Raw genomic sequence first — 72,089 nt, 5'->3', positions numbered from 1 at the left:
AAAGCATGAGTCCTAAAACACACATTTTACCCTATGGCTGCTTATTATATTGATTTATACTTAACCACTTCATACAAATGAAGATCGCCACCCACTACCATTCTGCAGACAGCTTATCTTAGCATTCAGAGGCTTAAATTGGTTTTTGCTGCACAAGTTAAGGTGAACCCATGCTTGGTTTAACACAGCAGTCAGGTCTTGTTTAACCTGGAAGAGTCCTTTACATTTCTTCAACATGGAAGAAGAAGTTCTAAAACAGGCCAGTTTGGTTTACTTGAGACGATTAAATTGAGTTAAGAATGTATGCCTCATTATTAACATTGACTGCCAGCTCCTGGATCAGCACCTTGGACAGAGGCAGTGACTTACAGTTCAAGATGCTTTAATAATTCGTCAGTCTTCTAAAGTATGGCAGGAGGTTGCATGATGATCTACCTACAGTTAAAATGTGTTATGCTAGCTGAAAATATATACATTTAGAATCAGAAAAGTAATCAAAATTACAAAAATGTTGTTCCTGACTTTAATGCGGTCAAGAAACATGCAACATGTAGTGCTAAGTTGGCATTTCAAGCTTTAATTTAATTGGCAGTCATTGATAAAGAACCGTGTGTGTGTGTGTGTGTGTGTGTGTGTGTGTGTGTGTGTGTGTGTGTGTGTGTGTAACTGCAACAAATTTATTACAAATTTGGTGTCAGAATTTCCTTTTCAAGAAGACTTGCCGGTGTTCAAAACAAAAAAGTGTGCACAATTCAGACTGTCTCAATTGCTTCCATCTCTTCATGTGGCAGTAATGTTTGAAGTATGGTACTGCATCCAAGGCTCAAATTGGTCTGTCACTGGGATCATCTAACAAGATGACATGAATCAATTGAGCATGTTGAGCACACAAACCACTGATGCGACCTTTGTGTTTGTTTCTCTGTCAGACACCTGCAAACAGCAGCGGTGCAATCATGGGCCATTCATGAGGGAACTGAGGCTATACAAGACTAGCTCATTTTAAAGTATTAAGCTGCCAAGCTGGTGTTTGAGTGAAATTGTTGGAGGAAACAAAAGGACCTAAAGAAAAATGCTCTTAGGAACTGGCTGAAAAAGAAAACTTCTTTTTGCGGGATTTAACGATTTCTGTAATCATAGAGGCAGTTTGAAATAATTCGTGCTACAAAGCTGGAATGTTATTAATTGGAATTTTTTTTTTTGTTTTGTTTAAAGCTGCAAAATCAGCCACAGACCAGAGATCCTAGTTAGTATGAATTTATTCCCAGTTTTCCTGTCTTAGATTTCTGAATTCTTGCTATGGACTGTAGCCATTCTGAACAATCAGTGATAAACATCTATCAGGTCAGAGTCAGTGATACACATGCACAAAAACCAAACAACAAAGAAGAAAGAATGACATACTTTTTTAACCTTATATGGTCCACTTTGAGCTCTAAGGGCACATTGCGAGCTAACTTCAAGGCCACAGATGTGTGAACCTTTGATATATCCTCCCATAGGTTGTCAAAGTCATTAATCTTTAAAGGAATCCCATTTAAAGCCACAGTTTCCTACAGCTGGAAACCAGAGAGCCCTGCTTCAGGATAGCATAGTTAATTTGTTTTATCAAAATATGTGATGATGACACTACTTCATGTGAAAGGGTTAGGGTACCCCAAAGATAAACATATCAATGTAAGCCTCATAGGTTCTGATCGTTAATAGTTGTACATTAGAATTCCTAAAGGACAAATAATTATTGAATAAAACTCCATCATAACTAAAAAACCTTTTACTCGTGATACATTTTTTCCTTGAAAGGCTTTTAAAAGAGCGCCGTGCTGTATGAATTAAACCACTAAGTGATCTTATTAAAACAAATCATTAAACAAAAATTACTTCCTAAAAAATTCTAATTAATGTACAGTGGAAACTATTTTGGAATAAGTAATTTCCAAACTCCCCATGCACAATATGTAAAGGTCACGCTCAAGGCAAGGAATTTTGTTTTATTTTTTTTGGTTTTATTTTTACACATGCAATTTCTCTATGTCATTTGCTCCCTAAGACTTCTGAGACTCGCAGCTTTGAGGCTCCTACATGTTGCAAATGCTCATTTTCAAAGAGATTACAACACATATCTGTCGGAAGCAGAATTGCATGGATATTATGCATGGGGGACGACTCAGAAGTCTGCCAGTGGGGAACACATTGGAGTGTGCCTGAACCATCACCAGAAATTAGGGGTAACTTCTTAAAATGGGACAAGACCAGGCTTGCGGGTTTGACCAGGTTGAAACCAGCTGCAGACATGCTTTAGCTGCACAATTTCACTTTAGCGGCAGAGCACACAGATACAGGGAAAATAAAACATTGATGTCAGTTACCAGTTTTTCCTGGGGCAACTGACCCCACATGACTCAATGGAAAGAGAGACACCCTGTAGTGGCTTGTGACTAGAAATGTAGTAATGCTACACACCACATACAAAGCATCCAGCAAGCAGAACTGAGTCAATGGTGGGGGGAGGGTGGGTCGAAGTGAAAGAATGGAGCAAACAGACTTAATGGCATCCATCAGCTGTTTTTCCTTTTTTTGGCTTGAGTATAAAATTCATAACAACGAGCTCCCAGCATTCTGCATTGTAGGTGGCCTCAATAATTGTGAGTGTAAGCAGTAATACTTATGCAAAGAGGTTCAAATGAAGAAGACAACTGAACGTTTTTGGTTCCCTGACTTCATTAAACCCTATGTATGTAGTTTCTGCACTTTAAGCAACAACAGACAGCTAGTTTATTAGCTTGACCCTCCCTTATTCCAGTCAGAATGGACAAAGCTCCTCAGAAGAGAAGTCAAACGCCTTTATTCAGATCTTTTGGATTATCATGGCCTGGATGACTGAGAACCTTAACCAGTACTATTTATAAATCCGTTGCCGAAATAGTTTTTTTCTGTAGCTTAAGCATTTCAGGTGTACAGTTAAGGTCTTGAGACCGATCTAGTCATTTGTATAGTGGGCTGTTCATCAGTGTCAGTTATTTTGGTGATGATGAAACAATGGAAACAAGCTTTTTTCTCTCCTCTCTTCTCACCTTTTTTGACTGTTGTTTAGAAGTTTTGCATTTGACCACAAAGTGATACCTGGACCCTAATGTGTAATGTTGATCAGGACGTTGAACAAGGTGTCCAAATATATGCAATTTTCCAGAAGGTTTGCTGTGTCTTCCTGCACAGTCTCGTGTTCATGGAGAAGACTCTAGGAGACAGACAGTTATGTGGACAGAGGTATCAAATGTCCTTAACCCATCTACAGGAGCAGATTCTGCTTCTACGGTCATCTAGGAACAGGATGACTACTGCCAGAGCCCTCAAAAGTGACCTTCAGTGGGCCTCTAGCATTAATGTATCTGACCAAACCACTAGATACAGACTTGATGAGTTAGGCTAGTGCTCACTGCCTCACTCCAAGGACCACTGCTGGTATTTGCCAGAGAATGCTAGAATTGGCAGGCCCAATACTTTGCTTTTCCCAGATGAGAGCAGGTTCACTTTGAGCCTATGTGACCAACATGAAAGGTTCTGGAGAAGCTGAATCGAACATTATGCCTGCAACATTGTTCAGCATGATGGGTTTGTTGGTAGGGCAGTGGAATGGGTTCATGGAGAGACGCAAAGACCTGTCAAGGATAAATGATGGCAGCCTGACTGCCTTTAAGTATTAGGATGAAATCCTCAGACCGATTGATACTTTTTGCTCAGAAAATGGGCTCCTGGTTCATCCTGGTGCAGGATATGTCTGGTATCATGTGTTGGAAGTATACAGGAAATGCCTGCAGGATGAAAGAATCTATGCTTGGCTAAAATAAATCCAAGAGAACATATGTGGAACATCATGTTTTTTGGGGGGGGGGGGGGGGGGGGGGGGGGGCTCTGAGTAGACCCGCTGCAATTCCACATCAAAAAAGAGCCAGTTGAGGTGGCTTGAGCACCTAGTGCAACTTTGAATATAGAGATTCAGATTCCAAATCCTGATTCTTTGATCTATCTTTTATACATTTTGCTTTCTTGATACATCCAAACATGTCCTTGAACATGTTTGTGTAAAGCTGTCTTAGAGCTTGTGAATATCGCAGCATTATAACATCTCATACGTTTTTTAAAAAAGTCTGATTCAAAATTATATTTTTCACTTAAATTCATTTTTGTTTTCATGATTCTACACTTGTAATGTCACCGTTTTTAAATATACATATTCTTAAAAAGCACAAATATTTGAAAATAAGCTTCCTTTCAGAACAAACATGATTATTTTATGCAAGTATCATGAGCCCCTTGAGTCAAATGTTGCCCAATGACAGGTGAAAACACCATAAGGCCAAAGTCTAAAAAATAATAAGTGTCCATTGGCAGTCGTCCCAGACATCACCAAAATCTGATCAACAGAGCCTTGGGCCCACCGCCATCTGTCACTAAATTTCATCCAAATCTGCTGATTAACTTTTGGAACCAAACAGATGAGAAAAATTTAACTGAATATGTTGTTGGGGGGTAAATGTCTCCATCAATAAAATTTAGACTGGTGAAAATTCAAAGCACCTCTTCATTCCTATTTAGCACTATTAGATTTTGACCACCACAATATTTCCAATTAAACGCTGATGCTGCCGAGACCACAAAACGAGTTAAAAACCTGTGCTCAGTTTTATACTTATTCCCCCTGGACCAATTTACTCCCAAGTTATAATTATAAAAGGTCTATAATTACATCTGGAATCATTTTAGGCCAAATCATTTCAATATTTAGGCTTCCCTTCTCTTAAAGGGATAGATTTGAAAATGATGTTCTTTTAAAAGCTTATAAAAAAACTATCAACCAAAAAACCAGTCAATTTAAGGTCTATTAATTATTTGCATCAGTTTAGACATTTTGATGAACAAACCTACTTGTAACGGTTTCTGATTTTTAGATGTATCATTAAGGATTGTCTATGTTACGGCCGCCGCCGTTTTGGAGCCCAGTGGTGTGCTGCGCGCCGTTCCCTGTGCAGCAGCGCAGCACCACGGACAGCTACTCCTTGGGATGCTGTCCTTATTCAGGACCATGGACAGCACCGGAGCGGCAGTCACGGCCAGCTGGGACTTTTCATCTCATCAGCTGGCTCTTTAAAAGCGGCCAGCTGGAGCTCATCAGGGGAGAGAAATGTTTGTGGTTGCAGAGGCAACGTGTGTTCTCTCCCCGTTGGTGGTTACCAGAGATTTTGTGGTTAATACCAGGTTGTGGTTGGCTTCTTGTGAAGAAGTAACTTTAGAACCTTTTGTGTTTGGGATATTCTCAGTTAAGCGGTAGTTTTTGGTTTTGGTGTGTCTGCTAGACCACCTTGTGGATAAATTACCAGGTGGGGTTTTTCCCCTTTTTGTAGTCTCACTTTCCTGAGCTATATTTTGTGTTGTGGCAACTATGACCCACATATGTCTACATATGACACACAGACTCATTAAGTATTAATGTGTTTAGATTAACAAGTTGCTTCTATTCAAATTACTTTATTACAGAACCCTTTTGTTTCGCTGTATATTCAAGAACTACTGTGTGCTTTCAGACTCTTTTTTCATTATAAATGTATAGAAGCAACAAAAGGATCTAAGAGCCTGAATTTCTGAGATGTGTCGATGTCTGAGGATGGATAGATGGCAAACAGAGTTTTGTAAGTGTTTTAGAAAAACAGAAAGAAAATCACAAGAAATGAGATGTTTTCTGACTTAGAAAAAAGATTCAACCATACATAATATGCATGAAGCCTGTTTCTGTTCCTTGATGTGAATCTTATTTTGATCAAAGCACATTAATTCAGTCATACGTTTGCTATACCAATGTTTTACTGTGAATAGTATTAGAATTATCAAATGGCGCGATACAATAATTAAAAAAAGGGCTGATATACTGTCATGTTCTTCAAGATAAGGAGAGAAAAAGGGAAAAGGTTCTTTTATTTCACTTAATGGTCACGTGGACTTAGTTTTTGATATTAATTGAGATTTATTGACACTTATTTTTGACAGTTAGATAAAAAATGCAAAACTACCTTTTACACACCATGCTTTTCACTTTCAGGGGTTGCAACATCTGTCTCTATTTAGTCCTAAACTACAAAAATGACAATATTTTTTTAAATAAAAACGAAACAAAAACAGGATAATTATACAAAAGTAGAGGCAATAGTTTCAGGGTCAATATTATTCATTAAGAAATAAATAAAGTATCTGCTTAGTTAGATTTTAAAAGAGAAGTTAAAAAATATAAACAAAGAATGTAGAAACTTATCTTGGCTTATAAAGTTGGTGTTACGGCTAACAGTTGAAATGGTTCATGACATGACTTCATCCTGCAAAGCTGATCTGGGCTTACAAGCAGTGAGGACCGTAGGGTGCAATGTGGGGATTTTGTGGGGCAGAGGAGTTAAGCGCCTGCCCTGTAACTGTAGGGTTGCAGGTTCACATCCCGTCTGTCACAGTCATTGTGTCCTTGGGCGACATACTTCACCCACTTTGCCTGCTGGTGGTGGTCTTCAAAACTGGTGGTGCCATACGGCAGCTTAGTTTCTGTCAGTACGCCCCATGTGTGTGTGTGTGTGTGTGTGTGTGTGTTCAGTTAGTTGTAGAGAGCCTGGGGGGGTTAAAGCCCTAGAGGATGCTATATAAATACTGGCCATTTATTGGAACTGAGCCAAGGTCAGCCTCCCTACTTAGTTGAAAACTGATGATATCCTGTTGTCTAGCGCTGGCTTGCTGTATTTTAAGGTAATTTTGGTCGCTAGAGTCCTGCCTAATCACCTTCAACACAATAGGTGTTATTTATTTTTTTATAAGTAAAATGTCCATTTCATTTCCACACATGGAGCAGGATATCAAACTTATTATGGGGTTCATTTCTGGAGCTTGTTAGATACATGCGTATCGTATGCATATAGGAATATAAATTCATCAAGGTGTCCTGTCTATCAGCTCTATAATCAGTTGTAAGCAAATACTTTGAATTTTTTTTATGTGTATTCATTGGAAAATTTTTTAGAAATTGAAGTTTTAAACATATTAACCAAATTGTAGACACATGGCACAATTTGAATTTAGATGTTTAACAATGAATTAAGTACCATCTCAAGTCTTATCCAAGGATCAGATAATCATTTCCTAAGTGTGCGGTACAGGGCAAGCCTCATTTCCCAAGAGGTCCCCAAAATGTCCATTTTCTGCAGCATGAAAACATGTCTGCCAGTGATTTTTATCAATTTGTGCATGCAGCTTAGTTCCACATGCACATTAAGGTCAACAAATGCTTATATTTAAATATTTTAAATCTGCTTGGACCTTGATCATTGCTGCTTGTGGCTATATGTCTTCTGTATTTTGTCATTTGACTTTGAGACATTTTAATCTAAAGAGCACTGACCACAGCTGCAGGAGAGGACACATCACTTCCCAGGGAAGATGGATTGCTTCCTTCTTGGGAACTAATTAGTCAGTGTCTTCTATGGCCTATGTTCAAATGCCAAGCCCTGCAGCTTCATGTCTGAAGGGTAGATGGCCAAAGAATGATTCTGGGGAACATGCAGAAAAATTAGATGATGCTAATAGTCTATTAGAAGCGCTCTTTGCAGACATTCTGAGTGATCTGTTTGATGTTACATGTGAAAATATTGTTGTTCTTTTTTACTATTAGGCTTGAATGTTGGAGAGCAGTGCTGTTAAGTACTGGTCCAATTTTGTCCTGCAAACAGACCTTTTGATATAATGGAACCAAATTGTTTCATGCTTATTGCTTTTAAGAAACTGTATGATGTAATGTCTTGAAATGGTCAATAACCAAATGCAGGCCTTGGCCAAGACTTGGGTTGGGAGTAAATATGAGAGAAATAGATTACCCTGGAAAGTAGTAAGTAGGAAGCAGATATTTAAGCTATTAGTGACCATGTTTTACAACCAAATACAAAATCTTTGTTGCCATCGTTCATCAGTCGAAGAGACGACGCATGCAAGTGAATTTACAACTTTGTGAGGTGGGCTCCGGCACTAAATGATGGTGTTTGTCTGATATACTCCAATTTGATTTCACTCTAGTGAGTTTGAATGGCTTACTGTGAGATACAATGGCTAATTGGCTGATCCAGCTTGACATTAAAAGGCATTTTATTGCACAGCTAGTGCCTTTTCAATGACATTCAATGTGCCATTGCATGAATTCAGTTGATGGTAGAAAAAAACAGTAATGGAATTGCAGAGGAATGAATAGTCATCAAGTTTGCAGAATCATTCATCTGCTCTCTTTGAAAACTGTCAGACTGACAATAAGCATAATTTGTATGTAGATTATCTACCTCCTATTGTAGGAGGCATGTAATAAAGCCATCTTTTTTGTGCAACATACATATTTTTCCTTCTATTTATTACACAGATATTTCGATGCATATGTAGCCTTATTTAATGCTGATGTAACAGTCTCATGAGTGGTCAGATTAAAGCTTTCATCAGCCCTGGCTCCACATTTAAATGATGTGTGTTTAAGGAGTGAGATGAAAACTAACCTTGAGTGTTTACTCAGTGCCTGTTAGCTTCCTTTGCACCCCTTCATCCTGCAGCTCTCTTCTTTTTTGCCCCGAGGCCACGCCAATGCTGAAGGTGGGGGTATGGTGCTCCACAGACACTCTTACTTTTTAGTTCATGTGTGTTTCGTGAACAGATTGTTATCAACCAGTGTTCACACTCTGAGCACACATTTAGCATTCGTCTGCTGAAACTTCAACAAAGCAAAATAAAAAGGGTGGTTGAACATAAAAAACACGATGAGAACCAGGTATTTTTTTATAGGTAATACATGTTTTTAGAAGATTTACAGGGATTCCCTCGTTTCATGCCTAGATACTGTGTAGCGTTAAGGAATGGCTACATAAATAACAAATGATCAATAAGATGTGATAATTCCACATTGGATTGATAAATAATTACCAACCACATATGACATATCAATCTGATTGATCTTTGAATGTTTAATCAGAAGATTAAAGTTTCTTTTACGCATTCAGGGAACATGTACACTCTTCTTATTAATACTGACAGAATCAAGTATATAGTTTATAAACATGGATTTATTTCTATTCCCCTAAACTAATGATTATTTAAGACAAGAGGCTCCAGTCCAGCCTGTTCCCGAGTCAGAGGTTCCTGTTCCCGAGTCGACGTCCCCGTCTCAAGTCTCGAAGTCGACGTCCCCGTCTCAAGTCTCGAAGTCCCCGTCTCACAAGTCTCCAGTGTCCCCACAAGAGTCTCCACAAGTGTCTACGTCCCCAGTGTTCCAGTCTCAAGTGTTCCAGTCTCAGGTGTCCCAGTCTCCAGAGCCCCGTGTATCCTTTCCTCGTCCTCTTCCTCTGGCATTCCCTAGCCCTAGATCTCCCTGTTCCCACCTCCTGGTTCCTCATCGCCGGCACCCAAGACTTCCCTGGTCCCGCCTCCTGGTTCCCCGTCGCCGGCCCCCAAGACTTCCCTGGTCCCGCCTCCTGGTTCCCCGTCGCCGGCCCCCAAGACTTCCCTGGTCCCGCCTCCTGGTTCCCCGTCGCCGGCCCCCAAGACTTCCCTGGTCCCGCCTCCTGAGAGAGAATTATAAGACACCTTTCGTCAAACTTTTTGACAGGTCTATTGTTCTTTGACCTTTTTGACCTTTCAGTCCTATTGTTCATTTGACCCTTGACCTTGCCCCCCTTTCCTATCATTAATCAAATGGACAGGTGTATTGTTCAATCTTTGCCCCCCCTTCCGTATCATTAATCAAATGGACATGTGTATTGTTGATCGTCCAGATGGCCTAGACCCCCCACGCCGCATCATCAATGGCGTATTGTTGAACGTGTCCAGATGTCCATGATCCCCACGTCATAGGCTAATGTGTGTAATGGCGTGTGAAGTTTCTTTTTGTGATAGCCCATCGGTTCCCACAGCCCCCTCCCTTCTGAGTGTAATCCTATTGTGTATAACTCTTTAAAAGCTCAGATCTGTCCGAATGGTGAAAAGCCGAGCTCTAAGAAAAAAATGGCTCACTGACAGTGGATGAGTGCGGCCTAACTGCTGTGAATGACAGCCCCACACGCTGGTCAAGTACTTATGAAATGGTTGTACGTCTCCTCAAAGTTAAAGAATCTGTTTGTGAAGTAGCAAACAAGATGGGATGGTCTGCTTGCTCTCGAGTGGGTGGCATAAGCTGAAGTCAATGCAAGAACTTTTGCAGCCTTTTGCTGAACACACACAAACTCTTCAGAGTGACACATTGTCTATGTCATTAATAATCTCTTTGATTTACTCAGCCATCTGGCATATGTTCACGTTGGATTTCGTATGTTCAGTCTTAAACTTTGTGTTTAAATGTGTTATTTACATGCAGCTCTCAGACACTTTTTGACCAGAACTAAAACTATTGTGTAAAACTTTCTGTCTAGCAGCACCTCAAATAATGGATGAATCATCAGAGGCTGTAAGCACACACACACACACACACACACACACACACACACACACACACACACACACACACACACACACACACACACACACACACACACACACATTTAAAGCACTTTCCCCTTTCAGAAAATGTCTGACTCTCTCTGTTACCAACTCTAAACACCATTCATACATTTCTCTCACTTCAGAAAAGCAATGGTTTGCCATCCTAAACCATTTATGGTTCTGTTGTAAACCACCCTGCATACTCAAGCCTATAAGAATAAAAGTTGATCCTTACCTCAGTGTGACGCTTTTAGTCGACAACTCACAAAGCAAATGGGATGGTCTGCTTGCTCTCGAGTGGGTGGCATAAGCTGAAGTCAATGCAAGAACTTTTGCAGCCTTTTGCTGAACACACACAAACTCTTCAGAGTGACACATTGTCTATGTCATTAATAATCTCTTTGATTTACTCAGCCATCTGGCATATGTTCACGTTGGATTTCGTATGTTCAGTCTTAAACTTTGTGTTTAAATGTGTTATTTACATGCAGCTCTCAGACACTTTTTGACCAGAACTAAAACTATTGTGTAAAACTCTCTGTCCAGCAGCACCTCAAATAATGGATGAATCATCAGAGGCTGTAAGCACACACACACACACACACACACACACACACACACACACACACACACACACACACACACACACACACACACACACACACACACACACACACACACACACACACACACACACACACACACACACACACACACACACACACACACTTCTCTAAGAAGTAAAAGGATTACATTCAAACATTTGTCTTTGACTAAACCATTCAAACATTTCTCTCACTTCACAAAAGCAATGGTTTACCATCCTAAACCATTTATGGTCCTGTTGTAAACCACCCTGCATACTCAAGCCTATAAGAACAAAAGTTGATCCTTACCTCAGCGTGATGCTTTTAAGATCTGTTGAGCTTTTTTAAAGTTCATTCTAAACAATTTTGCACGGCCAGCGACTTCTGACAAAGCAAATGACTTCTTTTTTTTTTTGCAGGTGGCGGGAAAGTTTTAAAAACAAAGAACTGGTTGAACCAAATCGTCACAGAAACAACACACAAAAAGCAAATTACTTACTTTTTTTGCAGGTGGGCTGTATTGAAAGAGTGGCGGGAAAGTTTTAAAACAAAGTTCTGGTTCATTCTAACCAAGTCGGCATGGTAACAATTCACAAAAGCAAATGACTTGCTATTGTTTCAAAGAGCTATTTAGGTGAACAGCATCTTTGGTTCGTCATCATCATCAGTGAAAGCTTAACTATCGCCTCCTGCCTTTAGTGTCACATTTTGTTTTCACTGTCACACACACACACACACACACACACACACACACACACACACACACACACACACACACACACACACACACACACACACACACACACACACACACACATTTAAAGCACTTTCCCCTTTCAGAAAATGTCTGACTCTCTCTGTTACCAACTCTAAACACCATTCATACATTTCTCTCACTTCAGAAAAGCAATGGTTTGCCATCCTAAACCATTTATGGTTCTGTTGTAAACCACCCTGCATACTCAAGCCTATAAGAATAAAAGTTGATCCTTACCTCAGTGTGACGCTTTTAGTCGACAACTCACAAAGCAAATGGGATGGTCTGCTTGCTCTCGAGTGGGTGGCATAAGCTGAAGTCAATGCAAGAACTTTTGCAGCCTTTTGCTGAACACACACAAACTCTTCAGAGTGACACATTGTCTATGTCATTAATAATCTCTTTGATTTACTCAGCCATCTGGCATATGTTCACGTTGGATTTCGTATGTTCAGTCTTAAACTTTGTGTTTAAATGTGTTATTTACATGCAGCTCTCAGACACTTTTTGACCAGAACTAAAACTATTGTGTAAAACTCTCTGTCCAGCAGCACCTCAAATAATGGATGAATCATCAGAGGCTGTAAGCACACACACACACACACACACACACACACACACACACACACACACACACACACACACACACACACACACACACACACACACACACTTCTCTAAGAAGTAAAAGGATTACATTCAAACATTTGTCTTTGACTAAACCATTCAAACATTTCTCTCACTTCACAAAAGCAATGGTTTACCATCCTAAACCATTTATGGTCCTGTTGTAAACCACCCTGCATACTCAAGCCTATAAGAACAAAAGTTGATCCTTACCTCAGCGTGATGCTTTTAAGATCTGTTGAGCTTTTTTAAAGTTCATTCTAAACAATTTTGCACGGCCAGCGACTTCTGACAAAGCAAATGACTTCTTTTTTTTTTTGCAGGTGGCGGGAAAGTTTTAAAAACAAAGAACTGGTTGAACCAAATCGTCACAGAAACAACACACAAAAAGCAAATTACTTACTTTTTTTGCAGGTGGGCTGTATTGAAAGAGTGGCGGGAAAGTTTTAAAACAAAGTTCTGGTTCATTCTAACCAAGTCGGCATGGTAACAATTCACAAAAGCAAATGACTTGCTATTGTTTCAAAGAGCTATTTAGGTGAACAGCATCTTTGGTTCGTCATCATCATCAGTGAAAGCTTAACTATCGCCTCCTGCCTTTAGTGTCACATTTTGTTTTCACTGTCACACACACACACACACACACACACACACACACACACACACACACACACACACACACACACACACACACACACACACACACACACACATTTAAAGCACTTTCCCCTTTCAGAAAATGTCTGACTCTCTCTGTTACCAACTCTAAACACCATTCATACATTTCTCTCACTTCAGAAAAGCAATGGTTTGCCATCCTAAACCATTTATGGTTCTGTTGTAAACCACCCTGCATACTCAAGCCTATAAGAATAAAAGTTGATCCTTACCTCAGTGTGACGCTTTTAGTCGACAACTCACAAAGCAAATGGGATGGTCTGCTTGCTCTCGAGTGGGTGGCATAAGCTGAAGTCAATGCAAGAACTTTTGCAGCCTTTTGCTGAACACACACAAACTCTTCAGAGTGACACATTGTCTATGTCATTAATAATCTCTTTGATTTACTCAGCCATCTGGCATATGTTCACGTTGGATTTCGTATGTTCAGTCTTAAACTTTGTGTTTAAATGTGTTATTTACATGCAGCTCTCAGACACTTTTTGACCAGAACTAAAACTATTGTGTAAAACTCTCTGTCCAGCAGCACCTCAAATAATGGATGAATCATCAGAGGCTGTAAGCACACACACACACACACACACACGCACACACACGCACACACACACACACACACACACACACTTCTCTAAGAAGTAAAAGGATTACATTCAAACATTTGTCTTTGACTAAACCATTCAAACATTTCTCTCACTTCACAAAAGCAATGGTTTACCATCCTAAACCATTTATGGTCCTGTTGTAAACCACCCTGCATACTCAAGCCTATAAGAACAAAAGTTGATCCTTACCTCAGCGTGATGCTTTTAAGATCTGTTGAGCTTTTTTAAAGTTCATTCTAAACAATTTTGCACGGCCAGCGACTTCTGACAAAGCAAATGACTTCTTTTTTTTTTTTGCAGGTGGCGGGAAAGTTTTAAAAACAAAGAACTGGTTGAACCAAATCGTCACAGAAACAACACACAAAAAGCAAATTACTTACTTTTTTTGCAGGTGGGCTGTATTGAAAGAGTGGCGGGAAAGTTTTAAAACAAAGTTCTGGTTCATTCTAACCAAGTCGGCATGGTAACAATTCACAAAAGCAAATGACTTGCTATTGTTTCAAAGAGCTATTTAGGTGAACAGCATCTTTGGTTCGTCATCATCATCAGTGAAAGCTTAACTATCGCCTCCTGCCTTTAGTGTCACATTTTGTTTTCACTGTCACACACACACACACACACACACACACACACACACACACACACACACACACACACACACACACACACACACATTGCTTCCTGCCTCAGAGAAAAGATTTGATCCATTTTGTAGGACCTATAACAGCTGAAATAAATAAAAAGCTGTTTATGAGGTTTGTTTTTTGGGAGGGGTGGATTAGTAAAGTCTCAGAGCAGACGTACCTCTGGTCAAACCTTTAATGTCATACCTCTCAGAATAGTTAAACTAAGGCACATGCATGTCGTAAACGGATTTACACACGAGTGAAAGAGCTGCTACATTTTAACCAAAACATGAGCGAAGAAGAAGAATAAGAAGAACCGATGGATACGTGTTTTGAATATAGCCTTCCTCTGCTAAAAACAACGTTCGAATTGAGACATGATGAGATTTCAGGAAGAAATGTCCGGTACAAAAACGGTACGGTATTATTTTTTGGATCGTAAAGGTTTTTTTATTTCTGCTCCGGGGAGTTTTGATGAAGCAATGGATACGAGCACACACACACACACACACACACACACACACACACACACACACACACACACACACACACACACACACACACACACACACACACAACTCTAAACACCCATTCATACATTTGTCTACCTATACAACAAAGCAAATGACTATGTATTGTTTATAAACATTTTTTTTCGACCAATCGCAACCGTTTTCTATTCAAGATTTTTTTTAAACAGCTGTATAAAATGTAAACCCGCATTTTCGGAGTCGTGATTTGAGGTGTAACAAGCTAAGATGACGGGTAAGTTTTTAACTCAAGACGCAAATCTTTTTTTTCTCTTTCTGGTTTAACATCTTTATTTTCAGACGCTATTGTCATATCGGACGGCGAGTGGGAAGAAATTCCTATTGAGGAATTAACTTGTAAAACTCCGGTACCTTCCCCCCTGGATGATTTGTCTAAAATTAATCGCGCGGTCGAGAATCTGAGTGAGTGGATTTTATAAATATATACGTAACGTTCTTTTCTTCAGCTGAGAAATATCTCATTTTACAGAAAAGGAGGGGGTTCAACCTTACCCCGGAAGTGATAACTTTTACCCAACCACGCCTCCATCCACCAGCCGAACCGTCTTACATCCGTATCAGCCCAGCCATACCGTCAGATCACACGCGAATGCGAACGTGAAAGCTGTTCGTTACAGGATCATCACGCCACAGACGATCCTCGAAGCTGGTAAGTGATTACAAAATAGCGATTAATAAGTCAGAGGTGTGTCGTTCATATTTATCGTTTTTATTCTCCAGAGCAACGGCCGACGGCCTACGCACCCCCAATATCTCAGCCCCCACCACCACCTCCAACCCCTTCTCATGCACAGACGGATGGTAACGATAAAAAAACAACTGATTAATAAGTCAAAGATGACTCGTTCACATTTACCGTTGTTTTTTATACTTTCAGAACAACATCCGACAGCCGCTTCAATATCTCCGCCCACACCTCCTCCTCCTCCTCCCCCTTCTCCAGCACAGGGTAAGAGATTTATAAAAAGGTGGTTATTTACTTCAAAGATGATTCGTTCATATTTTTCCTTGTTTTTATTCTTTCAGAACAATCCGACAGCGACTCTGAAACCGCTGAACGTGGTCCTGAGCAGCCAGCCGGTAAGCTGTTTCACAAAACCGCTCTGCAGAGTATATTTAATTTTTGAAGTAAAAAAGATGATGTTTTTTATCCTTTCAGAACAACCCACGACCGACGAAGAGAACGCCCCACCTCCTGCACCTGTACAGAGTAAGTTAAATTTATATATATAATTTATTAAAAGCTCGTTCATTTTATTTATTTTTATTTATTTTTTCATCAGAAAAACGGCTGAAGAAGAAGAAGCGGGGCAGATTTACGCCATTGCAGAGATTAAACAGGATGAAGCTTGGGTATTTGCTCCTGCAAGTCAATTCCGGCCTGGTCGATGTGATGCAACAAGTTCTGGCTCTGTAAAAGGACGACGCAGATTTTTTTCTTCATTTTTAGTAGGTTTTTAATGTCTTTTGTATCATGAGTGAAAATTGGTTTGATGACCTTTCAGATTTGTTTGAAGTAGATGATGAATTAAACGTAGATTTGTTAGATAGAATTTTAGCCAGCCAAAATCCCTCAGTGGAGGTGACCGATAATTTGGTGTTAACTGACTGGTTTGATTTAAGCGGACTGAGTGAAGTAGATGAATTAGCTTCAGATAGTGAGATCTTAGACGATATTTTAGCATCCCAAGCCGTTTCAAACGAGGTCGATCAAATACTAGCAAATTCAGATGAGCCTTCATCAGAAGCAATAAACGAAATTTTGAGACAAATAGAACACCAGCAGCGCGTAAACGAGATCGATCAAATACTAGCAAATTCAGATGACCCATCTCCACAAGCTGTAGATGAAATATTGAGACAAATAGAACACCGGCAGATCGGAGGGAGCGTAAACGCAGCTTTTAACCAGCGTGAAATTAGAGAGAGAGTGTCTTTTCAAGCAATCAACGACCCAGCCGAGTTTTATATTAATCTGATGGAAATATTAAACAGGTTTGCTGAAAGAGGAAGCCAGATCGCGCGTCCCAACGATAGAGTCCAGTTTGAAATTAATACTTTGCACACGACGCACCACGTTAATTTTAATTATGACGGATCAAATATGTTAAATCAGCTTCAGTATTTACTGGATCTGTTAGTCCAATCAAATGAAGCATTAGAGGCCGACAACGAATTTAATTTCAGACTGCAAGTGATAAATAATCCGTCCGGCGGCGGAAAACGAAAAATCGAATCCATTCTGGATCACGAATTAGTCAATAAAAAACGAAACCATCTCATTTGTCCTCCAGAGGCCAATCAGCCGTTGTGTTTTGCGCTAAGCATAGCCGGACTGTTAAATCCCTCAGCGAGAGATACAGAATTATTGAATGTGGCTAAAAATATTAATCAACAGGCAGGGCTTCAGGAGCAATCAACCGTTTCATTTAGCGACGTGATTCAATTTGAAAATATTGTTCAAAGAAAAATAATCATTTTTTACAGATCCGACAGAATCATTTCTAAATTTGAAACAGATTTTAGCGATCGAACAAATCCGTTGTTCATTTTGCTACTGAATCAACATTATTACGGCATAAAAAATATTAAAGGTTTCTTAGGAGCCAAATATTTTTGTTCATGGTGCTTTTCCGCTTATAATAACATAAACGGACATCACTGTAAATGGTTCTGTCGCGTGTGTAATACCGATTTATGCAAACGGACAGAAACGTCTCTCATCACATGTTCTGATTGTAATCGAATATGCCAAAATGTAATATGTTTTCAAACTCACAAAACACCTGTTTTAAGGCCTCAAGCAAACAGGTTAGTTTCTCCTTGCGAAATGTTTAAAAAATGCACCATTTGTAAACAAACTTATTACATCGCCATGGGTGTAAATGGTTCACAGCACGTTTGCTCAGCGACCAAATGCATCGTTTGCAAACAGTCGGTGGTCACGGACGATCATCGCTGTTTTATTCAGCTTGAAAAAAAAGATGACGGTTTAACGGAAAAGGTTATTTATTACGACACTGAAACGTTTACGGATCAGAACGGTGTGCATACACCTTTTTTAATCTGTGCAAAATCCGATTCAGGCGACGTTTGGGAGAAATTTGGTTTAGATTGCATTAAAGATTTTATTATGCAGATGCGTCGTCCTAAATTCAGCAATTATACATTTGTTGCACACAATGCGCGTGGATTTGATGCTTATATAATTTTGAGCGCTATGTGTCAATTAAAAATTGTTCCCAAAAATATACTCATGCAAGGCTGTAAAATACTGAGTTTTCACGATCCAGACTTTGGGCTGAGATTCATTGATTCCTTAAGTTTCCTCATGATGAAATTAGCCAACCTTCCAGCTGCTTTGGGCTTTACAGATAAAACTAAAGGTTATTTTCCTCACAGATTTTCATCGCTTGAACATCTGAATTATAAAGGACCTTACCCAGATGTCAGCCATTATGGGTTTGAACAAATGTCTCCAGAGCATAAAAAAATATTTTTAGAATGGTACACCGATGTGTCTAAACAGCAGCTGTTTGATTTCAGAAAGGAGGCCGTGTTTTATTGTAGAAACGATGTGGAAATTCTGCGTAAAGCATGCGGTATTTTCAGAGAGGAGTTTTTTAATGAAACAGGTATCGACCCGCTGAAATCTGTCACGATCGCTTCAGCTTGCATGCGTGTGTTTAGATCAAAATTCCTAAAACCAGACACATTGGCCATTCCTTGTCCGCTCGGCTATCGACCGCAACAAAAACCATTTTCAAGTTCAAGCATCGTGTGGTTGGAATGGGTTTCACGCAGTCAAAATGTAGACATTCAACACGCTTTAACGCCTTTGGGGGAGTATAAAGTGGGAGATTTTTATCTCGACGGATATGCTGTGATTTCAGGCGTCGAGCAAGGGTTTGAGTATATGGGTTGTTTTTTCCACGGCTGTCCAAAATGTTTCTTACAGTCATCCATATGTCCTCTGAGAAAAATCACTTTTGGTGAAATTTATGACAAAACCGTCGAAAAGCTTCAGTCGTTGGAAACTGTGCATCGATTAAAAATGAATGTCATTTGGGAACATGATTGGCAGGAGATGGTAAAAACTGATCCGGACGTGAAACAGTTTGTCTCAAGATTTGATCCACCGCCGGCTCCTCTTTTACCTCGTGAAGCCCTGTATGGAGGCAGAACTTGTCCGGTTCGGCTGAGGCATTCTGCTCAGAGCGGTGAAAAAATCCACTATGTGGATTTTACGAGCCTGTACCCTTATGTAAACGCCACACAGACTTACCCCATAGGCCATCCCAAAATTCATGTTAAAAATTTCAGAGATCCGAGTCACTATTTTGGTTTGATTAAAGCTGTCGTTTTGCCACCCAGAAAACTGTTTTTCCCTGTTCTGCCTTTTAAAACATCCAAAGGTAAACTCGTTTTTACACTGTGTCGCACATGCGCTGAAATGAATAATCAATCTGATTCTTGTTCACACAGCGCGTCTCAACGTGCTTTGACGGGCGTTTGGGTGAGTGTAGAGTTCAATTACGCTTTGGATTCAGGTTACAGTCTGGTGAAAATGATTGAAGTCTGGGATTTTGAGAAAAGCAGTAAAGATGTGTTCGCAGGTTACATTAACACGTTTTTGAAGCAGAAACAACAAGCGTCTGGTTTTCCTGAAGGATTGATTGACGATGAGTCGAAAAGAAAATACATTCAGGACTACCAACTTCGTCAGGGAATACTATTAGATGCGTCTAAGATTCAGCACAATCCTGCTAAGCGTGCCATTTCAAAATTATGTCTCAATTCACTCTGGGGAAAGTTTGGTCAAAGAGATGATCTTGTACAAACCACATTTGTTCAAAAACCTGATGAATTTTTTGACATTCTGTTTTCAGGGAGATACAATGTTAAATTCTTCAGTTTTCTCACTTCAGGAGCCGTTCTGGTGCAACACAGTTTGGCTGAAAAATGCCTAACGACTCCTGGCAGAAGCAACAACATTTTTATCGCCGCTTTCACCACAACTTATGCCAGATTGAAATTATTAAATGCGTTGAACAAACTGGGAAATCGCGTCATTTATTACGATACAGATTCTATAATTTATTCTGTCAAAGAGAACGAGTGTGTTTTACCAACAGGACCGCTGCTGGGGGATTTAACCGATGAACTTGGAGGTGATTCCATCACGGAATTTGCATCAGCCGGTCCAAAAACGTATGCTTACAAAACCCGGGACCGCCAGCAGGTGGTGCTAAAGGCTAAGGGTATCACACAGTCATTCATTTCATCTGATCACATCAATTTTGACAGCTTAGCGCTGCTGGTTGAGGGGTATGTGGCTGGAGAAAGGGGAAGATTTTTGCAAACTCGGCAGGAGATCGTCAAGAGAGATAAAAAAGGTCTCACTCTCGCGAATGTTTCATTTGTGAAAAGGTTTCGTGTGATTTTTGATAAAAGGAGGTTGTTTGCTGACGGCAGTACAGAACCATTCGGGAATTAAAAATGGAAACTGATTTTGACGCTAGACTAAAGTCTCCATTCAGTGCACAAATTGCTGGTCCGTCAGGCTGTGGAAAAACCTTTTTTGTAAAAAGTATTTTGGAAAATTGTATGCAATGTTTAACTGAAATGCCAAAAAACATCGTGTGGTTTTTTACATCTTATCAACCTATGTATGATGATCTTTGTAATAAAAGTATTCGATTCATTCAAGGTCTCCCGCTTTCATTCGAGGATGATGATTTATTTCCATCGGGTCAAAACCACTTGGTGATCTTGGATGACATGATGTCTCAAACCTCCAGCCATCCTGGAGTGCTAAAATTATTTACGCAGCTGAGACATCACAGAAATATGAGCGTCATTTTAATCACTCAAAATGTTTTTCATCAAGGAAAACATAGTCGTTCCATCAGCTTAAACACCAATTATTTGATTTTGTTTAAAAACCCTCGAGATAAATTGCAAATCAATGTTTTAGCAAATCAAATATATCCTACCCAAAAAAGATATTTCATGGAGAGTTTTCAAGACGCTACGTCAGAACCGTACGGTTATTTAATTGTGGATTTAAAAGCGAAAACGCCAGAATCTTTCCGTCTCCGTACGGGTTTACTTCCGGATCAGCTCACCGCGGTGTATTTGCCTAAAACAGAGCCATGTCAGCCCGGATAAAACGCAACGCCAAGATTCTACGTGCTTTGTCACGTATGAAGCATCGCCAACGTCAGGAGTTTTTAAAAGGGTGCTCCGAGGACGTTCTCAAGGCTTTGTGTGAGATAGCTTTAAACGTGATCAAAGGAAATATACGTCTGTCGCCGCGTCAATTTCGAAAGTTGTCTAAAAGCAAAACGGTGCTCAGACAGTTGACTCATAACAAAACTAGCCTTTTTAAAAAAAAGAAGCTTTTAGTCGGCCAGAAAGGCGGATTTCTACCCATACTACTAGCAGCCGCTGCGCCTCTGATCGGCGAACTGATAGGTGGCTTAATAAGGAAATAAACGATGGCTTCTCAAAAAATGTTTATGGTGACCCCCCAACAATTACGTCAGCTTGTTAAACCTACGATACGGGACGTGGCTGAAGAGAATCTTGACTCTGAAATGAAATTAATTATGCAGGAGACGGGATTAACGCCGTATGAGAAAATTAAAAAATACAATGCGCTGCTACAGCGTTATCTGAAGTTGATGAAAAGCGGACTACACGAAAGTGCAACTCCCACTGAACCGCCCACTGTGACGGCTGAGCCTACGTCAGCTGTAGAAACAGCGGCTGACACGCTCATTAATGAAACGCTACAGAATCTTCCTGTGCGCGGAAGAAAAAACGCCGAGTACCTGCTGAAAATGACACGATTAAACTGGACTCCGACGGGGGAATTTAAATATAAAGGCGATGTGCAGAAAGGATCGCACATCCTTGACTTGATTAAAAGCATCAGCAACCCGTTAAAAAAACATCCACAATCAGAACCGACGGGTTGGACTCCTTTCCTAAAAACTCTAGTAGAAAAAAATGTACCCTTATCTATCGTGTCCAATCCGCTAGCGAAACGTCAGATTACGCAACTCAGGAACGGAGGGGCTGTACTTCCGGATTCTGAAGACGTTTTGAAGAAAAAAAAGAAAAAACCGAGGAGAAATATCATTTTATCACCAAGCTGGAGCGATGTCCCCACTTTGAAGAAATGGATCAGCTTTACACCTTAACTCTCTTGTTTGTTCAATAAAACTTTATTCAAAACAAATTTCACAGTTCGTGACATTCTTTAAACATTTCAAGAGTACAATTCACCTGTGTGAAGTATACATCATGACGTTTGATGCAATTTGAAAATTTTTTAACAAAATGATAAACCATAGCATCATTTTTATCTACATTTTTATGATATTTAGACAGAATTTGTTTCAGAGAAAGTCCACAAGCCTTATGACACAGGAAAAAAACACAATGCTGGCCACAACGGTCGGATGCAAAACTCTGTAGCTGACGATCCTGATATTGTATTCGTGAACAACGTTCTGTTAGAAAATTCAGGATGTTTTCAGGGTAATATTTAAATTCAGGCGATAGACCGTAAGAGTCAAAAAATGTCCCGAGGCCATTTTGTTCCACAGCTAGCGCCAACCAGTGTTCACCGGGTAAATGGACAGGATGAGTGTTTACCACAAAGTAGGCCGGTAGTCGAATGTTTTTTGGGACGGTAGACAGCTGATCAGACGCGTACACGCCACCAAAATAATCTCCCAGCAGGTTCGATAATATGCCGTCCAATTCGTGATTATCCATTAATAATAATCCACCAATACCTCTCTCTTTGAGTTTATCTCCAGAATGGAGTCGTAACACGCATACACAATGAGTGTAGCCGTGGCTCTCAGAGGTTCTCCAAAGCGCATCTCCATCCTCAGGTTGCCGGTGGAAACGGTTGAAAGCGCCTCCGAGTCATCCGCTGTGTTCAGATTAAAGGCAAAGAGTGTATACCCCTGTTGATATTCCAACCTATTAATCGATAGAGGTAAATCTTTCAATTGTCTTGAAGTGGCTGTAAACAGATTATAAAATTCTCTGACCGATGTTCCCTGGTAAAAAGTAGGTTGGAAGGCTTTCGATGGAATCTGTTTTCCGTCTCTGGACAACGCCAGATATTCCACATTCATGTGGCGAAAATTAAAAGGCGAAAGATCTCGACGTCCTGTGTAAGCTTCGTGATCCACTAATCCTAAGACGATATATTTAGGAATGGCGCCGAGAAAGAGGTTCTCCAGATTACATATCCTCGAATTTTGTGGAATGGAATAAGTTTTGACGGTCACGCGTGAGAGCGGGTACATGGCGTTTGCTTTTAGTAAAGCAGACTCGTGACCCAAACGTACGGCGGGTGAAATATTAACTTTCTTCACAAAAAGCGATGCACCCAGCAGTTTCAGCTTGTAGGTGGAATCACGCGCCCCCATCAGGCAAAAAGCATCACACGCGCGTGTCAGTTTAATTCTGAGATCGACGGAATTTAAAAGAAGTCTTTCACAGAAAAATATATCAGAATGCAGGGGTCCTATCAGATCCACTTCTCTGGAGTTTTCTGTAAAAGTCGCTCGTTGATTAAGGCCTAAATTGCGTCCGTTAATTACAACGGTGGAATCGTGCGCGCCTGCGGTGTCTTTGAAGAACAATCCCGCGCTGAATTGGGAATTCAAACTCGCTTCAGAAAAGTTCAGCAGGGTTTCGATGATCGCTCTGTAGGGGTGCGTGGCGCTGGACTGTGAAATCAGACGATCGCCGAGAACCACGTCACATTGTGAGAAAATCGTGTTTAACGGGTAATTAATCAGACCGGTGGCAGCACCATCATCTAGCGGGCTGCCGTCATCGTTTGTAATTTTCACCCGCAAAAATAGAAGAGTGTCGTTTAAATCCAAATATTTTTCTCCATCTCCGGGGACAAAAAATTCTACAGGCCCGCCGTCCGTCAGGGCCGCTATGGGTAAAATTTCGCTGTAGATCTTATCTTCGATAGACAACTGCGTCATGGGTACGGTGAAGAGATCCAGTTCACTCAGCGTACATTCTGACGATTTGCTGTGGAGCAGTGACATGATTAAAAAATATCAGAGCCTGTCTGACGAGACTTCTTCCTCTTTTGCTTGCGTTTTGTAACTGGAGCTTTGATGCGTCGGTCGCTTCGTGATGTAGATGTCTTTAAACGCCTGCCGGGGGGTCTTTTGCGAACACGCCTCGACAGAACCATGAGGCCTGACCCCTCTTGGGCATTAGGGTCATTGATTTTACCGACGGCTCTCGTCAACACATCTGACACGATTCCTGTAGCGGCCTTTTTGAGATGCGGTTTAGCCAGAGCAAATCCTTTTTTAACAAAAGGTGATATGAATCGAAACAGTCTTGAAAATATCGATCCAAAGCCACGTCCGTACATATAAGGAACACCGCTAAAACCTGGTAAACCATGACCGGCCTGAGTGACGTAATAATTGATAAAACGGTTGGGATCGTTTCTCTGCAGGTGATAAATCATGTCTGCAAGACGTACGAGCGTAACTGACTCTCTCACCCTGTTTCACGAGCGTTATATTATTGTATTTCTCTGATGTGCGGGCCTGAAATGAAGCCTCACCGTTGTTTTTCCGTATAAGAAGTGAATCGGCTCATTCTGATCAGATTTTATTTCGATATGAATGCTTTCTATATGATTCGTAGAAACGCTGATGTAATCCACAGGATTAAACACATGAGTGACCGTGTGACCGAAGGTCCCTTCAACTTTCACCGTACGTAATAAAGGCGCAAAGACGTCCCCGACCAACTGCTCGGTCACGACATCCGTGTAGCAGTAAAATTGATATAGACCGCCTGTTAAATCGGGTGGGTGAGGCGCCGATTTGATAGGTTCATCGATGCCTGAAGTACCTTCAGGCGTCAACCACTCACCCGCGTTGAAACCTAACAGATAGGCCAGAGGCGCTAAAAATCTAAATTCTATTTCATCACCGATCTGATATTTGAGAATGGGGTCGGGGAATCTGTGAATGAGATAGAAATCAGGATCAATCTTTCTCATAGCAGTCTCACATTCCATTCTAAGTGTTTGGATAGCTTTATAATATCCGGGAGTAATCGGAGCTCTGTTGATTTTCTTAGGTTCTTTCACTCGTCGCCATTCAACAAACGCACGATCGTTCGGTAAATTAAACCACGAGTGTACGTAATTGATTTCAGACAGTCCCACTTGCCACCTGCCATTGAGATTGATGTGACGGGCTAGATCGGTTCTGTAACTGGCAATCGTGTTATTTTTAAACACCTCGTTACTGGCGTTAGAGGGCAATGTGATATAAAAACCCTCCTCTTGTCTCAGATCCATTTTTTTATTGTATCTGTTTTTTAAACGTCGTGCAGGTCTGAGGCTTTAATCCAACTGGAAAATTTTTGAGGCCATCCAAGCCATTTAACAAACACTTGCTTCTGGCCTCTGTAAGTTCTGCGCTTTAAAATTTTTTCAACGTGGAAGGATCGTTCGGTCGATAAGTTTACTTTCTGCAATTCGGGTTCATAAAATGACCCTTCAATTTTTTCCCCATCAAAATCTTTGAGTTTATAAACCGGCGGTGCTCGATGAAGACACTGGTCTACTGTGAACAGCTCGTGCGTGAAACTCTGCTCATATTTTTTATCAAAAACACCTCTGAGTTTGGAAATTCTCACAACGTCACCCCTGTTGAACTTCATTTTCTTTCCAGGCTTCGGTGCGGTGGTCCCGTAAAGGTTGCGAAACACTTGCCATTGATTTTCCGTGTTAACTTCAAAGGGGGCCATTTTGATAGAAGTGTGGTAGCTATGATTATAACCTTTCACCAAATCTTGAATTACATCTATGTAGCGATGGGTGTTTTTGGCTGTGAAATATCTCCACATTCTACCTTTTAGAGTCCTGTTAAATCTCTCCACAACGCTGGCCTTTACGCTGCTGGCTGTGGCAAAATGCACAATTTCATGTTTCTTCATGAGGCCTTCAAATTTCTTATTAAAAAATTCTTTACCGGAATCCGTTTGCAATTTTTTAGGGACACCGCTGTCTTTCAAAACTGAAGCAAAAGCTTCTGTAACATCTTTCCCCGATTTGTTTTTCAGGGCTCGTACATAGGCTTTCTTTGAAAATACATCTATGACGGTTAATAGGGAATTAAAGCCGTCGTTTGATTTTGACAAGGCCTGCATGTCGCATAAGTCAGCTTGAAACTGTTTTAGCGGCCCTGAGACAAAAACCTTATTTCTCGGAAAATGAACTCTTGCAGGTTTGTGAAGTGTATAGGCGTCTTGTTCTGAGAGAAAATCGCGAGCCTTATCCGATGAAACTTTCTCCCCAATATCTTGTTGTAAACCGGTTCTAAACCTTTCCACACCACCGTAACTACCCTGATGTTCTGGTGTAAAATAAACCTTTTTCATTACCTCCTCCATCTCTGATGAATGGTTGGCAAAAATGATGCACATTTGTTTTCATTAGTTCTTTTTATTTCATAAATTGTACACACAATCTAATCATACTGTAAAAAACAGCAGTCATCAAATATAATCACACAGTCTAATCATACTGTAAAAAACAGCCGTCAAATATAATGAATAAAATCACACAGTCTACAAATATAATCTAAACACTAGTCAGAACTAAAATCTAATCATACTGTCGTCAAATATAATAATAAAGTTGTAGAAGAGACCCTCCGCAGCTCGCTCACTCCATCACCACCCCGGACAGCGCGTCCAGGTCAGCTTTGGACAGGCGATCGTACACCGGAAAAATGTCTTTGTGAATGGGCATCACAGCCCTGAATCCGTGCAGCTGCGTCACAGCCATGGTGAACAGAATCTCAGTGTCCAGAGGCTGGAAGCCGTGCAGACTGAGAAAACTTTGAAGAGCCGGAATCAGTTTAGGTGTTAAAACCCTGCGAATAATGTCCGTAAAGTGAAAATCGTAAAATAATTCATTTTCAGCTACGTAAAGACATTCGTGTTGCCGTTGACTGGGGTGATCGATCTTGCATCCGTGGCAGATGGTTGGTAAGTGAGCTTTGATCGCCATGTTGACCAAGTGAAGAAGACCCATTTTCACACGGTCTACTTTGTCTTCTGAAAACACCCAGTCAGGCAGACGGTGAGGCTCCTCATCGGTGCTCTGGATGTCGAGGGGTTGCACATCCTCCTCCTCCTCATGACCTGGCGGCGGCTCAGGGTTTGATGTCACCAAAGGTGGATCAGCCCCATCGACCCAGGGCCTGAATGGTACGTTCTCCGGAACCTCCATGATGGTGGGGAGTCGTGGTAGGTTATCCTCTGGAAAACACGATGGTGCCGATGCGGGCCTCGGACTGCCGTTGTATCTCGGCGGTGGTGGTGATGGTAGCGATCTGGACCTCGGACTGGTGTTGTATCTCGGTGGTGATGAATCCGTTAGTACCCAGCTCGGTGGTGGGCTCCAAAGGTCTTTAAGGGTCGTCTGATTGTAGAACCCCGTCATGCTGATGCCTAGATCGTCTGGATGAAATGGTTTCTAACTGTAAGCTCTTTATAACTAGTGCTGGGTGGGGGGCGTGGTATGATGATGCAACCTCCTCCTCCTCCTCCTCCTCCTAAGGCAGGTCTTAGAACTCCAGCTTTTTTCGCACTGTCAGAATGTCGTTCCAACAGCGGCTGGTACGAAAAAATGAAGTAATACGATCCTCCACTTCATTTATTTTTTCACACCAGGCTTCGAAAGGTACAACCTGTAGAAGGCGGTAAATTCCGCATACAGAATGCACATTCTCCAGCACAAAAAAGAGCTCAAATCCTCTCACACGGACCGAGGCCTTGAACATCCACTCTCCATCAGCATCCTCTTCCCCCTCCCATGAAGCGCTGAATGCTGTCACAGCGTTCTGGATTTCATCCAACGTTGGAAGAGCTTGCGGCCCACTGCGATTGACAGGCGGACGAGGTCTCTCAGGATCATCTCTGTGCACCTTGCGTGGAACAGCCAGCCTGAGCACAGCCCAATCGTTGTAGGAGAGAACCGCTGGTGAGTTTGATAAATAGGATTTAAGAGGTTCGCCCTCAGCCACATCTTGGATTAAACACAGTTCCTTAGTGTCGTAGCTGAACCGGTACCCAAAACTACCGGTATAGCCGTAAGGTTCCAACTGCCATATTTGCTCCAAGATCTCTTTACCGCCGAAAGGAGGAACCTGCACTCTGCATATGTAAAATGTAGATTTGCGGGGGGCACCAATTCCAGCCGGCATCTGATGTATAGCGATGGATTTTTCACAAAGCATGGTTTTTGACAGCGGCGTATCCACGCTCTCTTCTTTCACTTTTTGAGTTGAAGTTGAAGCGTCGGATGTAGTAGACACTTCTTCAGCGCGGCTTGGTGCTTCATTCAGCTCCTCGTGGTTCATCATTTTTTCTTAGAGCTCGGCTTTTCACCATTCGGACAGATCTGAGCTTTTAAAGAGTTATACACAATAGGATTACACTCAGAAGGGAGGGGGGCTGTGGGAACCGATGGGCTATCACAAAAAGAAACTTCACACGCCATTACACACATTAGCCTATGACGTGGGGATCATGGACATCTGGACACGTTCAACAATACGCCATTGATGATGCGGCGTGGGGGGTCTAGGCCATCTGGACGATCAACAATACACATGTCCATTTGATTAATGATACGGAAGGGGGGGCAAAGATTGAACAATACACCTGTCCATTTGATTAATGATAGGAAAGGGGGGCAAGGTCAAGGGTCAAATGAACAATAGGACTGAAAGGTCAAAAAGGTCAAAGAACAATAGACCTGTCAAAAAGTTTGACGAAAGGTGTCTTATAATTCTCTCTCTCCTGGTTCCCCGTCGCCGGCCCCCAAGACTTCCCTGGTCCCGCCTCCTGGTTCCCCGTCGCCGGCCCCCAAGACTTCCCTGGTCCCGCCTCCTGGTTCCCCGTCGCCAGCCCCCAAGACTTCCGTGGTCCCGCCTTCTGGTTCCCCGTCGCCGGCCCCCCAAGACTTCCCTGGTCCCGCCTCCTGGTTCCCCGTCGCCGGCCTCCCAGGGTCTCCTGTTCCCTCCTCGCCCGCCCTTTTTAGGTTGTGTTTTGTTGGTTCCCTCCTCTCCCTCCCTCTGGTTTTCTCGTGTCCTGTGTTGTCTTGTGCTTGTTGTTGTTTGTTCATGTTGGGGCGTCTGGTATGGTATCCGCCCCTTGTGGGGGTGGGGATGGGGGGTACTGTCATGGTCTGCATCTGCATCTTTCCTCATGTGTCTCCTGATGTTTCTCCATCCCTCTCTAGATTCCCTTTTGTGTCTCATAGCGCACTCATGTGCCCTTTGTCTGCATCTCAGTTATGTGTCTTATGTTGTAGCCCTTTAAAATCATTCCTCCCAGGTCCTGTGTCATTCACTCCCCTGCTCTAGAGAGTGTGTGTGTGTGTGTGTGTGTGTGTGTGTGTGTGTGTGTGTGTGTGTGTGTGTGTGAGAGAGAGAGAGAGTCCTTCCCGCAGTTTTTTAGTTTGGTTTTGTGTTTGTAGTTTTAGGTTTATCTGTCCTCCTTTGGTTCAGTCGCCCCATTTAGATAATTATTGTCACCTGCCTTCCCTCCAGCCCTCACTCCACACACCTGCTTCCTGTTTTCTTAATTGTTCTCCCTGTGTATTTAAGCCCAGTCTTGTCTCTGGTGTAGGTCCATTATTGAAATTCTGTCAAGTCTTCTCGTGCCGCTTGTTTTTGGATCTCCAGATCTCATCTGGATTTTTGGACTTTTGGCTTCCAGCCTTTGGGATTTATTTTTGTTGGTTGAGTCATCCTAAAATAAAATATTTTTTTAATATATATATTCAACTCCTGCCTCGTGTCATCCTGGGTTACTGCATTTTGGGTCCCACCAACCTCGTATCATGACATGGGGTATCCCACAGAACAGATGGGTAGAATCTGACATGATTTGGTTTCTACACACACTGTAACTTCTGTTAGAAAGTTATGATCTACCAGTCTAGAACAGTTCCAGAGATCCCCACCAAGTCACAAAGTCCGTTGATTAAGGTGCTGTGATCAACAGTGTCAAAAGCTACCAACACTGTTGGCAGCCATCATGATGTTAGTAGATACTTTAAACAAAGCTGTTTCTGTTGAATGCATTTTACAAAAAAACAGATTGGAATTTGCCTAAACTGTCGTGAAGTTCCAGAAAAGTAATCAGTTGATTGGCCACAACCTTTTCCTATATTTTAGAGATAAAGGATGATTTAGAAATGGGTCTGTAATTTTTAGGCTGAGAGGAGTCCAAACTGGGTTTTTAAGAATAGGTGGTTTTCTTCATGTTTAATGCTGCATCTGTTGTCCTGGAAGAAAGATTCAAAGCTCGCTAAACTAATTTTCTCCTCTTATCGGTGTCTGGTTTGATGATATCAATTTGGTGAGACAAACGTGTAGTCCTAAACGTATTGTCACACAAACCCTGCAAATAGTTAATGTCTCATGGACGTTTAGATCATGTCTATATTGAGTCCGTTGGTCCATACTACCTCTGTAGGATGTCCAAACTAGGTCTCTGCACAGTGGGCAACCTAAAATTACGTTTTCCACCATTTGAAAAATAAGCGCTTTTTTGCCATCAAAATGTTTCTTTAAAATTTTTTGAATCATGCGTGAAATACATGGCGCATAACAAACGGGGTTAGAAATTATATCTTTTATCCTCTTATAGACTCCCATTCATTTTTATGACAGCTGGGGACCCATGGGCTAGAAGTAGATTGGCGGGACTTAGGCTACCGATGATCAATCAATTTTGATATTAGAATGTAATTTTGGAAATTATTGTGATCATTTTTGTGCTTTTGATGCAAAAGCGCTTTTACAAAAATTTAAAAAAGAGATCTGAGGTAAATGTTTTGAATTGTTTTTACATGATTAAACTGATCAAACAAATTAAAGTAGCTGTCAGATTTTGCATGGAAAATGTTATGCATAATAGTTGCCTTACTGATTAAATTTTCCTTTTTACGGGGCCTATATTACATTGGTATATGAAATTAGGAGTTTGGCTACATTTGTATTTTGATTATCAGAACACCCCCGATCAGTTTGCCTAAGCAGCGATTTTTATTTTAGCATAAGAACTTCACTGTTCGTGAAGACATTATAGCAGAGCCTGTTTGAAAGTGTTAAGATCACATTTTTGAGCATCATAAAACATCCTACCTTGACAACCTCCTGCAGATCAATTTTTTTCTCTTACAGATAAACTGAGCTATTTTTTAAAGACATAGGGCTTGTTTTATATACTTAAAAGTGGCTTTGAAGTTGTGGTTACATAAGAGACTTTGCACCTGTAATGTGTGTATGTGTGAGATTCTATGAACGTGTAAGACATGCAAGTGTGTAAGCACCTGTGAGTGTGTTTAACTGCACATGCACACAAACGCTTTGGAGAAGTATGTAGGTGTGGTATGGATTAGTTCAAGTGAATACTGCTATGCACAGTCAAGCTAAACCCTTAAATTGGATTACTTCAAGGTGGGCTCTGAAAAATTAAAGATATCATTTACCTAAGGTGTGTGTTATCTCCCGGCTTTGGTGTCTTCTATAATCTCGTCTGTTTAAATGAGTGTATGTTTTATATTGAGTACTTTGGGTTCAACCAGTGCAGGTCATGGGAGACAGTGTTAATTCTACGGTTTTATGTCTGGTGGTAAAACAAAAAGTCTTCTGATCCTTAATGGGCATCAAAAGTAGGACACTATGTTTATGTATTTATTTATTTATTTATGTATTTATTTATTTATTTTTCCCGTGTCCTGTCTGGCTGTGAAGCAAACAGAATTAATGTCTGAATGCTGGTGACAAGCCTTACAGATTTACTCTCAGGTGGACTATTAAAGCTTTTGCTTTAATGTCATGCCTGATACTTGAAACTTTATTGTTATTGTTTTTTGAATGCTTTGTAGGAGACAGAGGTGAAAGAGAAAGGAAGAGATGGGGGTGGTGGTGGTGGTGGTGGGGGGGTATGAACAAGAGTCTGCTTCTAGACCTGCAGAAAGAGAAAAACAACACACAACAATCACACGATAAGAAATCACAGTGCATTTAGTGCCAACCACACCCTTAAGACGTGTGTTGAAAATGCCCAAGTCCATACTTCTGAGAGCACCATGTAAGCATCTGTGTGCGTTCACAAGCTTGTATGTGTAAGGTTTTTCTATAGGAGCGTCCAATAGAGAGAGTGAGGGGCCACATATCTGCCCCCCAAAGATGTGTAGGAGATGGAGGAAGCTCCAAGTCCCAGAGATCCAGAAGTTGCCCCAGAGCGCAGGGACCCCAGGGAGACACAGTCACACACTCCCTCTTTTATGCTCACACATACACATACAACCTAAGACTTACAAAAATGAATGCTAGACACCCACTCCCGCTCCCCATACACACCCTATTCACTCTGGTCCCATTACTGCTGCACAAAGGATACAACCATCACCGGTTCCCAGAATTTGCCCCTTTCTGGGGTGCGGATGAGCAGGCTCCCCCGCCCAATGCTGAGCAAAGCAATCCACCATCCCATACCCCAACCAAACGGCCAGCTCCCCCTCCTGGGGTATTGGGAGGAATGGCCGGATGGCCTAAACCCTCCAGGGAGCCAGCTCCCCCACTGGCCCCATTAGGTGCCTTTGTTCCCAAAATGCCACCCAGGGCATGGAGACCCCAGCCCATCTTGCCAGGGCCCAAAGCTGCAGCATCGCAGAGCCCCACGGAGTCCGAGGGCACCAACCCAGACCCACCCCAGCAGAATATCTACTCCCATACCTGCATTTACACAACTTCCAGAATATATAAGACTGAAGTCATCCAGGTAAGGTTGGGTCCTCCCCCTCCTGGACATCCCCCTCCCTTGTGATGGGACAGAATTATTATTTCAGAGGAGCCAAGGTCCTTCCTCCTGGCAGCATACATGTCAGGACGCAACCCCCACGTTTTTTGTGTGTTTAAGAAAATCCAGGTTGTGAATCTGTATTTTTAAAAGGTAAAAGAACAACAACATCACTGCTGTCTCCAAACAAATTTAAGTGTGGGTTACTGCCAGGTTCAGCTAATCAAAGGCAGATTAACTGTTCAGTAAAAATGTGAGCACTTCTAAAGAAGCTGGGGCTTTGACAGTTTGTTGGTCTGGAGCAATCAAGTGTGTGTAAGCACAATGCCCAGAAAGAAAAGGCATCAGCGGTATAATTAGACAAGCAATTGTTGCAGTCCATCAGGTGGAAACACTCAAGACAGCTGAAAAGCTTTTCTGAAGGGACTGTCCCCGCAAGGTCAACCTATCAATATCAGATGAATCACAAAGAAACAAATACTAGATGTATAAGGAGATTTTAGAAAAATTGTGACCGTTGCCCTCTTGCAATTTAACCTTCCCCTCACCCCCATCCTAACCTTATCCCACTTGCGCATGCAAAACTTTGTTTCTTGTTGTATCGTTCCTCTCAAACATGTTTAATGGAAAATTTAGAAGAGAAACTCGGTGAAGGATAGGATGGGGGCAAGGGGAAGGTTACATTGCTAGAGGTTAGAGGTTAAATGTCGGTGAAATGTCTGAAAACAGGAAGTGATGCAACGTGCCTTACCGCAGATAGTGATAAAAACACCTTCACACAACTGGATCAGCTCCGTGACCCACCGCTGAGGCCCAAAAAATCATGCTGACCGGCGCTCAGTTGATATTGCATGGAGCTCTATGGGACAGGGGGTGGGCTTAGCAAAAAAAAAAAAAAAACGGATGTTTTCCTACATTTTGTCACAGTAGATGATAGGACAATCACTTTTAAGGATTTCTGAAAAATCACACATAATTCCTGAAAAGGGAAAACTGCAGAGAGCAGCTTTAAGTGACAGACTAAGTGACGTAGCTCTTTCAGGCTTTTTAAATCCTGGCATTTTGCCATTTTTTTCTGTCAGAAGCAAATGCATAAGATAGGTGTAGGAGACCATTTTCATAATCAGCCTGCATGAAAAACTCTGAGTGACCAATTATATTCATAAATAGCCATTAAACAATGTTTTAAGGAAACATATTTGATAGTAAACCAGTAAAAATATTACTTTGGCTTTAAAGAATACGATGGCACAGTAAAGAAAAAGATGACTCAAACAGTATAGTATTAAAATAACTGAACAGAACAGAATTTCAATAACCAAAAGCTGTATAAAGACTTTCATAAGGACATTTACCATGTGAAACGTCCTCTCAGACAGGAAAATTTGTTATTGATTTATTATCCTGTAGAACAACCTCCAGCTGCAATAACTCAGTTTTCCAACATGGTTCTCCATTTTAGTTTATTTCTTAATAAAAATATAATATGTTCCACTATATCAAAAGCTGAGGTTGTACCTAATTAACTTTGATGTATAGGTGCATGAATCCTTAGAAGGGCATGTGGGTGGATGGAACTTTTATAAAGACTGAATGTGTTAAATCATCAGTAAAATACTGCAAGAAACATTTTTTTTAAATTACTGATTATTCACTGTTTTAACAGTGCAAGGGAATGGATTTATTTGCTGGATTTTGTGACAATGCCACAAGGAATGTAAATTCACTCCCAAAGGAAACACATTCTAAAATATTTATTGGCAGAATGAGAGGTCAGCTAAAGTCGGTGGATTTTATAGCTCTGGTTACTCAGAATTAACTCAGCCTCTTCCGAATGACTGTTGACTGAATACTAGACTGTGTAATGCATGTCTGCCTTTAGTCTTTTGTTTGTCCGCCACCATCACCACTCGAAACCAAAGCTAACAGATGGAACCGAAGCTTGAGCCGAACCTGATTCGATCCTGGTGCGACGTGAACAAGCTGCACTCAAGTGTGGGTGCTTCCATTTCCACTGACATTATTCCCAACTGGCATAAACACAGATATCGGTGCAGTCTGTAGGATGAACAGTTTCCCACTTGAAGGGTTGTTAGTCAGCAGTGATGTTTAAAGTGGCACAGATTAGGTTTGAATCCTTTCAGAATGAAGTGGAACATTTGAGGAAAGCGAACGTATTCCTTGAATTTACTCTTACTTTCTCTTTCAAAATGCAGCAGATTGTAGATGAACACACTTGGGAGGAAAATTGCACACATTTTTTTGTATCTTTTGTCAGTCTGAGAATATTATCACAGCATGGGAGTCTTCCTAATGTCACATATTTGGAATTGGAGTGGGATTGCGTTTTCTCATGACAGGAATGTGCATTTCACTGAGCAGTTGATCTAAGTATGACAGACGTGCCTCTGCTGATATGAACTCAACCTCTTTGATCCTTCATTTTTTTGTATAAAATGGTGCCAGTTGGGTTTCAGGAAGGTAAGCAATTAATTTAATCTACCAGAATCTGAGGGACTTGGCTGCTATGATGAATTTTGTTGAAGATGACACTGTGTCACTGCTCAGAGAGCACTCCTAGCTCACATCTACAACTCTGAGATGAGCTGTAAAAGAGGATTTTCCTGTCTGGAGTTGAACAAGAAGTGTCAATGTTAGATCTGTTTACTCTGAAGACACTTAGCTCCTTCTACATTTATTTTAGCACATCTACAGTTAGAAAGGTGAGGTATGTAAGCTCCACTTTTCGGAGGTGGAGCACCACTGAGGGAATGCTGCTTGCACAACACAATGGTTCCTGCTGCAGTGTCATGGCCCCTGCATAAACGTTCTGATGTTCACATAAATGACGGGTAAGGTAAGCCAGTTATCTCTGAGCCCAGTGACACCAATGATCTTGTGGCCAGAACAAAATGAGGATGTGCCCTTCAGCTGTGTTTGTGATTCATTTGTCCACACAAAACAGGTAAGATGGACGCTCCCAAGAAAATTTGTGTTTTCATAGGATCTGGCCAGAGAGTGATTTAAAGTCTATTAGATAAGGCTCAACGGGTGGATATGGAAAATAACTTGTGTCCTGCTGGGTTGTTGTGGTTTCAAACAAAAATGTTAAAATAATAAAATTAAACACATTTAAGCAAATCTCATTTTGCTCATACATAGAATCAAGACACCTTAAATGAAAAATGCCAGGTTTATCATTTCACAACTTCATCCATCCATCCATCCATCCATCCATTTTCTTCTGCTTATCTGGAGTCGGGTCGCGGAGGCAGCAGCTTAAGTCGAGAGGCACAGACTTCCCTCTCCCCAGCCACTTGGGCCAGCTCTTCCAGGGGAATCCTAAGGTGTTCCCTGGCCAGGTGAGAGAAATAGTTCCTTCAACGTGTCCTGGGTAGAGCCCTGCACGGGCCCAAAATCTGAGCCCGTGTGCGGCCCGGCCCGAGGGGGTGGAGCCCCACCCCGACCCGGTCCGAAAAGGTTTTCAGGATACTCTGGCCCGACCCGAGCCCGACTTTTTTTTAACCAACTAAATGAAAACAAATTGCGTCAATCCTGACCAATGTGTTAAAAGATGTGCAGGATCCGATCAATTTGTTTTTCCCTCATTTACCGTCATGGAGATAACGGCGCAGACAATGGTGGTAATCAAGTTAAATTTTATCTCTTTCCAACAATTTTCACAAGAAAACAAAACAGTCAAAAGCAGGGCTTGTGTTGACCGGATAGTTCCCGTATTTGACCGTTTATTTTGACGGAGAATGAATGGAAAGAATTACCCCGACGCATGCAGACGAACTGACATTCGCAGATGTAGCTGAATCACCCAAGAAAAGATTCCCATCTGAACATCTGAGCTGGACACTGCTCAGCGCAGCTCGCTGTCAGCGCATATGTGCACAGCGAGCTGAAGTTGTGGAGACTGGCTTGGAGCGCGTCGCAGAACCAGAGCGCATGCGGGAAGATTCCTCCCACTGAAACGAGTGTTTTCCAAACCCTGTCTCTCAGAGAGACTTGTCACTTAGAAAATGTTCTGTGATTATGAAACTTTGGCTGAATAGTGCTTGTTCCTGTCTCCAATGTGGCAACACATCCAGGAGCCGTCTGAGGAGAAGCCCAGAATCTCACATACTCTTCAGCTCAGAAAGCACATATGATTACGCACAAGCGTGACCCGTCAACCAGGTCTCACAGTAAGACTGGGTTGGGCCTGTTCAGGTTTACGCAGACAATCTTTACATAAAATTAACTTACAGATATAAAATTAATTCAGCAAAATATAAAGCATTTCATTTAAATATCCATTCATTATTTTACAAGCACAGAGAGCCGCATCAGATGGATGGAAGAGCCGAGGGTTGCCGATCCCTGGTATAGCCTATAAAATGACATGTTGAGGACGCAAACTCAATACATCTCTTTTATTGTGAGGTAAAAATTTCTCAGAATTTTGCGGTTGCGGGCGGGAGTAGACATGCACGCTGCGGGTGCGGGCGGTAATGGTCAGAAATTCAGTGGGAGCGGGCAGGAGCGGGATGAAGAAAACAGTCCCGTGCAGGGCTCTCTTGCTGCGTTTAACTGTTTCAATTTTTTTATGAATTTGATTAAAAATAAAGGCGCCCGGCCCGTGTCCGAGGTAATTACACAGTTGTTGGCCCGAAGCCCGGCCCGAGGGCCGGGCCGACCCGAGGGCCTAGGGCTTCAATGCAGGGCTCTAGTCCCGGGTCTCCTTTAGGCCTCCTCCCGGTTGAACGTGTCCGGTAAACCTCACTAGGGAGGTGTCCAGGAGGCATCCTATTCAGATGCCCGAGCCACCTAAACTGGCTCCTCTCGATGTGGAGGAGCAGCGGATCTACTCCGAGCCCCTCCCCGATGGCCGAGCTTCTCACACTATCTCTAAGGGAGAATCCTGCCACCTTGCGGAGAAAACTCATATTGGCCGCTTGTATCTGCGATCTCGTTCTTTTGGTCAAAACCCAAAGCTCATGACCATATGTGAGGGTAGGAACGTAGAATGGTAAATCAAGAGCTTCACCTTCTGGCTTAGCTCTCTTTTCACCAAGACAGACCAGTCCAATGCCCACATCGTACAGATGCAGCACCAATCTGCCTATCGATCTTGTGCTGCAGCTTTCCCTCACTCGTTAACAAGACACCAAACTCCTACACTTAGGGCAGGACTTCATTCCTGACCCGGAGCAGGCATTCTACCCTTTTTTGAATCAAGACCATGGTCTCAGATTTAGAGGAGCTGATTCTCATCCCAGCTGCTTCACACTTGGCTGTGAACCGCTTCAGCAAAAGCCAAAGATCATGTTATGATGAAGCCAACAGGACCACATCATCTGCAAAAAGCAGAGACCCGATCCTCAGGCCACCAAAACGGATCCCCTCAACACCTTGGCTGCACCAAGAAATCCTATTTATAAATGTAATGAACAAAATTGGTGGCAAAGCCTTGACGGAGTCCAACTCTCACAGGAATTGATCTCGACTTACTGCCGGCATTGCAGACCAAGCTCTGACACTGGATGTTTTTGGGTAATTCTGTCATGAGCTTAACTGGTGAACCCATAAGAAACACCCAACACAGAATGACACGTTTTAAGAAAATGTATTAAAAGGGGAAATATGATAATGGAAGGGGGCAGAGACTTGGTCAGGAGACAAGTGGTCGTTACCAGGAGATCCGAGGTGAGGAATGCCCGATAGGGGAATCCAATAAACAAGGTCGGGGACGAAGCAGGGTCGAAGTCAGAGGATCAGAGGGTCAGAGGTGCAGACAGGGAAATCCAAAATCAAGGTCGAGGGTGGAGCAGTATCGTTACCAGAGGAGCAGAGATGCAGAATGCCAAACAGGAAGATCCAAAGACGAGGTCGGGGACGAGGCAGAATATTCCAAGGAGGGCACAACGAGGAGGAAGGTCACAGGACGAGGTAGGTTTCGGGAACCGTGATGGCAAGGTGGGTAACGAGGCTGGAGAATTTACTTGCAGGAGCGTTCAATAATCTGGCACTGGTTGGAGAGCAGGCTAGGAGTTAAATAGCAGAGGGAGCAGGTGTGTGGGATGAGCTGATGAAAGGAACAGGTGAGATGAAAGAAGTTGATGAGGTGCAGGCTGAGGGCCAACACAGCGTGTGTGTTCCTTGTGGGTCTCTGGATCAGGAGAAATAACTAAAATGTCAATGAGATAAACAAACACAAACAAACTAAAACGTCATTGAGATAAACAAACACAAAACGTCCCAACATGTCTCTAAGAACATCATTAATGAGAGCCTGAACGGGGCATGGCAGGAACAGGAACACAAAAGTAACCCCCCCCCCCAACGACCGGCACCAACCAGTCCACCAGGCTGGTCAGGATGGGTCCGGTGGAAGTCACGGATGAGGGACCCATCGAGGATGTCCCTTGTGGGAACCCAGGAACGCTCCTCAGGGCCAAACCCCTCCCAATCCACCAGGTACTGAAATCCACAACCGCAGCGTCTGGATCGTAGGAGCTGCCTGACATCCCAGACCGGCCCACCCCCCATCAGCCGGGTGGGCGGAGGGGGCCCGGAGGAGGGCACCAGGGCCGAGTAGACGAAAGGCTTGATCCTGGAGACATGAAACGAGGGATGGATGCAAAGCGGCCTGGGGAGACGAAGGCAGACCGCCACACGATTGATGACCTTAGACACAGAGAAGGGTCTGATGAAATGAGGAGCCAGCTTACGACAAACCACCCGTAGGGGAGCGTCCTTTGTGGACAGCCAGACCCATTGCCCAAGACTGTAGACAGGAGCAGGTATGCGGCGGCGGTTGGCCGAGCGGGAGTTTGTGGGAGGATCAAGGGGTCGTGGTCCTGGACCTGGTCAGATATGGAGGGTTCCATTGATTTGGACAGGGGGTTGGGTTTTGTGTTCTTCTCTCCTGGGCAATAAGACAAAGTGAAGTTAAATGACTAAAAAATATGGCCCACCTGGCTTGTCGAGAGTTGAGTCTCTTTGCTGTCTCGATGTATTCCAAGTTCTTATGATCGGTCCATACAATGAATGGTGTGACAGCCCCCTCCAGCCATTGCCGCCATTCCTCCAGCGCTAGTTTTATGGCCAAAAGCTCCCAGTCCCCGACATCATAGTTTCGCTCTGTGGATGAAAGTGTTTTGGAAAAAAATGCAAAAGGATGCACCTTATCGTCCTGGGATCTCTGACTGAGAACAGCCCCAACGCCAAAGGCCGAGGCATCAACTTCGACAATGAACTGCCTTGTGGTATCAGGGGAATGCAGGATAGGAGCTGATGTAAACATGTCTTTAAGTTTTTGAAATGAATCTTGGGCTGACTTATTCCACTGGAAACTGACCTTGCTGGAGGTGAGGGCATGAAGAGGCGTAGTGATCTTACTGTATCCTTTTATGAATCTCCGATAGAAGCTGGCAAATCCAAGAAACCGTTGAAGCTGTTTACGGGTCGTGGGGATGGGCCAATTGACGACAGTTGAAGTCTTGGCAGGGTCCATGGCAATCTGATTGGGAGAGATGGTGAAACAGAAAGGAGATAGTGGTACAATGGAATTCACATTTTTCTGCTTTTACAAACAGGTTGTTTTGAAGAAGGTGAAATAGCACAGCGTGTGTGTTCCTTGTGGGTCTCTGGATCAGGAGAAAAAAATAAAACGTCATTGAGATAAACAAACACAAAACGTCCCACCATGTCTCTAAGAACATCATTAATGAGAGCCTGAAAAACTGCTGGTGCGGTAGTTAGGCCAAATGGCATGACAAGATACTCATGGTGTCCTGCGGGGGTGTTGAATGCCGTCTTCCATTCATCGCCTTCACGTATGCGAACCAAGTGGTGGGCATTGCGTAGATCCAGTTTTGTAAACACCTGGGCTCCTTGAAGAGAGTCAAAAGCAGTGTTTATGAGTGGTAAGGGATAGTGGTTCTTTATGGTAATGTCATCAAGGGCTTGGTAATTGATACAAGGTCTAAGGGATCCATCTTTCTTTCCAACAAAGAAAAAAACAGCACCAGCTGGGGAGGATGATGGTCGTATCAGACCTGCCTATAGCGACTCCTTTATGTATTTGGTCATGGCACTTTGTTCGGGAATGGTGAGAGAAAACAAATGGCCTCGGGGGGGGGTACCGGGTAACAGATCGATGGCACAGTCATAGGGATGATGAGGTGGAAGAGAAGTGGCACGGTGTTTGTTTACACCAATCAATTTGTGGGTTATGAGTCAGTTGCCAGGTGTTGCCCAAAATGACCGGAATATCTGGGGATATTCCAGTCATTCCGGGGATATACATGGTGTGACCTACATGTGACAGTGGGGGGTTTGTCCAAATATATAAAGAGTTAATGGTTCCACCATGTTGTGGAGTTGCTAATTTTTAGCTTCTAATCACTGACACAAGTGCTGCCCTCTCCCGGCTGCAAAATCAATACAGCGTTGTGTTACAAGCCATGTAGGCGGGACCATAAATGCTATTTTCCCCAGTGAAGTGGAAGAAACTGGCTTTTTCTGACCTGACAAATTACTGGTCTTTGTTCTTTCTGCAGCTAATCCATATGATGGGGGCAGGGGCGCAGATAGGATTTTCAAACTGGGGGGACAAAGTTCCAATGTACCCTCCCCCAAACACACACACACACACACACACACACACACACACACACACACACACACACACACACACACACACACACACACACACACACACACACACACACACACACACACACACACAAACTATTGCAAGCGCCTTAACTAGAGCTCAGTCAGTTTGTGTAATTTCATCCAATGGTTTACGTAAAAACTAACACTATTATATATGTGTTTGAAGCCATTATGCAGTGGAACGCTGGCAACAAAGCTCTACCTGATCAACACTATAAATGATAAATGATCCGCACTTGTATAGCGCCTCTCAGAGTAAGGACTCCAAAGCGCTTTACACTACAGTGTATCATTCATCCATTCACACACACATTCACACACTGATGGTGATGAGCTACGATGTAGCCACAGCTGCCCTGGAGCACACTGACAGAGGCGCCCCACTATTTAATTCAGTCAGTTATTCTTCCAGTCAATTACTAACCAAAACCTCATGCTTTGTGCAAAACATTAAATGATTTTCAGCATACCAATCTTTACAGAAAACATAAAGTCCCTAAAAAACTGCACATAAAATATATTAAAAAAACAATATTCACTTATCATTTAGAGCAGTAGTTCCCAAACTTTTCAGCCTGACTAACAGATGTTCCTTCGTATTTTTATGTTATTTAGAAGTTTTCATTATATTTGGAAAGTTTTATTTAATTTATATACAAATATATAAATCTCTTTTTAAATTTTATAATTTACTTTTTTTATGATTATGTGGCACACTTGACTTCCATACTTAACGCATCGGCATCTGCCCCTTTTTCACGGCCTTTTTTTACATTGTCGCTACGTCTGTCACATTAGCGGTGTTTTACCATCATTTCTACATCCATCACATCCCAGAGAAGGTTAAACCAACATCAAACCTAACGTTTGGAGCTTGTAAGCTCCACACACCTCTAGTGCAGCACCAGCTGTCTGATGCTGCAGCAGCGTCAATCTTCCCAGCTGGATGAGTGAATTTCTTCATTAGAGTCAATATTCTACTTCATAGTCAGAGTCAGTCATTACCAGACAAAGTGATCAGTCAACAAAGACCAGACCTGCCGGCAATTATACGTTTTATCTAATATTTGTGCTCTTCATGCTGCACGCATCTCCTCCTCTCTCCGACTGGGAGCCTCACGACGGCATTTTTCAAGCTCTAAAAACTCCCAAACTTTGCTCAGCCTGAAGGTTACACATATCCACTGTCTTCTGATGTGAAGTAGTAACTTCATGAGGGATCATATTTGTAGATGAGACTTGTTAAAGTCAGCAATGAGGCGTTGGCGCTTTTAACGAGTAAGTCCCAACACTGACCCAACATGCATAAACAAACAGATCGGTCCCGCCTACTTACATTGTTGGTCTTTTTTAAATACGCAGTAATCGTTGCTTGCCTTTTTCACTTCATCCTACATCCTAGCAGCAACCACTTTGGCGCCTCTGGAGTCGGTGTTTGTTTACGTCATGCTGCATTCAATGTAATTGGAAAAAGGAGCTTCAAGCGCTTCACCTTCGATTTTGTTTTCTTTCTGGCCTTAGTTGGGGGGGATGGATCGGGGTCGATCTGAATCTGGGGGGGGGGGACAGACCCCATTCCCATTTTCAATATTTGTTTTGGAGAGTTTTTATTTATTTATTTATTTACTTATTTATTTATTTATTTATTTATTTGTTTATTTATTGCCTTTTTTGCTGATAAAGGAACATATTTTAGGAATATAAAATAATAACTTGTAACTTACCCTAATTGTATAAATTAATTCATATTACTTGAAGCATAGAACATTACAAAAAAGTAATAAATCATAATTGGTTTGGACTCATCCCAGTGGACATACATGGTTTAACCTGTCCAGAAATAGATTTGTTTTTTGTTTTTTGTTTTTTGCAATTAGAGATATTAGCACAAATTCAACATTTTGACTGTTTACTAAAAGTAGAAATCTGACAATGCATAGTACAGTTGTTAGGCATACTTTAGGTTTTCTATTCAGTTTGAAGACTTTTCAGGCATTTTGTCAGAGAGAAAAACAGTTTGCTTCTATCCCATCCCTAAAAAAAGGATGCAAATGCTACAGCGTGGGAAGGTGTGAACGTGATTTGAGTCCATTCTGATTTCGCAGACATTTCTCTCTCGTAATTTTTTTTTCACTTCAGCTGTTCCTCTTATCCACAAAAAACTGAGATGGAACAGCACTGATGAAACTACAGATTGTAAAATAGTCATCTAATGTTAAAAAGATATTTACCAGATCACATGTATGTATGACCTTCTCTGTTTTCAGTGTGCAATGCCACATAACATTTATTAATATGTATGATCCAGGCCCTTCTCTGACAAGCCAAAGAGTCTTTGAAAAATATTAAATTGTTCAAACAATAAAAAGACCAACTTAACTTAAAGAAGAAGGTTTTTATGGTGTCACCACGATAAAATTCAAAAGCATAAATGGCACGGGCGCAACAGTTAAACAATTAAACCACATCTTATTTATTTATTTATTTTATTTAACCTTTATTTAGCCAGATGAGTCAATTGAGAACTCATTCTCATTTACAACAACTATCTGGCCAAGAGGCAGCAGCAGACACAGATAGGTTTACACCAAAGAAAAACAGATAAGATAAAACACACAAGATAAAAATAAGATAAAACAGTTACACATATACAAAGGACTGTTCTCATTTACAATACATACAAGCAATCAAAACAGACTTCAAAAAAATTTTAAGTACTTAGAAGCATGCACATTGATCAGAAATTATTGATTGCAATGAATAATTGAAGGTAGATAATGGAACATAGGTAGTGAACTTCAGTGATGTTTGCAGCTCATTCCAGTCTTTGGAAGCAGCGAACTAAAATGAGGAGCGGCCAAAGAAGGTGCTAGCTTTGGGATTAACCATAGAGATTAAGTTACTGCTACTGACTCTCAGAAACTATTTTCAACATTCAAAACTCTGCTCACCCCTCCGTTTCCACCTCCTACCAACAATCTATCAGCTGACACCTTTGCCTCATTCTTCACTGACAAAGTGGCAGCTATAAGCAGTTTACTAAACTGGCCACTCCTGAACATTCGTTACCACAAACTCCTTCTAGCCCAACCACCTCAAGCCCTACTGCTTCATTTTCCTCTTTTTCCCCTCTCACTGAGAACTGTGTGTCCAAGCTTCTCACGTGCAGCTGCCCTACTACATGCCCACTCAACCCCATTCCGACTAAGCTGCTCCCAGCTATTGCTCCTACAGTAGCCGCAGCAGTCACACATGTGATCAACGCATCACTGACATCCGGTACATTTCCCACCTCTCTCAAGCATGCTCAGGTTAAACCGCTGCTAATAAAAAAAAATCTCTTCCTCCAAATCATGTGGAGAACTACTGACCTATCTCTCTCCTCCCTTTTCTGTCAAATCATTGAAAAGTTGGCTTTCAAGCAGATCACAGAATACCTCTCACAAAACTGTCTGCTTGACCCTTACCAATCTGGGTTCAAAAAGGGCCACTCCACTGAAACTGCTCTGTTAGCGGTGACTGAGTCCTTAAAAGAAGCTAGAGCGACTACCAAATCCTCAGTGATTATCCTGCTCGACTTATCGGCTGCACACTCAAAAAAAAGGAAATCTCACTGCCATTGGCAATAAAACATATTATCATGTTAGAACAGGGGTCGGCAACCTGTTCCCATCAAAGAGCCATTATTACCCGTTTCCCACAGTAAAGAAAATACTGGGAGCCACAGCAGCCGCGGCGTTGTGGGTGGGGCCTACCCTCAGACAGCAGAGAGCTGCTTTAACCAATCACAACAGGTGACAGCAGCCACTACCGGTCGCTCGTGTATGTCAAAATTATCTTTCATAAGAACATAATGAATAAAACGATTTATATAAAATGGATCCAGAAGTTGTAGCCCATCTCTGCCTACAATATTTAGATATTTTTCACCCTGTTGGTGGTTTTACTGAGCAGGTGCCACTTTTGTCATACGTTTCTTTTTAAAACATGTTTAGACTGTTCAGAATACAAATCCAGGCTCTGTCACGTTTGATTGTTGTAATTAAACTTTGTAGGTGGGGAAGGTCAGAAAAGGATCCGATCATATTGTTTTTTCCTCATTTACAGTGACGGAGATAACGGTGCAGTGCATCTGGCTCTGGTGTTAATCAAGTTAAATTATATCTCTTTGCAACAATTTTCACAAGAAAACAGAACAGTTAAAAGCAGGGCTTGTGTTGACCGGATAGTTCCCGTATTTGACCGTTTATTTTGACGGAGAAAGGATAGAAAGAATTACCCCGACGCATGCAGACGGACTGACATTTTACTCGTTAGGCACATCGCAGATGTAGCTAAATCACTCAAGAAAAGATTCCCATCTGAACATCTGAGCTGGACACAGCTCAGCGCAGCTCACTGTCAGCGCGTACGTACGGCGCACAGCGAGCTGAAGATGTGGAGAGGGGCTTGAAGCGCGTCGCAGAACCAGAGCGCAGGCAGGAAGATTCCTCCGACTGAAGCGAGACTTGTCACTTAGAAAATGTTCCCCGATTATGAAACTTTGGCTGAATAGTGCTTGTTCCTGTCTCCAATGTGGCGACACATCCAGGAGCCTGTCTGAGGAGAATCCCAGAATCTCACATCCTCTTCAGCTCAGAAAGCGCCTATGATTACACACAAGCGTGATGCGTCAACCCGGTCTCACAGTAAGATCGGGTTGGACCTGTTCAGGTTTACGCAGACAATCTTTAGATTTAGAATTGGCATACAGATGTAAAATTTATGCAGTAAAATATAAAGCATTTTATTTAAATATCCATTCATTATTTTACAAGCACAGAGAGCCACATGCACTTTTTCTGATTGTCCATGTGTGTTCAAAACTTGGAATGCTCTTCACAGTCATTTAAGCAGGTCACACACAAATAATACTGTTGAAAAGCAAGATAATTTAGCTACTTTTAACTGTCATTTGTGTACACGCTCCGACATATCCTCTCAAGAGTATTTTAGCCATATTAATTATCATCTCAAGAACCATGAAACAGTGACTTGTGTTTTTCAGGGCTGTTCTTTCCAAACAAATATTTCTGGTACATTCAAATCCCACAAAAGTAGAAAGCACACTCCATGTTCACTTCAAGATTTTAAATTAGGTATTGTAAACCACAGTGAAACAGATGATCCTACAGGTGATAACACATCTAATATTGGTGAGTGTAGTGTTGATTCTGATAGAGATATAGAAACTCAAGCAGAAGAACAACATTTATCAAAGATTATAGAACTGAAATTAGGATCTCTTCTACTCAAGCTTGAAAACTATTTTCATGTTCCTCGTGTCAGGATCTGGGGTGAGTCTGCACATTCAACTAATTACCACCAAGTCGTTGCAGGTGAGCGGTGCCGGAGAGTGGCCAGCTGCGGTGTGTTTCCCATCACCTGCCAGGGTTTATAAGGAGCTGGGAGATCACTTCACCTCGCTGGAAGATTACTCAACTTGGGTAGTTCTGTCTTGCCTTTAGTACAAGCTACAGTTCTTGTCACAGTTTATAGATCGCTACAGTTATTGTTATCTCAGTCCTAGTAGCTACAGATGGTGTTGGTGCTCTTAATGAGCGTAGTAATCATTCGCCCTGCTTTCCTCAGGATCATCTTCAGACCTGCCTCATCCAACCTCAGCCATAATCTGGAACCGTGCTACAGATCTCCCTCCTCCTGGTGGACCCCACCGCTCTCCTCCGCTCACCTCTTGGATCACGCCCCAGTACCAACACCTCTGCCACAGCTCACCCCAGATCTGCCCAGACATCAAAGCCAGCTTCCTACAACCCCGGCCACCGGAAAGAATGCTCTGCGCCTTTGCTACCCATCTCCACATTTTGTGGTGCCTCTTTAGTTCAGTTAAAAGAAATAAAATTGTATCTTATTTTTTCCTACCTCTGTCTCCGAATCATTCTGCATGTCTTGGGTCAGGAAACTCCCCTCAGTCATGTCAGAATCTTCCAGCCATACTCCTGACTCTGCAGAACCCCCTTCCCCATCCATCTCCGACACGCTGGCTCTCCACGACCGGACCTTACAAGCCCTCATGGAACAAACTTCGGCCTCTAATCAACGTCTCCTCCGTATGGAAGCCCTGCTTCAAAACCTGCACAGCAGTCAGCCCCCAGTTACGGAACCTCCGGAACCAGGAGCTCCACCCGGGGCCGTTGCTCAGGAACTCCCAGCTCTCCAACACTTCCGGGCTGCCCCCTCACCGCCTGCCGACACGTTTGAGGGTGAGTCCTCTGAATGCCAGGGTTTCCTGCTTCAGTGCAGGCTAGCCTTCGGACGTTCACCTCATTCATTCACTACAGACTCTGCTCGCATTTCATATGTTGTTGGTCTGCTACGCGGGCGAGCTCTCCGCTGGGCAGAGGCTAGGAGCCATGATGAAACATTTTTAACCGGCTCTTATTCTGAGTTTGTTAAGGATTTTAAACTAACCTTCGGATGTGAGGAGACACCTGGTGATGTGGCACATAAGCTGCTTCATTTATCTCAGGGGCGGAGATCGGTAGCTGAGTTCGCCATAGACTTCCGGACCTACGCGGCTTCCTCAAGCTGGAATGAGGAGGCTCTAAAAGGGTTTTTTTCTAAGGCTTTGTCTGAGAGGATTAAAGACCAACTGGCGTTCTGTGCTGAACCCGCCACTCTAAATGGACTGATCGATCTGGCGATCCGCATTGTTAAAAGACACCGGGAGAGACAATCAGGTACTCGTACACCTTCACCTAATTACCCTTCTCAGTCTCCGTCGCAACCTAAAAACCAGAGCCCGAGGGAGGAACCCATGGAGCTGGGTCGTACACATCTGGACCCAGAGGAGAAGCAGCAACGCCGCAGGTCAGGTCTGTGTTTATATTGTGGACTCGCAGGCCATTATGTCTCGAAGTGTCCTTCACTAAAAGACAGGGCCCGTCGTTAGGAACGAGAGTAATGATGGGCAGTATAACCAGTGGAACCTCTCGTAGCATCATTCCCTGTACCGTAATTTCTAGACTTCACGCCCTCGACTGTCACGCCCTTTTAGATTCTGGCTGTGAGCAGTCCCTTATGGACTCTGAGCTGGTGAAACAGTTAGAACTTTCCACCGTGCCTCTATCTACGCCTCTAGCTGTCTCGTCTCTAGATGGTAATTCTCTCACCACAATAACTCACCGCACAGCTCCCCTCACTCTCAGAATATCCGGTAATCACACTGAAGAACTCTCATTTTTTGTTTTTCCATCACAAAACGCCCCTGTAGTTTTGCGTCATTCCTGGCTCTCAGTCCACAACCCGCACATCAACTGGCAGTCAAACTGCATCGAGACCTGGAGTCCCCGCTGCTCTGAATCGTGCCTCAAGTCCGCACTCCCTTTCTCCACTAGGGACCGCCCAACTACTTCTGTGCCCCCAGACCTCTCAGAAGTTCCCAAATGTTACCATGATCTTGGGAGTGTTTTTAGTAAGGAACATGCAGCCACCCTTCCGCCTCACAGACCATTTGACTGTAGTATTGAGCTACTTCCAGGAGCTCCTCTTCCTACCAGTCGCCTTTACTGCCTCTCCAAACCTGAGCGGGAGTGTATGGAGAAATACATATCCGAAAGTTTGGCTGCTTGACTGATTCGACCCTCAACCTCCCCTTTGGGAGCGGGGTTTTTCTTTGTCCCCAAGAAGGATGGCATGCTGCGACCGTGTATAGACTACCGGGGACTCAACAACATTTCTGTGAAGAATAAGTATGCCCTGCCTCTCCTGTCATCCACTTTTGAACCCGTGCAGGGCTCCACTGTCTTCACCAAACTAGACCTCAGAAACGCTTACCACCTGGTCAGGATTAAGGAGGGGGATGAGTGGAAGACTGCTTTTAAGACTCCACTTGGACATTATGAATATTTGGTAATGCCTTTTGGTCTGACCAATGCTCCGGCTGTCTTCCAGGCTTTAATCAATTCTGTGCTGGGGGATTATATTAACCGTTTTGTTTCTGTCTACTTAGACGATATCCTGATTTTCTCTAAGAACATTACAGAGCACAAGGAACATGTGAGGGCAGTGCTACAGCGCCTCCTCCAGAACAGATTGTTTGTGAAGGCGGAGAAGTGCGAGTTCCACGTACCCTCTGTCAAGTTCTTGGGCTTCATCCTGGAGAGTGGTCGTTTGAGGGCGGACCCAGAGAAGACCCAGACCATACTGGACTGGCCCACGCCCACCTCCAGGAAACAACTACAGCGTTTCCTGGGCTTCGCAAATTTTTATCGCCGTTTCATCCGCAACTGCAGTCAGGTAGCGGCCCCTCTAACCAGTTTGACGTCTGTTTCTAGACCTTTTGTTTGGACCCCCCCAGGCCCAAGACGCCTTTGCCCGACTGAAGCATAGCTTCACCCAGGCTCCTGTCCTTACCCGACCAGACCCCACCAGGCAGTTTACCATGGAGGTAGACGCCTCGGACGCTGGGGTGGGTGCTGTGCTGTCCCAGGTAAACCCACACGATAACGCTCTCCATCCCTGTGCTTTCTTTTCCCGGCGGCTGACCCCTGCTGAGAGGAATTATGATGTCGGAGACCGGGAACTCCTCGCTGTCAAGTTGGCTTTGGAGGAATGGAGGCATTGGCTCGAGGGAGCAGAGCTCCCGGTGGTCATCTGGACAGACCATAAGAATCTGGCCTATCTGAAGGACGCCAGAAGACTCAACCCCCGACAGTATCGTTGGTCCCTGTTCTTTTCCCGTTTCAACTTTATTATTTCCTACAGACCTGGCTCTAAGAACATCAAGCCCGACGCCCTCTCCCGACAGTTTTCTCCTGACAGAGAACAAGAACCTGGGACCATCATTCCCCCCTCCTGCGTCGTGGGATCCCTGACCTGGGACATCCGTGATAAGGTCCTCCAAGCCCAGAAGTCTGACCCAGGCCCAGGTAATGTCCCACATGACCTGCTCTTCGTCCCCAACCAGGTCCGAGGTTCCGTCATCCACTGGGCCCACACCGGACGCTTTTCTATGCATCCAGGAGTGGGACGCACTGTGGCCCTCATCCGGCGCATGTTTTGGTGGCCAACCCTGTACAAGGACGTGAAGGACTATATTGCGGCCTGCCACATCTGCGCCAGGGGTAAGATCTCCAACCAGCCACCTGCTGGTCTTCTCCAGCCTCTTCCTATACCCTCACGACCCTGGTCTCACATTGCCCTGGATTTCGTTACTGGTCTTCCCCCGTCTCATGGGTTTTCTGTGATTTTGTCCATAGTTGATCGTTTTTCTAAGGCCTGCCACTTGGTTCCCCTTAAGTCGCTCCCTTCATCCTCAGTCACTGCCCAACTTTTGGTTAAACATGTGTTCCGCCTTCACGGCATCCCTCAGGACATCCTGTCTGACAGAGGTCCCCAGTTTGTCTCGCAGCTGTGGAAGGAGTTCGCTGCCGCCCTGGGGGCAAGGGTCTCCCTCACATCAGGGTTTCACCCCCAGACTAATGGGCAGTGTGAGCGGTTAAACCAGGAGTTGGAAGCCACCCTGCGTTGTGTCTGTGCCACGAATCCCTCTACCTGGAGCGCCCAACTCCCCTGGGTGGAGTACGCGCACAATGCTCATGTCTCCTCGTCCACAGGCAGGTCTCCTTTCGAGACGTCGCTGGGTTTCCAACCTCCCTTGTTCCCCTCAGACCAGGTGCGGTCCGCCTCCTCTGTCCCGCAGTTCCTCCGTGGCGCTCGGCGCGCATGGACTCAGACCGTTGCAGCCCTGGAACGGACGGCCGAGCGCAACAGGAAGGTTGCTGACCGGCACAGACGTCCTGCTCCTCTGTACGCCCCTGGACAGCAGGTCTGGCTGTCCACCAGGGACTTTCGCCTGAAGTCCTCCAACCGGAAGCTCTCCCCTCGCTTCATCGGTCCCTACACCATTGCTGCAGTCCCGGGTCCCTCCACTGTTCGTTCAACCCTTCCTTCCTCCCTTAAGATCCACCCTGTTTTTCATGTGTCCCTCGTCAAGCCTGTTGTGTCTAGTCCCCTGTGTCCCTCTCCTGCTCCTCCTCCTCCTCGTTTCTTTGAAGGTGGTCTTGTCGACCCGGTCAGGAGGCTCCTCGACGTTCGTCCCCGGGGACGGGGTCGGCAGTACCTCGTGGACTGGGAGGGTTTCGGTCCCGAGGACAGGTCCTGGGTTCCGGGGTCTTTTATTGTGGACCCCTCTCTCATCGCGGACTTTGAAGCTTCCAGGGCCTCGTCTTCTTCCCCCGCCTCCTCTTCCTCTGCTGGGACGCCAGGGGGCGTCCGTTGAGGGGGGGGTTACTGTCAGGATCTGGGGTGAGTCTGCACATTCAACTAATTACCACCAAGTCGTTGCAGGTGAGCGGTGCTGGAGAGTGGCCAGCTGCGGTGTGTTTCCCATCACCTGTCAGGGTTTATAAGGAGCTGGGAGATCACTTCACCTCGCTGGAAGATTACTCAACTTGGGTAGTTCTGTCTTGCCTTTAGTACAAGCTACAGTTCTTGTCACAGTTTATAGATCGCTACAGTTATTGTTATCTCAGTCCTAGTAGCTACAGATGGTGTTGGTGCTCTTAATGAGCGTAGTAATCATTCGCCCTGCTTTCCTCAGGATCATCTTCAGACCTGCCTCATCCAACCTCAGCCATAATCTGGAACCGTGCTACAGATCTCCCTCCTCCTGGTGGACCCCACCGCTCTCCTCCGCTCACCTCTTGGATCACGCCCCAGTACCAACACCTCTGCCACAGCTCACCCCAGATCTGCCCAGACATCAAAGCCAGCTTCCTACAACCCCGGCCACCGGAAAGAGTGCTCTGCGCCTTTGCTACCCATCTCCACATTTTGTGGTGCCTCTTTAGTTCAGTTAAAAGAAATAAAATTGTATCTTATTTTTTCCTACCTCTGTCTCCGAATCATTCTGCATGTCTTGGGTCAGGAAACTCCCCTCAGTCATGTCACCTCGTACAGCAATAGATGACCTGCTTGCTGAACTGCATTATTTGATAGGTACTGCATCTGTGCCCATATCTAATGAAGTAATTCAAGAAACATTCAGAAATAACAATGTCTGTGTTGAGCCGATTGTGATTACGGAATTGACCAATTTATTATCTTCATGTAATCCTCTGTTAAAAGGTATAGCAAAGGATAGACCACTAGCTACTGGCCATAAACGGAGAAAGTATTACAAAGAAAATTTTGACATTGTTGATCTAGTAGAGTATATACTGCAATCAAAAGCAAAACATACCTTCCAGTATATTCCAATTCTGAAAACTTTAGAACAGTTACGCAAACAGAAAGATGTACTCAAGAAAATTGTTGATAGTCATTCCGATCAGCATTCAATAAATGGGAAGTATAGATGTTATGAAGATGGTTCCCACTTTAAAAATAACACATTTCTTTCAAGTGAGGAATTAAGACTGTCTTTTTGCCTTTATATAGATGACTTTGAAATTTTTAATCCCTTAGGGACGTCACGAAAAAAACACAAACTTTGTGGGGTTTACTGGATTTTAGGGAACTTGCTGCCAGTTTGTCAATCATCCCTGGACTCAATTTATCTTGCATTGCTCTGTAAAAGTGAAGATGTGAAAACATTCGGTTATAAAAAAATGTTGAGCCCATTCTGCATGATCTTGTTACATTGGAGCAAAAGGGAATTTTCATTGAACATCTGGGAACATTTATCAGTGGTACTGTTCAGTGTGTAGTTGCAGACAACCTTGGAGCCCATGGATTAGCTGGATTCGTGGAGAGCTTCTCTGGAGATTTTTTCTGTCGCTTTTGTACTGCAACACGCAGTGAAATTCAGTCACAAGAGGTGAAAGTGGGTGGCCTCAAACTCAGAACTAAAGAGCTACATCAAGCACATGTAGCAAGTGCATGTGAAGAAGGAAAACCTTGTTGTGGAGTCAAAACTAAATGTGTTTTAGCTGAGAGCCTTTCATTCTTTGAGGTTACAACAAGTTTCCTCTCAGATATGGCTCATGACCTTTTTGAAGGTATAGTACCCGTTGAACTTGCTGAATGCTTTGGATTGCTTTTAGCCAAGAAGTACTTCACTCTTGATGGTTTGAATGAGCTGATTCAAGCTTTCCCATACAAATGGGGAGATAAAACAAATCGGCCTCATTTATTAACACGTGCTTTCCTCAGCAGTATTGGTGGCAACTCGCATGAGAATTGGTGTTTGCTAAGACTAATACCACTGAATGTTGGAAAGCTAATTCCAGAAGATGAACCAGCTTGGCAGTTAATATTAGATTTAAAAGATATTGTGGATCTCATTGTTTGCCCACTATACACCGATGAGTTGATTGCATTCCTGGAGACAAAGACATCAGAGCACAGATCCAGGTACTGCACACTTTTCCCTAAAAAAAACTGCTACTCAAGCACCACTACCTGGAACATTGTCCTGCACTGATCCTTCTCTTTGGTCCACTTGTTTCTTTTTGGACTCTGAGGTTTGAATCCAAGTACAGTTATTTTAAACAAGTTGTGAGGCACACTAACTGTTTTACAAACATTACATTGTCTTTAGCCACTAAACATCAGCTGATGATTGGCCATAGTATAATTTCATCAAGAGTTAAAAAAGACACTCTTGAGGTGACACAAGTCTCAACAGCCCCTCTTGATGTCCTTAAAGAAGAGGTTGCAGTTAGCCTCCATCAGATGTACCCTTCAGAAGTGGCATGATAATAGTGCATGGATTTGTTGGTGGACTGCCAGACTTTGCCAAAATTGTGCATATGTGTGTTTTGAAAGATGGACTTGTCTTCATAGTGAAGAAAATAAACTCATGGTACAGAGAACACTATAGATAATTTGAGCTGGATCCTTCTTCAAGCAGCGTCTCTGTGATTGAGTTGAGTCAACTTGTGGATCGTTACCCCTCTGGGATTACAAAGTGGGCAGTTTACGAATGGTTAATCTGAAGAGATACATACATTGTTCAGGTAATATGAGAACAGAAATGTGTACTGTAAAGTTGTTTGCTTAACTCCAATATGACTTGATGCGTGTTAAAATGTTCTGTCTGTACTATTCTATGTTTTCAGAGTAAAACTTGGGTATGACTACGGACTCAATGTCTACACCAGTAAAGCTTCGTATTCTCCTTGGAGAAGATGACTGTGTCTGGAACATAAATTGTGCTGGTTGTTGGAAGTGTTGAGTAATGAGCACATATATGACGGGGTTCTACCAATGTTTATGTTTATGTATCTAGCAGATGCTTTTGTCCAAAGCGACTTACAAGTAACAATAAAGCCAGCAGGTTGCCCTTGAGGCTAATAACAAACACTAATCAGTCAACTGTAGGCGGCAGTGAGGCAGCATAATGAATTATAGAGGGAAGAGCACAAGGAGTGGGGGATGGGTGCAGGGAGGGTGCTAGTTTAAAAGATGCTCTCTGAAGAGCTGGGTCTTCAGGAGTTTCTTGAAAATTGACGATGACGCCCCTGTTCTGGTAGTGCTTGGTAGGTCATTTCACATCTGTGGCACGACACATGAAAAGAGTCTAGATTGTCTTGAGCTTGGAGTCTTGAGCTTGGTGTGGGCATTGATAGCCAACGATCCTTTGATGACAGGAGCGGCCGAGCCATGATGTAAGCCTTTACAAGTGGATTCAGGTAGCTGGGAGCCGTACCATCCAGGACTTTGTATGCTACTGTTAGCGATTTGAATTTGATGTGTGCAGCTAACGGTAGCCAATGGAGCTCAGTTAACAGAGGGGTGACATGTGCACTTTTAGGCTGAATGAAGACCAGACGCGCAGCTACATTTTGGACCATTTGAAGAGGTATCACAGGACAGACTGGAAGACCGGTTGCAACGGCATTGCAGTAGTTGAGGTGGGAGAAAACAGTAGATTGTACTAGGAGCTGGGTAGTATATTGTGTTAGGTAAGGTCTGATCTTTCTTATGTCATACTGAGGTCATAATACTCAACCCTGGTGAAAGAGCTGGAGCAGGTGATGAGATTAATCTTGATTCCATTACACAAAACAAGCTGCACGACTCCAGCTAGTCCAAAACTCTGCTGCGAGATTTGTGACTGGGACCGGAAGGAGAGACCACATCATGCCAGTGCTAGCCTCTCTGCACTGGCTCCCAGTGTTTTATCGGGCAAGATTTAAGATCCTCCTTCATGTTTTCAGGGTGCTACAGGGCAGTGCATCCCCATATGCTGCTGAACTGCTGCAGCGGTGTGTCCCCACTCGGGCCCTTCACTCTGCTGTGTAGGAGTTGCTGGAAGTCCCCCGCTCTAAGCTTAGATCAAGGGGGGACCAGGCCTTCTCAGTAATGGCCCCTACACTCTGGAATGAGCTCCCTCTGGTATCAATTTTACTCTCTTTTATCTTTTATGTTGTTTTTACCCTTGTTTTAATGTGCTGTTCAGCACCTTGGCCCTCCGATAAGGTGGTGGTAGGTGCTATATAAATAAATCTGATTGTTTGATTGAGTGATTGATACAATGTATTGATTGATTGATTGATTGATACATGTGGCATGAATGAGCGACAGAGGCAAGATGATCATTATGATGATAGTTTTGTATATAAACTGATACCAATGTCACAACCTGCAGGAATGGAGTGATGGCCAGTTAACGAGAGAGTACGTATCACAATAAGTAGAGAGAGGGGCACCAGTGACGAAACAGATTGCTGAGTGATAAATGACATTGAGTTTATGAAGAAGTGTTGTGGAAGCAGTCATAAAAATGATGTCACCGTAAGTCAAGATGGGAAGGATTGTCATTTTGACCAAGGTTTGCTCTGCAGAATGAGTAAAGGATGACCTGTTGCAATACAGAAACCCAAATCTTGACTTGACTAAACAAGTAAGAAATGTATGTGATTTTCAAATGAAAGTGTGCTGTCAAGCCAGATACTCGAATACTTATAAGAACAGACAAGTTGTAGTTCTGCACCATCCAGGGAAACAATACTAAGTTGGATAGTTGATTGCGGTAAGTTATGGTTGAAGATCATGACCTTTGAGAAACGCCCATAGATAGACGTAGAGGAGCAGATTGTTAACCCTCCGTTCTCACTGTTTGTGTACGGCCTAAGATACTGTATAACTTCCAAACCATTCCACAGATGACTGAGAAAGTCCTGTATGTTTGAGTCTTCTAAGTAAGATGTTAAGGTCTACAGAGTCAAAGGCTTTAGTCTAGTCAACAAACTCATCCACACAATATTCCTTATTGTCATCTTTGAGGTTACAGTAAAAAAAGAAAAAAATCCACCAGAAATTACTACCCAGACATTAAGAAACATTTCTAAGGAACACCTCCATCTCTGTAATCTGTCATTTAACATCAAGCACTTTCTGGCCTTTGAGTTATGAGAATAATTAATGGAAAGTGTTTGTCAGAGATCAGCGGGAGGCTGACATCCACTGTTGTTGCTACATTAGCAGTAGTAACACAAGTCACACAGACTGGTAAATATGTACCACCCAATACCTTTAATTAGCAAGCCTGACAGGCATTTTGTGATTTGAACACTTTACAGTCTGCACGTGTGAGAAGGCCGTTGGAGGCCCACAACATAAATCATAACTATTTACTACATTAATCTAAAGCATTTATGTTCTTTAGCTACATTGTTCTGAAATACACACGCAACATACAAAAGTCTTATCAGCACAACACAAACCATGGATGTTTTTTTTTTGTTTTACTCGATGTTACTGCTAGAGATGTGAATTCTTGCTCTAAATAGATTTTTATTGCTACAGCTTACAGTTGGGAATAATGCTCGTGGTTGTTGTTCGGTTCTGTATCAGCATCCAGTGCATGAGATGTGGGATGTTTGAGCTTAGGAGTTAGGATGTTGGGAGTTCCTCCTGTGTGTCACCGTGTAAAACAGGAGATAATGTCAGCACTGCAGAGATTAATCTGCCTCGGCTAAGGGCAGAGATTAAGGCCATCCATGAAAGTGGGACAACGTAGCATCAGTGCTTGGCTAAATAGAACAGAGCCTCACCAGATTAGCTCGAACAGCGCCACTCTGCGTCTTTGAGATACATAAAAACCCTTTCTTATAATAGTGTTAGATTTTGAAAGCAACTAATGTAATAAAATATAATGCAGTGTGTTGCTCAGCCTTAAAATGGCCATGAATCCATTTTATGCATCTCTTAGGTTTTCATATATTTCAGCAGAAGATTGGAGCGTGTGCTGCTTGAGAGCTATTTCATACCCTGTTATATTGTTTTGCTTATACAGAATACGGATGTGAATTATTATGGGTTCTAAATGCACGTTTTAAATAGTGTTCCATTTTCTAATCCATCTTAACTCAGCTCTGTTCAGCAGCCTTCATCAGCCACCCTGCTACTGTTTGTGGTGACTCACCAACACTCTTCCACTGTCTAAATTACAGCTAATTGCAGCAGGAATCATAAACAAGACATGTGCGTATTAAGAACGGTTAATGACCACATAACTTGCAAATAATCTGTGCAAAACAAACAGACTGCTGGTGTTGACTAGAGATACAGGCCTTCATTACACCCTCACACTGAAGCTCCAACCTCATCACGGGTGCTGCTGCTGCTGCAGCAGGGCACGTGGACATCAACTGGTTAATTACAGAGCTAGCCGAGGTTCAGTCAACAGCAACTGTCATTAGAGGAGTCAAGCTGCATCTGAAACAATGCGAGTGACACATTTATTAGGTCTTGCTGATACGTTGGAAGCGGAAATTGCTTCAAGCATTTACTAAACTCCTCCTTTATCTTCTCCTCTGTTTTAGACTCTGTTCATCTGACCTGCAACATAAATTGTTTCCTCTGCATCACACTGCACAGTTTCTAATCACGTATGCATATAATCAAGGTAAACTCATGAATGTTTATGTTCAATAAGGAAAGCAATAAAGATGACAAACAAGTTTAATGCTATAATTAATTCATTATTTAGTAACACTTTACAATAAGGCTCCCATTATTAATGTTACTTAATGAATTATTAAGCATTAATAAACAATTAAATAAAGTATTAACAACTACTTAACCATATTATGTAATGCATTACTAAGCAGACACCCCTCTAGCCCTTTGTCCTAACCTTAAGATACTTACTAGTTAACAATAAAGATCATGTTAATAATGGTTTTCTACCCATTATTTCTATAAAACTGCTTTGGTCTCTTGTATAAATGACATTTGAGCTCGGGCACTCTTGTTTCAAGAAGTAGAAGTTAGCCAAAGGAGTGAGGGCAGAAAATGGCAGAATTTGGAGAGTATAGGGAGCCTAAGTCTCCCTTTATGGTTGGCTCATGGATCCCCAGAATAACATAAAAATGAATGCAAGGCAAAGGTGCTAAAAGAGCTATTTTCTAATCTGCTTTGCCTTATACCCTGAATCACACATATGGAGTACTGCAATTTTAATGAACATTAATGATGTGTGTTTCAACCACACCAGTCAAGTACTTGGAGATTTATCAGCTTGTAAACGTTTGTAATTAGCATGACTAAAATCAGACGTTTGTTTGTTGCATAAACGTCTCTTCCCTAGCGTAGCTGCTACTAACCACATGGCCAGATTTATGGTGGCTCTTTTCTCCTGAAGGACAGATTTGAAATTTGCTTAACTTACAGCCATTTTTCTCCGTGTCTGGTTTGATGACATCAGTTTGGTGAGGCTCATTTGTAGTCCTGGACGAATTTTCACACAAAACCTAAAATAACTTCCCCCCCATTTCAAAATGAGCACTCTCTTGGCATCAAAGTACATCGTTAAAATTCACGGACATCCTATGTGAAATCCAGGGCACAAAACAAACATGATTAGAAAATAGGGTTTTTAGCCCCATTGACTTTCAAACAATTTTTCATTCTTCCAGGGACCTTTGGTCCGGAAGTAGATTGACGTGACTTGGGCTCCCCATTACCATAGCTTTCATGATTTTCAGACATCTGGCCTCTGATTGGCTAACAGCAGCACCACTCCACCACAGATTCTGTTTGCTTTGCAACATCAATGTTCTTTCTCCAAACAAGCACAAGACTAAATGAGTTCTGACATGTTGTGACGTTGCTAATGCTAACGGTAGGGTCCTCTTGCTGTGGTGGCGCACCACAGCAAAATAAAAGCTGCCACGCCTTCCGAAGGATAAAAAAATTAAGAAATTAAAGCAACGTATCTTCTGAATCAATTTTTGGGATATACATTAAAACAATGTAAATATGAGACATATATAGTCTATATTTGTGCATGTATACTAACCATAATCCATCCATCCATTTTCATCCGCTTATCCGGAGTCGGGTCGCAGGGGCAGTAGCCTAAGGCGAGAGGCCCAGACTTCCTTGGGCCAGCTCCTCCGGGGGAATCCCAAGGCGTTCCCTGGCCAGGTGAGAGACATAGGCCCTCCACCGTGTCCTGGGTCTACCTTTAGGTCTCCTCCCGGTTGGACGTGCCTGGAAAACCTCACCAGGGAGGCATCCAGGAGACATCCTGACCAGATGCCTGAGCCACCTCAACTGGCTCCTCTCAATGTGGAGGAGCAGCGGGTCTACTCTGAGCCCCTCCCGGATAACAGAGCTTCTCACCCTATCTCTAAGGGAGAGCCCAGCCACTCTTTGGAAAAAACTCATTTCACAGTTTGAAATTAATTTGAAAATAACAAAATTTTAAAATGAATTTTACTTTGAAAAATCAGTACTGCCGTTTTTTTCCTGTGTGCGAAGGAGCCATTATCTGTGCGGTGCGCTGCTCTCACAAGTAAAAGAAAACTACAGGGAGACAAAAGGTGGAAGGAAGAAGGCATTTTTAGTTCAGACCCGTGGAAACCAGCTTAATATTAACGCATGCTGCACATTTGAACAGTAACGTAGTTGATATGGCTCCTCGTTAATGCGTAATTCCAGATCGTTCCGAACAGCATTTAGCTTAATGTCGGATAATATTTCCGTTAAGACTCATTTCTGGTTGCATTTTCAGATGAGTATGTGAAAATAATCTCAAAAGAAGAGGAAGGAACCCGAGGAAGATTTTGAGGTAACGTTAGATGAAGATGCTCATTGTTCTTTATTGTGACGCAGTTCCCTCAAGTTCTGAGTGATAGTGATCTGTACCGTGATAAGTGTAATATTCCCAACGTTCCTACTGGGGATTGAAATGAATCGAACATGTCCCTAATATATTAGACAAATACACAGGGTGAAGTAGAGGAGGTGGGTGAAGAAGTGACAAGTGGAGAGGCAGAGCAAGGAGCAGCCTGCATTGGTGAGCATGATGACGGAGAGTGCAGCAGGGAAGCATTGAGAGGGAAGAAAAAAGTAAACACTGAGAATCTAGCGGGGACCCAAAATATTCCGCCCATGGCTGTACCACAACAGTCAAGGTGGGAATCAAGCATTACAATTTATTTCAAGTTAAGCTCAAATATAGATTTTTATATTTTTTATTTAATTTTTATTAAACAATAAGCTGTTTTACACACTCCTGCAGGAATGTTCACCAAAAAACTTACAGTGTCATGTCTCAGAATGACCGTCTCCAAACGTCTCTGCCAACCACCACCATTTCAAAAATCCTAGAGGGAACCCTGCAGTGTGACGTAGATCTGTGTGGCTTTTTCTGTTTCACGGAGTTGTTACGTATCCAAGGGGTCAATTTGCACCTACATATTGACCACACAAGACAACCTTTCATGTACAGACATGGCAACACCGTCTGTCTGGCCCCAGACTCCCAAAACAAACTTTTGCAACAATTATTGTTCCTCCAAGGAGACAAACATTCTCACTCAAGGTCTCCTGCAAAGGTCCTGCAATCTCTGCGTAACAGCCAGACTTCAGCATTCCTCACTCTGAGTAAAGTGAACCTACTCGAAGTTCCTATGTGACGTTACAGTTATAAGTTACAATAATCATGTGTTGAATGAGCAAGATGTTTAATTCAAATGTTTGAATTATCTGTGCTTAAACCAATGATGACTTTAAAAGGAATATTGTTCTCACAATGATCCATTTCAGATCTTATCTACACCAGATCAGTATGTGTTTGATTTAACAAGTTAATCAATATCTACACTCATACACATTACAATCAGATACGTATAATGTTAATATTCACTTCACATACGTGTTTTAAAACATTGTCATTCAAGTGTTAAACACCATTGTGTCTGAACAAGGCGTGTCTACTGAGGAATGTTTGGTAAAACCCTCGAGACATTTCAAATTCTGATTTGCCAAAATTTATAAACAATGAGTTTATTAAAACCAGTATTACTTCACAGTTAGTTGAGTTTCTAGCTGACTCCCGATTCGGCCAAATTGGAGAAGAAGCCTTTTTAAAACCATCTCCTTTGACCTCCAGTCAAAGCCTCTCTGGGACGCTGCGAGTGATTTACAGACTAAACTGTTCTTGTCAGAGCTACTTCACACCTCGGACACCTAATCTGCAGATCCCGGGTTGCATCTAATGGCCGATGAAGCTGAACTCAGAGGAAGCCACTAATCTCTGAGTGTTGTGGTTTGGACATCCGGTGACCTCACCACTCGGGACCGCACCCCTCCGGACCGCTGGGAGCAACTCATACCAGGGCATCGTAGCCTGCACACTGGCATCTAATGAGTTTAAACAAACAACTCTCTCATTTATAAACGAGCAACAAATTATTTTACAACCCAGACTTCACAAACTCCCAGATACAAAGAATGGTTTTGCTACATCTAGCTTCCATCACAACATTTCACACATCACATTAAATCACTCCATATCCATTACATCACAGCTCATTATTCATATATTGTCATGTATAATCATCAGTTTAGGAAAAATAATTAAATTAATTTTATAAACTATATACTGACTCTGTCTGAATTAATGCGAAGTGTGTTTATGGTCCCCAAAGAAGCAAAGAACCCTAGAATCTTCTGATGAAACATTCAATGATCAATCAGGTTGATATTTAATATTTATATGGAATCATCACATCTTATTGGTCATTTTCAATAAAGTTGTAATCTTTCATTTCATTACAGTGTCACCCACTCTATTTTATCTCAGCAGCTAATGCTGCTTTTGACCATTTTGACATTCGGCCTGCATGTGAAACTCTGAGTGGCTGGTCTTACTAAAGAAAAAAGAAAAACAAGAAAACATGTGTTCTTTATGAACATGCTCTTAAAAGAAGGTTGTGGCTTTCTACAAAACAAAAGTCCCAGCAGCAACCACACTCAATCAAAAACATTGTTTGAATTATTTTATTTGTGTGTGTGAATGAATAAAAACACCATTTTCATGGTAAATACTTGTCTTCTCATTTCTATTTCTGTACATTCTTGATATTGTCTCCCAGCTCGTCTCTCCGCCCAGCTGATGTGAGACAAGGTGAGTGAGACACAAGGAGAAAAGAGTCACAGCAACCGTCTGTCAGCCATAAGAGGCTTTCCTGCTCTCAGCATGTTTAGCATGAATTAAAAGTGACGTTTCACACCCAAGCAACATTTGTCTGTTATTTATAACTTACATACATTTGTTTCCCATACTTTGTCAGATGGACATCAATAGTTTCATCGCTGCCCACATTTTGCTCCCCTCCACATACATCCCTCAAAATGACATGCTGAGATTGATTTCCAGGACGTGGGCTGAGAAATATGAGAGGTGGTGAAATCAGAATAGCCTGTGATGTTCTGCCAGAACCTAGAGCAGAAACTTAAAAAAAAAGTCTTTGCAGAACTTCAGAGCCAAAGGTAGTTGGACAATGACCCTTTCGGAAAGATGAAAAGTCTGGCTTTAAAAGACTAATTGTTGCTCCTTTCAACTTTTATTTCTCTCACTTTCTCAGGATGATTCCACAACTCACAGCTCTGGTCTGAAAAACAATAAAAACTACATTGTCTCAACATTTTACTCTTGAGTGATGGGGGCGGTTGTCGTCATAAGAAGTACATAAACTGACACACAAGCACACATGACACACAAGCACACATGACAAGGCTACAGAACAAACCAAAGGCTGTTGCTGATGGAAACATTTAGCCAACATAATATGTTTGCTCTTAAATGAATACTTGTTGCACCACAATATAAGAGTACATAGGTTAGAATTGTCAACATAATACTCAATGTTTTCAAAGAATATAAAATACAATTGAGTAACTCTTACCTTCAAGTGGGTTCCAAGTGGTGTTTAGAAGTTCGTAAACTCGATTTATCTCTGAAATCATTTACTGTAGTTTTTTTTGTACTTGTTTGAGTGTTTTATTTTCTTTTAATATACAGTGATTGAGATTTTAGAAAGGCAATTCAAATAAAATGTATTATGATTATTATTATTATTATTATTATTATTATTATTATTATTATTATTAGGTTGTGTGTGTGTGTGTGTGTGTGTGTGTGTGTGTGTGTGTGTGTGTGTGTGTGTGTGTGTGTGTGTGTGTGTGTGTGTGTGTGTGTGTGTCTGTTCTGTCTTCTCCATCCCCAGTGAGTCGCGGCGGATGGCTGCTTATACTGAGCCAGGATCCTCTGGAGGTTTCTTCCTGTTAAAAGAAGGTTTCCTCTCTACTGTTGCTGCATGCTTGCTTAGTATGAGGATTGCACTCATTGTGTTTACATGCACATCAGAAAACCAAAGTGTTGCCATAAAAAACTCATCTTTTTATTTTATTTCATTTTTTTTTTTTTGCATTTAATCTTGTTAGTCTGGCTGAAGGCGAACTGATCCTAATCAAGCCGATGCATCCAGATTGTGCGGTAGCAATTCTGTTACATTCTGCATGTAAACAGGTCAGCTGAACTAAACTGGTAGGATGCTCACGTTACGGAAATGACAAGACCGCGGAAGGGGTCTTCTGACAAGACCATCGTCACAAAGCAACACAAATACCACCATAAAACAGGACAGTGTGTATTTGATGGAAGATGCCTCCCTCTGGTTTCCAGATTGCACAATAAACCCTGGAGAAGATTAAGAACTCACTGGTGGGCCAGTATGTGCTCAAATCAACCAAGCCACCCAGCCCCTATCGCCCCGTGTGACCAGAAGATTCCACTTGCACATTCAGCCTGGCAGGCTGCACTGTTTTCCAAAATTAAGCTGCCATACCTGGCGCTGTGGTAAGCGTCCTGCGCATTTCCTGCATGTATTAGATCATAAACACAGCTGATTTGTATAATTTAGTGATGAACCACTCCTGTAAACACTAAGAAAGCCTGGGAGACATTTCAGCTGTTAGATTAAGGTTTTAAGAAGATGAACGCACAGTGAGGGGTTAGGTTTTGGTTCTATAAATGAACACTAGTAGATGCTAAAAGCCAGAACTGCCAAGTTCCAATTCTCCTAGTTAGATTGGAGTTGGATAAGAAAGACATCTGGGCTTCCCATCTGGACCTGGGGCATTTCATTTCTCCACCTCACCCACAAGTACCTCAATTTCTGCTTCTGTGAAATTGCACTTCCTTGATCTGCTATGATCTACGGTCGCCATCGTCATTGGTGGAGCGCTGCAACAGCCGGCTTACGTATGTGCATGAGGTCCACAAGGCACTTTGCATTGACTATATATGGCAGTAAGTGGGCGTGGTGAGGGCGGGATGTGACTAAAAAACAGCTGAGAACCTTTCTAGATAGCGGAGACTGCTTGCAGCTGTGCATACTCCATGTTTGATAGATCACAAACCTACTTGGCGTCAGTACATTTTTTTGGCTGAGCTTAAGTACGGTTTTAGTAAGGATTCTACGCAATGTTTGATAAATGAGACCCCTGGTGCCTCTGTGACCTGACCTTGGATAAGCTGTGGGAAACAAATAGATGAATGCTTGGAAGCATTTTCTTCAGCATATAAATCATATCATATAAATGCAGTTTAGTGTTTACACTATTCAGTGGTAAATCTGCCTGTGTGTCTCAACGGTGAGAGCATCATTTATTCTGGCCAATCCCAATCTGCAGCCAAATCTTTGCAGGGAACCTCCACCATCCTTTACTGTTTCCCACAGACACTCATCATAGAACCACTCTCCATCCGTTCACAAGCAAAATGCTTTGCACCACAGCCAAATGTCTCCATCTTAAACTCATCAGTTCTGCTGCCCCATTGCTGTTTTAGCTGCATAGCTGAAGAGCTAGGTCTTTATTTCCACATCAAAGGGAAGACTTTTTGACTGCAGTCCTTTCATGAGCACCACTTTTAGCCAGATTTCCACACACTCCTGCCAGATCTAAGCTGATGGTGCTGCCGGACACTTCTACTGACTTTAAAGTGAAGTTCAAAGTTGCCTTGGCTGGCTATGGAGTCTACTATCCTCAACACTGCCCATTTCCTGTCCTTCAAAAAATAATCTTCAGCTCAACTTAAAACCTCACTCTGTTAGAAACGTTGCTGATGTAGTTTAACTATCCGGTAGAAGAGTTTGGCTGTTCTTTGCCCAGCTTTAGAACTGCGTTCTAGTAAGACTAATTTAATTTCTGCATAAAACGTGATGATAATTAGTGCTTGTCTGGTATAATTGATTATTTTTACTCCTGGATAAAAATATAGAGAACTGACAAGAGTCAAAGTGGGGTTACACATTGGATCGTGCATGGGGCTGCATCATCGGAGAGGGGAGAGGGGAGAGCGGGCAGCAGAGGGCGACAACAGCAAGCAAACAGCAACTGAGAATTTATTTTACCAACAATTAAAACATGACAAATTAACTAAGCATTTACTGTGATGGATGGAACTAGATGTGATGCATGCGATGTTAGTCAGAACTTCTTCATATAGGAGAGCTGCGTTCTGCGTAAAAGAATTTGGTTTGCGTTAAGCTATGAGTTGATTAATATCAAAAACCACATCAGACACTATCTGTGTGTCTACATTACCCATTTTCAGAGACCCTCTTGGTGGATCCGAAGGTCAGAGAGGTCGGATGACTGCTGGCACCGCAGGGCTGTAGAATACTGTGGCAACTGCCCTTCAGTCCAGAGAGGTCATGGGTCATGACAGATGGATGGAACCGCGCGTCTGAGACTCTTAAGTAGTCTAGTCAATATCAGCTTGTTCTGCAGGAACCGTTTGCTTTTTCAGCTTTGCAGGTGCAAAAAGGTTTTGACGACGTCTCAAAAGCTTTGGTGGTTAAAGAGGCGTGCTTCAGGTGGCCGGTCTGAAGCTGCTCTAGAACTGAGGGAAAACCCCAGTAATCCGGTCTTAATGTTCTCATGTTATGATTGTGTAGCCAACCAGAGGTTGACAAGTTTGAGGGATGTTACCAAGAATCTCAGAAACACACGCCTTCTTTGACACCAGAGGCTCTGAACCGGGGTAAAGGTGTTTTATGTGTCATGGGATTTAACTTTACCTTACTTTGCTCTTGTGTGAGAGCAAATGTTATGACCTGGTCAAGTAAACATAGTGAAACATATGTTACTGAGCACAGATTAATGAAACATTTCATTATTTTATAATTATTATAAGTAGCAATAAACCAATGTGCATTTAATGATTGTTTAACTATTAGTGGTGGAAGTTTGTCTTTAATTTTAAAATCTTCTTTCTTCTGAAGCAACAAGACTTAGATAAGAAGGTGCTCTGTGAGGGACCTTGAGGAGAGAATGTTTATTGTTATGATTTCTCCATCTCTGTCAGAGCTGCAGGCTCTGAGCTCCAGCTGGTGGGATGAAGGCAGGCTGATTTAAAGGGAACACATGCAGTCTCGTGTCTCCTTTCTGACCAGATGTTGAATGGTCAAACAGTAACTAAAAACTGACCATTGCTGGACATTACACGATATTATAATGAAATGTGTGCGTGACGTTAATAATGAGTCGATCATGGCGTTTTACTTCCTTTGAGTCATTTAGAACTACAACAGCAAGCAAACAGCAACTCAACAACCACATTTACTGTAATGCTGGAGACAACATACCATAAAAAATGTAATAAGCATTCCCTACCGTAAAACACCAGCCATGAAAATGTATTTATCTACTCATAAACTTTCTGTGTATGGCTCGTCTTCACTTGCTGTTTAGAACCTTCTGGTGCTGATCCATAACTGGCAACAGCCAGCGAGAGTAATATATTTGCTTAGGGAAATGGCCAAATTTCACCACAGATTGTCATTCTTATACAGGTGCTGGCCAGTAAATTAGAATATCATCAAAAGGTTGAAAATATTTCAGTAATTCCATTCAAAACGTGAAACTTGTACATTATATTCATGCAATGCACACAGACCAATGTATTTCCGATGTTTATTACGTTTAATTTTGATATTTATAGGTGACAACCAATGAAAACATCAAATCTGGTATCTCAGAAAATTAGAATATTCTAAAGGCCAATGAAAAAATGTTTGTTTCTCTAATGTTGGCCAACTGAAAAGAATGAACATGAAAAGAATGTGCATGTATAGCACTCAATACTTAGTCGGGGCTCCTTTTGCCTCAATAACTGCAGTAATGCGGCGTGGCATGGACTCGATCAGTCTGTGGCACTGCTCAGGTGTTATGAGAGCCCAGGTTGCTCTGATAGTCGTCTTCAGCTCCTCTGCATTGTTGGGTCTAGCGTATTGCATCCTCCGCTTCACAATACCCCATAGATTTTCTATGGGGTTAAGGTCAGGCGAGTTTGCTGGCCAATCAAGGACAGGGATACCATGGTCCTTGAACCAGGTGCTGGTGGTTTTGGCACTGTGTGCAGGTGCCAAGTCCTGTTGAAAGGTGAAGTCTGCATCCCCATAAAGTTGGTCAGCAGCAGGAAGCATGAAGTGCTCTAAAACTTCCTGGTAGACGGCTGCATTGACCCTGGACCTCAGGAAACAGAGTGGGCCAACACCGGCAGATGACATGGCACCCCACACCATCACTGACGGTGGAAACTTTACACTGGACCTCATGCAACGTGGATTCTGTGCTTCTCCGCTCTTCCTCCAGACTCTGGGTCCTTGATTTCCAAAGGAAATGCAGAACTTGCTTTCATCAGAAAACATAACTTTGGACCACTCAGCATCAGTCCAGTCCTTTTTGTCCTTGGCCCAGGCGAGACGCTTCTTGCGCTGTTTCATGTTCAAGAGTGGCTTGACACACGGAATGCGACACCTGAATCCCATGTCTTTCATGAGTCTCCTCGTGGTGGTTCTTGAAGCGCTGACTCCAGCTGCAGTCCACTCTTTGTGGATCTCCCCCACATTTTTGAATGGGTTTGTCGTCACAATTCTCTGCAGGGTGCGGTTATCCCTAGAGCTTGTACACTTTTTTCTACCACATTTTTTCCGTCCCTTCGCCTGTCTGTTAATGTGCTTGGACACAGAGCTCTGCGAACAGCCAGCTTCTTTAGCAATCACCTTTTGTGTCTTGCCCTCCTTGTGCAAGGTGTCAATGATTGTCTTTTGGACAGCTGTTAAGTCAGAAGTCTTCCCCATGATTGTGGTGCCTTCAAAACAAGACTGAGGGACCTTTTAAAGGCCTTTGCAGGTGTTTTGAGTAAATCAGCTGATTAGAGTGGCAGCAGGTGTCTTCTATATTCAGCCTTTTCAGAATATTCTAATTTTTTGAGATACCATATTTGGAGTTTTCATTAGTTGTCACTTATGAATATCAAATTTAAATGTAATGAACATTGGAAATACATTGGTCTGTGTGCATTGCATGAATATAATGTACAAGTTTCACGTTTTGAATGGAATTACTGAAATATTTTCAACCTTTTGATGATATTCTAATTTACTGGCCAGCACCTGTATACTACACCTTTAAATAAATCTGTAACCTTTCCTGACATAACATGGTTAAAACACAAACAGGAAATTCCTCGACCTGCAGATGAGTTAAATGCACAACCCACACCATTGATCTCCAAACTTTCCACCACCTCGGATAAGAAATACACATTCTAACATTGAAGTAAGTTTTCTTTTTTTCCCACCAACTCTGCAGAGATTCAACTCTATATTTCCCATCCAGACTTTTATGAGTAATGACCTATTACATTGGCAATCCCCCCTGCAGCTCCAATCACTCAGGTGATGATACACTGGGAACGTGGTGGACTAAACCAGCCCTGAGCAGTAATTACTCAGGTCTAGTATCCCGACTGAGCTGATGGACCCTACTCACAGCAAACTAGAAAACAAACTCGGAGAACAGAACAATCTGTGGAGAAAGCTGTTAGATACAGGTGCAGCCTGGAATAAACCAGGTAAATACAAAAAAATAAATCAAACAACAGGTGATTCATTCCTGACACACTTCTGTATTCCTCAGCTTCCTGTCACTCATACTAAAGCGTCATTTCATGCAAGAAATATGTCTGATATTTCTAATACTGGTATAAAAATATAAGACACAATCCATTCAAATGAAGCTGTCAGGAAAAGTGTTTTCAATGAAAACTAAACTGTTATAAAAATAGATTTGTTTTAATAAAATGTTTATATAGAGTACAAAAATGACCTAAAAATTCATATTGCATCATGAATTCTGTCATAATGTCAAAACAGTCAAGAAATCTATAAATTAACTTAAATTTAATACAAGGCTGAGTTCATGCAAGTTTCTATAATATAAAGACAAATTTTATTTTTGATTATTTTTTCTATTACTGCTTTTCTCCCAGAGAATTAATGCTATTGACTTTTTAATTACCATATTTTCCGCACCTTAAGGCTCACGTGATCATACGGTGCACAGCCAATCAGCGTCCTAGTTAAAGGTTTAGTCCGCACATAATGCTCACTGGATCAAAACACACACCCAGCAAAGCAAACGAGCATCCCGGTCGGCACAATTAAGGCAAATTGGGCAATTAGATCAAAGTCAAACGTTACTCCACTTTGTCAGGGTGTGGGGTTGGAGGAAGGTTAGGACCCAAGATACAGACCCAGGATGACACAAGGCAGGAGTAGTGAAAAGTAAATGTCCTTTATTTAGGAGGTAAATCCAAAAGGCTGGAAGCAAAAAACCAAAAATCCAAAAGTCATAGAGGGAACATCCAAAAATTCACAAGAGACCTAGAGAATATATATATATATATATATATATATATATATATATATATATATAGAGAGAGAGAGAGAGAGAGAGAGAGAGAGAGAGAGAGAGAGAGAGAGAGAGAGAGAGAGAGAGAGAGAGAGAGAGAGAGAGAGAGAGAGAGAGAGAGAGAGAGAGAGAGAGAGAGAGAGAGAGAGAGAGAGAGAGAGAGAGAGAGAGAGAGAGAGAGAGAGAGAGAGAGAGAGAGAGAGAGAGAGAGAGAGAGAGAGAGAGAGAGAGAGAGAGAGAGAGAGAGAGAGAGAAGGCTGACACAAACAATAGACCAACAACACATTGGAGTTTTTGACTATTAAAATTGCACCCACATTTTCTAAGTTAACACATCTCTTTTAACAATGGTACTTTCTGCATCCTACTTCAGCCCTCTCCCACCTCCCCCTGCGCAGCAGCCGCAAACTCACTGATGCGCCTGCAGCCTTTCCTGCTGCTCTAAACATTAAAATAATTATTTCATTTTCTGTTCTTCACTTCTGAATACCTTCAATGGTGTCTGTTTGTTGCAACCACCAGGTACAAAAACTAACTTGTTTTTATTTGACTATTTTTCTGTTCTGTTTATTATCTTCCTGCATCTCCTCTCAATCCTAAAGAAAAACAGTGGAGTGCCGCTGCTCGCCGGCCGACTACAACGGGACCGATTTTGCTGCGGAGTTCATGCCGGAGCGGAGATAGTGGAATTTTGGGGGTGCGTCACCGGAGAACAAAACAGGTGATGCGCCTCGCTCCGCAGCAGCGAAACGCATCAGGCACAAATAACAGACAGAAAACATGAAAGGAAATGAGCCGACATGAACGATTGCGTGTTTAATTTGTTTTTGAGGTGCTGACACCTGATTTGGCGGTGCTCAGGACGCAGATGTCTGGAGCGCATCAACGATCAGAGCTTTGCATGCGCAAACTGGTTAAGATTAGGATGGGGGTGAGGGGAAGGTAAGATTGCAAGAGGGAAAAGGTCACAGTTTGGTTAAATGTCCGTTTTACCGCCGGTGTCAGTTGCTGATGTGCTGGGGCTGGACGTTTTTGTCTGCCATCTTCTTAGTGCAACAGGAGCGGAACAACTCTAGCTTCTCAGCGTAGTTGGCGGGTGGCTGCTGTGAGACAGTTGTTCTGGTGCGGATAGAAAGCGCTCGCCTCCGCATGAGGCGAAAACACCAGGAAGGGCCTCCTATGAGGTCCGCAATGTCCATCTCTCGTGCTAATGCTGCAGCTTTGAGATGATTGGAGACTGTGGAGACGCTTCTGCTCGCTGCTCTGTGACCCACTGCTCAACTTGGTCTTCAAGCAGTGGCCATCTTGCCTTGTTGCCTCTGAAGCTACATATGCTTTCTTCACCTGCAGCAGCTGTTCTTTCAGCTTTCTCCACTTGCGGACCATCGACTCGTTATTCTTGCTGCTCTGTTTCCATGCACAATGGTGTGAGCGATGGCTTTGAGCTCTGCCTTGTAAGTGTGTTTCTTCACTGGTGCCATGGCTGGTTACCAGTATAGCTGTGTGGAGCAGTGGCACACCTTTTATTTGGTGAGGGT

The sequence above is a fragment of the Nothobranchius furzeri genome, chromosome 3, assembly GCF_043380555.1.
Source record: "Nothobranchius furzeri strain GRZ-AD chromosome 3, NfurGRZ-RIMD1, whole genome shotgun sequence".
Classification (NCBI taxonomy): Eukaryota; Metazoa; Chordata; class Actinopteri; order Cyprinodontiformes; family Nothobranchiidae; genus Nothobranchius; species Nothobranchius furzeri.
Note: the sequence above shows the minus strand (reverse complement) of the source record.